Below are 72,089 nucleotides of genomic sequence, written 5' to 3'. Positions count from 1 at the left end.
CTGGCATTATTAGTAAATTAAAGTACCTGTTTGGGATTCATAAGCATGTGAAGCAGATAAAAGTGCTTATGACAGAGGAACAAATTTGGAAAAAAACGTTGAAAATTGGAAAGAAGAAGCTGCATCAGAAGAAAATAGCCCCAGTTATTATTTGGGACTTTGGAGGACAAGATGTATTCTATAGTACCCACCAAACGTTTTTGACATATCGAGCTATATATTTGATAGTGTTAGATGGTAGTAGAAACCTCGATGACCCCTGTCCATTTGAACAGTATCTTCCTGGAAAGAGCGGACATAAAACATCAAGAGGTAAATCACATGTTTTAGACTCTGTTCTTATGTTGATCTGATCATAACTAATTTCAACCAGGTCCAATCGTCGGCATATGATAAATAGTAGCTCACTTTTAAAACAATATGTTTTTATCGTCTATCAGTATTTGTCGAGAAGATGCTATAATATTTATAAAATGTATTATATTTAGCGGATAAACATATATATAGGTTTATTCAAATGATGTTTTGCTAAAAAGAGTTATAATCATTTATTGTCGTTGGTTATCTCAACAAGATTGATTTTCTCGCTCGAGTTGGTCACAGCGAAAGCGAGAAAAGCAATCGAGTTGAGATGACCAATGATAATCTGTTTATCGCTATTTTATCTATGACGACATTGTCAATTTTATGTAAATATCCTTAGCAACATCACGTGGCTCCTAAGTTTCTAGCAATAGTTTTCCATCTCAAGCGAGTATCGTGATATGAAAAATTATCACAAAAAAAGATCAAAGTAAAAAATGCACATAATAACGATAAAACATTTTATCAAGAAATATGCTCGATCTAAATGCGTTGTACTGATACCCAAATAGGCGGCGGTTTACCTGCCCAGTTGAAGTCTAAAAACGCGAACAAAACCCGACAAAAGCCTAGTAATATCAATGAAGTAAAATAACAATTTTTTTTTCTCACAATAAATGGAAATTGTAACAGTACACGATTCATTTTGATAAAAGTATACCAATTTGTAATTATTACAATTGGTGTATGTTTCATTATAATACTTGATTCTGATTGGCTACACTGCACAGTATTATCAAATAGTGTCTAAACGACAGACGTAAATACAAAAACATGTATGTTGATTGGAACCTCTGATTTTTTTCCAATCAAACGCCTGCACACGTTTGTAAATATGCAAGGAAGCTCGAAAGTGGTCGCCTTGTATTGCATGTCATTTATTTGTTTGTCATTTTCGTTGGTGGCAATTATTTTGATGTGTTAAAAGGTCATTTAGGTTTTTTACTTGATCATGTTGATGTTTAGCAAATGTTGCTGGATAAAATCCATATGCGAACTTTAGACATCTACTTATCTTTCGATTTTTACTTACATACACTCAATTTGTTACATACACCCCACACGATGTTTCTTTTCAAATTTGAAATGAAGTGTTTGTGTAACAATAAAGCGAAAAAGATATGTACAAAATTAGTACAGTTTCACAACTTTGACAATCGCAGAACATGAAATTTACTACACGTGATTTGATTTTGATTCGGAGAGCTAATTGATCTGATGTGGTTTTAGACTGACAAAAAAGGAAATAAGTCATGTTTATTCTTTTAGTAGCTTTTCATGTTTATCCACAGTCGCTAATTGATCTGATGTGGTTTTAGACTGACAAAAAAGGAAATAAGTCATGTTTATTCTTTTAGTAGCTTTTCAGAGTTATCCACAGTCGCGGTCATAAATTTAGCATTGTTCATACACATCGCTTGTACATGTTGTAGTCAGGTAAATTTTGTTCTGTATATTTTCAGATGATTGTTATGTGGTTGTTTTTACCTAGTATTTAAATAAAACAAAAACAAATGTCTGGGTTGAATAAAATCGAAATTACTTAACAATTCTGAATTTATCATAGGAAAGTATTTAAAAAGTAAAATCACAAAAATACCTATTCGATGGTTGATCTGGAAGGGAAAATGTTTTTTTTTTTTTTTGGTATAGTAAACTACCTTCAAAGCTACTGTATTGTATTACTTGTTCAAAATGTATGTATTTTTTTACATATGTACATGTATGTATGCACGATATGTTTTTTTTAAAGATTACCTGAAATTTTGGATTAATACCATTGTGACATACTGTAAAGGAAGCAGACCAGGATTCCCGAAAATCATGATTGTCCTCACTCATAAAGATAAAGTGAAAGCTGTAAGTATGGATTTATTTTATTTGTTTAGACATTAAAAGACATTTTGTGTGTGTGTATGTAGTTGGGTGTTTGTGCCCTTAACGTACACACTCTCCCATTATTCAGAACAAAACTTGAGTAGTAGTTTTTTACTTATGATTATCTTTTATTTGAATCAATAACCAATTATTCAAGCGATTTATCACTATGTTTTTATCTTTAGTACTGACTAAGACGTTATTTATACATTTTTTTTTGTCTTTGTAAGTCATTTAAAACTCTGTTAATTATGTCTTCTGTTCATCAATATAAATTATCAGCAATATTACATGTATAATTCAAGTAGTCCCATTAATCAAATAAGTTATACAGTTGTCCATAAATACATGCTTTGAATTTGTGTAGCAAAAAAAACCACAAAAACAAAATATTTTAAGTAGATTCATATTTTTAAATTTCGCTAGTTAATTTTTTTTTAAAGGAACAAGTTGAATCAAGACGGGTACAAGTATTCCATGATTTAGAGAAGATGTTTTCTGGAAGTCCATTGATTTCTCATTTAGTCATTAAAGACCGAATTTTTGTAAATGCAAGGAATGAAGATGACCCTGAAATGACAAAGATCAAACAAAACATTATTCATCAAGCAATGGATCAACCAACATGGGGCCAGAGACTTCCAAAATGCTTTATTCCACTTGAACTAGAATTTGATTCACTTCTTGATCGTAATATTCCTTTGATAACCATGGAACATATGACAACAATAAACCACGTCCATCCAGTTCGGTCATTGACAGAAGATGAATTGCAGGTATTTCTAAAGTTTCAGCATTCTGTTGGACGAATCTTATACTTTGAGGCAGCCCATTTAAATCAACACATCATACTTGCACCTACACATCTGATTGATGCATTCAAATCAATTGTTACCGATAGAAGTTTCTGTAAAGGTGACAGATTGAGACAGGAGTCTTGGGATTTGATGAGTCAGAAAGGTGTTATCAAAAAGAAGTCTATCGAAGAAATCTGGAAGAAGAATAAATACAAAAAATTTCAAGAACACAAGGAATACTTGCTAGGAGTCATGACACATCTTGATATCCTAGTTGAACCAAAAAGGTATGATAAATCGCACAAACGTATACCAGCCGAATTCTACTTCATTGCCAGCATGGTTAGAACCAATAATACAACTGGTTATCTTGAGTCGCCAAATTTTACACAGAGAAATATAGCTATAGCATTCATTTCATCTTCGTCCATGATACCTCCAGCTTTATCCTTTAGATTCATCAGTTACTGCTTAAGTCTATTCGCAGTTAAAACGCACGGACAGGAGAATGATGAAATGTTGTTCCGTATGTCTGCAGTTTTTACAATCGATCCATCTCTAGATATGTGTGTCAGCTGTGATGATGACATCATTGTTGTCCGCCTTGTTCATTCAACAAATCGAGCACTAATAATGAGAGATTTAGTATCTAGTGTCAAGGAATGCTTGGCTGCTGCGCTTGAGAAAATTAGTCAACTGTACGTCAAAACAAGCAGCACTGGATCTCTTACAGGTGAGGCCTCGTTTAATCTGAGTTTGTGTTGTAGTTCACCGGTTGATCCTTGTCTCCTACCCATGTTTAAACTGCAAGAACAAGATGATTCATGGATATGTCCAAAGCATGGAATTGGGCACACCAAAGATGTTCTATCTTCTTGGGCCTTACAAAAGGTAATACCATTTATGAACAAGTATGAAATTAGGTTGAATAAAAGAACCTCAACATATTCATTCATTTATTTCATTCCGCTATTCTAGGGATTTGTGAAAGTAATACAAATGGACGAAATAATAGTCTATGACAAGATAAACTTTCGGAGTATGCTTTCAGGAACTAATGTTAATTTAACACTCAAGATAAATAAACTTATTTTTTTTTATAACTTTTACGGTATCAATGAAGTAAAAATGTATCGTTAAATATATTTTCATACTTGGAAAATACTAGTAGACAAATGTTGTTTTTTTTAAATGAAAAATTATTTCGTTGTTCTCTATTCATGCTATTGCTGGTTGATGTTTTAATAACTGGGTATCACCGACCCTGCAAACAGTATTTTTTCGCTGTCGGTAAATATCATTTATACGAATTCACTTTTGATAGAATATAACAAGTATTTACAACTCTAATTTGTCTACACATAGGCATGAATAGCCACAGACAAAATATGCTCTTGTTTAATCGTGATGTCTAATTCTCTTTAACTTCATAAGAAGTTACATGGTTCTAACTACATTGTATTTCGATTCGATTCTAGTGTAGGCAAGAAAAAAGCGCTGTATTATTGCTATAAAAATAGTGTTGAATGTCTCATGTGACGAGATAAAAAACATCATTTCCTTTTGTGTTTTTGTATTGCATGTACTAACTTGTTTCATGGATTGATACACCATTTGATTTGTTTTCTATTCTGTATGTACAATTTGCGAAAGCAAACCATTCGTGCTTCTTCGTGATTTTATTCTTTTGATTTTCCTGTACATTTTGATCAATCATCAAGTTTAATTTGTTTTTCGAGTATAAAACATTTACAAATGATGGATGACAGATCTATGTTTTAAATCTGTCCGCTTCAACATTAGATCAAGCATGATGTAAAATTATAAACATGTCCTGATAGTATATGAACATTGTACTATCAATAAGTTTTCCAATACATTTTTAACCAACCGCGACTGTAGATACAGAACAAAATGTATTGCAACATATGTAACAAGAGCAACAAAACAGTTACCATTAGTGTCGAGGGTTAATTTGTCACTTTCGAATCTACTGGGTTTTGATTTATTCGTATTGCATAATCTTGAGTTTTCTGTGCCATTCGGTTTTAGTTTTTTCTGTTGTGTTTGAGTTGTTGTTGTTATGGATTTTGACACAACTGCCCTCGTGGTTTCTTTTTTCTGTCTGTACTTTTATTCGTATTTGGTGGAATTAAAGAGGAATAAGGAACTTACAATAAAATGTTGGTTCCAGTTCTATCATGCAATAAATTGAATTTGGCCCCTTTGAGTCAACACACGCTATATGTTATAGCTTCTTATACTTTTGTTGTATTTATTAAAAGGGGAAAATGGGGGTTGTGTTCCTCATACAGGCAAATCAGGAGCAGTTCTCTGGACACATAACACTGATTAAGTGTTATTTTCAATTGTATACAACCAGCTTTGATAAATGTTTTGTACGACCAAATGTTCACTTCTGTTCTCCATATATGAACAACAAATTTTTTTTTTAATATTTCTATTCTCCATTTATACTGTATACCTTACAACAAAATTATTTTCATTTACCTGTGAACACATGTTCTTTATAAAAACATTTTAATCAATGAAATGGATTACTTTTTGAATTTATTTAACATTTCCTTGTTTATTGATTATTTATTTACATTGTGTCATATATATTAAATTTATTCTTTTAGTGTATTTTCACTTGTATTAATATATCTTTTGATTGAGTAAAGCCATTTCAATTGATATTGTATAGGTTGTCTTTCCATCTAGTGATGTTTCATGTAAGGGTGGCGGTAGATACCTTTTTAAACGTTTAAACCAGCTGCAATTGTTTGAACCTGTCCTAAGTCAGGAATCTGATGTTCGGTAGTTGTCGTTTGTTAATGTGGTTGTATCGTTTTTTATTACATATACCGTTTGTTTACCCGTTTGAATGGTTTTAAACTAGTCATTTGTTGGGCCCTGTATAGCTTTCTGTTCGGTGTGAGCCAAGACTCTGTGTTTCAGACCGTACTTTGACCTATATTTGTACATTTATTTACTAATTGTAACTTGGATGAAAAGATGTCTCATTAGCACTCATATCACATTTTCTTATATATAATGGATGCGTTGAATAATAATGTTATGTGTTTTTTTCTTGAATTTGAGATATCCTAATTATAATTGATTACACATATTTTGCAGGAACAAATTCAGTGTGGAGTGGCATGCCCAGGTAAGATATTGATTTGTATTGTTTATAATGATAAAAATAAGTTATAGTTTTGAAATGATGATAGTGGTAAAAAAGTGGCCATGTTTTACCACTCAAAAAAAGAACATGTGTGTTCGTACGCGTGTAATTTGATGTGTTTATATTCATAGATTTTTGTATGTAAGTCATATGTGTCACAAACAATCATCTCAATAAGATTATAGTATTTTTCGAAAATATCCAGCATAGAGCTGCAACGTCTTTCAAAGATTAAATTGCAAGAAAACGCATATTTTAAGAGAGAATAACCATAGTGCATGATAGGATTCCAACCATGGCTGCAACGTTTTATGATCTAGAAAATACTCGGGGAAAAGTTAATTATTTTTGGATCACGCCAATAATGAAGCAATTCATTGTTTATAGGTTGCATCATCAGTATAAATAATGATCATGCAGCAATTATACAATACAAGTTGTATGACATGTACTTCTTGACGGTTTTCATTCCGTACAAGTAAAATTTTATATTCAGAAATTCGTTACTCTTTTAAATTTCCAGTGACCGATAATGGTTTCTTAAACCAGTTGCCAACAGATATTCATTTGCGTCGGTTGTCTATGCAGTACAGCGTTAACGAACTAAAAGAGTTGCTGGTTTATCTCGAAAAGAATTCTGCTATATGGGAAGCATTGCTGCATGACGATTCTCATCAAGAACCAGAAATATTGAAGTTTGAAACTTTACGAAAATATCGTGATGAGTTTTGCATAACATTTAATGATATCAAACAAGCTATTGAAAGTGGTAATATACGGAATCCACACACTCTCTGCAAGGTTAGTTTTATCGTTAATGGAAAACAATGATTTTTTTATTTCCTATCGTTAATTATCCGTTTTTAGATGGTGACGTTCCCTTGTCACCATCTTACGGTGTTTATATATCTCAACTTGTACGATTCGCTCGTGTATGTAACAATGTTTTAGATTTTAACGAGAGAAATTTATGTATTACTGAAAAATTATTACACCAGGGTTTTCGATATCACAAACTAGTCAAAACATTTACTAAATTTTATCATCGGTATAAAGACATCATTCGTAAATATAGCTCAACATGCAGACTTCTAATACGTTCAGGTATTTCACATCCAATTTTTTATGGTAATATTCTTTATAAAGCACAAAGGTGTCAGTATTCACCTCAGAAACTTAGAAAACCTTTGAATAGACTTATTAAGAAGGGATATAATTACGATACTGTTGTCAAGTCATTAAAGATTGCATATTTTGGCGTTAATATTGAGTTACTGATAAGGTCTTTGCATCGGAACTAAACACATTATTTTTAAAAACAGTTGTTGGCATGACACGGGTTATGTTCTTCTCATATATGTTATGATGGTATGATACTAAACCCCTAACGGGAAGGATTGTGCCTGATGTTCATATGATGTAATCATAATCTTTCAGTCAGTTTAATTGAAGTCTGGAGCTGGCATGTCAGTTAACTGCTAGTAGTCTGTTGTTATTTGTGTATTATTGTCATTTTGTTTATTTTCTTTGGTTACATCTTCTGACATCAGACTCGGATTTCTCTTGAACTGAATTTTAATGTGCGTATTGTTATGCGTTTACTTTACTACATTGGTTGGAGGTATAGGGGGAGGGTTGAGATCTCACAAACATGTTTAACCCCGCCGCATTTTTGCGCCTGTCCACAGTCAGGAGCCTCTGGCCTTTGTTAGTCTTGTATTATTTTAATTTTAGTTTCTTGTGTACAATTTGGAAATTAGTATGGCGTTCATTATCACTGGACTAGTATATATTTGTTTAGGGGCCAGCTGAAGGACGCCTCCTGGTGCGGGAATTTCTCGCTACATTGAAGACCTGTTGGTGACCCTCTGCTGTTGTTTTTTATTTGGTCGGGTTGTTGTCTCTTTGACACATCCCCCATTTCCATTCTCAATTTTATTTCAAACTTTGCATGGTTGGAACATAATTTGACGCGAACATCCTATACTCCTAGTTTAGGAACTTCTTGTTGTTTACTATGTTTTAATTTTTCTTTTGCTATTCATCACTGGCTTTCCAATGTTTGGGATTGAGTATTCCTAAGGAAGTTAAAACGCTCTGCACGCAGGCAATCTATTTAAAAAATGCGGTGCCAAAGAGATAGTCAAATCGTAAGTCGATAACACACTGGCAATGCAATCGTAAAAAATCAGTGGAAAAACAAATGACAATAAACAGTCCACAATATAGAAAACTTAAGATAATGTTAAACGAACCACAACAAAATCTGAGTACTTCGGGTACTCCACAAGTGTAAGCGGATCCTGTATCAATGTGACAGCCGTCCTGGTAATCTGATGAAATACGTTGGTAACTTGTGTCAAGAGATACGGTATTGGGCAACAATCATTTGATATTGTATGAGTTTGCATGACAAAGAGTGGTCAAGACAGATACATGTAATGTACAATAAAGACATTGATTTTGTTTTCATTTGATAGCACAACGAACAACATGTAAAGCTAAAGTAAGAACACCATTTACTTTATTAATACAAAACTATAAAATGTTGTTTTATATGATTTCAAATACTGATTGCTTTTACAAATTCAAAGTGAAAGGTTTTCTTTCCTGCAATTTAATGTATAGTCATCATATTTGTAGGTAGTGAGAGGAAAACCAATTGACTTCGGTAAGTTTATAAAAAAATAACACGATATATATATTCAAACTAGATGCAATGGACCATCATATATGTTAATAACTCAAAATGTTGTAAACAAAACTTTTCCTTAAATAATATTTTGTACAATTGTTTATTTGACAACAATCGATTTGATTATGTTATATTGCACTTTCAACATGAGTTATTTCAGTGCACACATTGTACACTGGTTCTTAATCTTAAAATGAGATACTGCCTAAGCAAAACAGTTGAAAGTGGTATTTAGGCTTATTTACTAATTGTTCATGTTGGTAATGATAGTTTACTATCAATAATAAACAAAAGGTTTATTTAATTAAAATACTCGAACAACTTTAAGGTTACACACAAGCCACATATTGTTGATAAATTTGCATGTCCCTCCCAATTGAAAGAACTCGTTCACCATGATCTCTTATTACAAAATCCAAGGCCGATATCAAAAATATAAAATTAAATATAAATTATTTTCATTAGACCAGGAACCAGAACTATGGGATTTGATACCTTCAGAGCAACATTTCGACAAACTGGCTCCGTTAGTAGGAAACAACTCGTTGGCATTTCTTGTTGAGCTTGGAATGGAATTCCCAACATGGGAGCAGATCCGATTCAAACAAAATGATAGAGATCTGGTAAAACTTAACCTACAAATTATGCAAGAGTGGAAGACATTTTGTAACTTAAAAACCATCAGACCATCACTTAGACACATCGGTCAGGCTTTCAACAACATTGGCAAAAATATAAAACTCGTTGAAAACGCTTTAGCCGACTTCTTTTGAATCACATCAGTAACTTTGTGTCTTTTAGAAATTAACAACCCTACAGATCCAATAAACAACTTGTAGGACATTTACATTTTTATGTTTTAACGCACCTGTATAATAGCTGTTCTATATAACATATCATAGGATTATTTTATGTTAAAATATAATACACTCACACTGATGGTGTAAACTATATTGCAGATTAAGGATTCCAGTTGTTGTTTGTTGTACATTTATTTTAAGAGCAAAATTAAATTAGAATACTTCATTTTTTTCGAACTAATTCGGATGAAAATATATACTAGTATCTCGGACAAGAAAGTCAGCAATTCTGTGTTTGTATTACACTAGAATCAATCGTTACGATCCTTTTTGGAACAAAAGATCAATTCAAAATAACGTTATTCTGTGTGTGTTGTTTTTTATTCACAAATAAGCTTAATTTACAAAATATGTATATTGTTTAGATGTGTTTTATCTAATGCTATTTGTACGCTTTATTTGCGTTTCAAAGAGTTTACCTCAACTAAAATCTTATTGATACAATGAAATAAGGAATATCGTATTGTATTTTTGATGTCAAAAGATGCTTTGTGTCTTGCTTTAAAACAAATGCTTACAAATGTTATTTAAAACAATTGCTTAAAATTGTGAGTTAAAACAATTGATTTAAAATGTGCGTTAACATGTTTAACACAAATGATTAAAAATGTGCTTTAAAACAAATAATTAAAATGTGCTTTATTCATTATTTCTTATTCTGCTGACGATATAAAGAAGTCACACCAATGTCACAAGGTATGGTGCAGCTATTATAGTTCAAGATATTTGGTTGGTAATGCAAAACTTTCATTTTTCTAGGATTTTTTTTTTTGTTTTTTTGCTTGGATTAATATTATTTAAAATCAAACATACTGATACCTACTTTTTTGGCGTGATGCAGTGGACTTTTGACACTTCCTGAATGCAATTTTTACATAAACAGCAATAACCCTCTTTCCTATAGTATAATCATAAATCAAAATGTTGAACATTTCAAAAAGCGAAATGATCAAAACTTTATGTTCAGTTTAGTATTTTTAAAGTTGGCTTAAATATCCAAACTACTAATTTTCAAAATGAACTTAATATCTTTACATTTTAATTTATATTTTATGAAATTTTTTAAATTAAAAACCAACGAAAATTTAGAATTTTTAAAACTTTGATCAAAAGTTAAAAAAAAAACCCTAAGTTTTGGTATGATAAGTGTTACCCGGACCTATACAGTAAGTTCAGATAGTTATTGTAAACAAAGAAGCGAGATGAATTCTTGACTATTATTTCTCTTTAAAATCTAGTTCAATTTAAGCTCTCATTTTACGACTTTTTTTATTTTTAAATACTGTTCTTTAAAATGATTGCGTTTCTTTCTCTTTTAATTTTAGAAAATCATGGATACATATTTACCACAATTGCATTATTTTTAGACTAACTAAAATCAATCGCCTTTCAAATTAAGTTTTTCATATAGAATTTTTATAATATAAAAGAACTTCTATATGTGCCGACAGAATGAGAAGTGTATTTTTGTGTAAATAAGTTTTTACAAGACTTTTTTATTCAAAATATAAACTTTTGTTAGTGTTTGCTGTTGATTTTTTTTATTGTTACCGTTATCAATTATATAACTTTGGTTGTAGGTGTAATACCACCATTGATTTCCCCCTATAATAGTAAAAACAATTGTAAAATTTATCTTTGCTTCAAACATCGAAAAACTTTGCATGAATAAAGTGTTATGCTGTCCTGCACTATAGACAAAATTTCACTAGAATTCTATTGCATATAAGAAAATACCCATCACTGGAAATTAACCAATCAAACATTCACCCTTTTTCCATTGTAGTAACAATGTAACCTCAAGTTACTAAAAATTTCTAGAGGAACACCAAACAAAAAATAACAATGTTCATAAACATCATATGTATATGTTTATGACTTAGCTAAATTTTACCGCAATTAATTGTAGAAATAATATCATACAACTGTCAAATTCAAGGGAATAATTGTTCGAACCTTTTTCCTATGCAACCAGATATGACGTACTATGATTTGGTGGTATTACACCTGTATTAATGGTATAATGTATATTCAGATTTTATACATCATATGTTTATGATATTTAAGAGGTGGTGGGAATGCTAAGTATTTTACAATATAACTTATATCTAAGCTAGTTGCGTGACTAGTATGCTATATATTCGGATTTTTTCTTAACACATATTGTTTTAGTTCAAGGATATGATTTGCCAAATTATTTTACAATATGTATACAAATATTTTTCAATCACCTAACGTAGAAGAGTATGAATTATAAATAGTACAAAAAAATCGACGTCAAATATCGAATATTTGTTTGCAACACACCTACATTTTGTGTATTTAAAAGGAGACGGTAATTTATTCTACGTTTCATCAAAGCATTTGCAATGGGTTTTAGGAACTAAGAGTTATGTTTAAAGGCTTTTAAATAAGATATCCATATGCTGATTTTTTACTGAATAGTCCTACAACAATATATACTATTCATTGGTCCTATATGAGTTCATCTCCACCAAACGCTACTGACTAAAAGGACTCAGGACACTTGTATATACTCAGGATTCTTTCAATTGTATATTTTTAATGCAAACATTCATAGTCTACAGGTTTCTTTAATTGACCCTTTAAATGACTGAAGTCGATAGCGTTAAAAACTGTTTACTAATCATTTTAATTTTAATCTTCTGTTGACAACTATTGTGTTTTTTAATCGATAACATATATTTGTTATGGAATATTCAAGCTCTCCATACAGAACAAGAACCTTTTATAGCGTTTATTTGCGAGGTCAAAATCGAAAGTTTTTTTTAACAAAAATAAAAAAGTGTCGAATGAAGAAAAGTTTTACAAATAATGTAATTTACATTTCTAATATTGATAAATATGGTAACCAACCGCTAATTATATTTTCTTATCTTTTTATTTCTGCTGTACATTGCTTGTTTGCTTGATACATTAAAATATTCACGAAATATGTTGTTGTTCTTATCAATATTGTGCAAAGAAAGAAGGTAAACACGATTCGTAAAATGTAGTTGAAAGGTATATAAACATACATTCCCTGAAAACGTACAAATACATATATATGAGCAATATTCAGTCTCTAAAAAAGGGACGAAATCTACCAGAAGGGTAGTCAATAATGTTAAATGTTTTTCAACAATCCGTGTTGGCAACATGGACAAAATCAGTTATGACATTGTCTATGCCATTAAAAATAGGAAATTGTAACCAGACACAACTTCGAAATAGATTTATTAAGAAGCACAATTCATATCAAATCCATCAGAGGCACAATTTTGAAGAAACAAATTTCCAGGAAATCGCAGGAAAATTCAGACAACCGCAATTGTATCAATACACTTGTGGAGCTCAATATGACCGCACACGGCTTAAACAAAAGAGCCCAATCTATATAACAACAAATCTGACTGTATGGGTTGGAAATTTAGCGAGACATTAAACTTTAATTTGTATGTGTTCGAAGCGTTTGTTTGTTTTTTTTTTATTTAAAAAATCCTGCAACTTATCTTATCGTTCATTGTATCTAAACAAATGACAAAGTTTAATTTAAAAAGTTAGAACACTGTTAGTATGTCAACTAGGCAAGTACTTCAACTTGCAATACGTTAGTGATAACCGACTTTAATCAAGTATGTTTTTGTTTTTGAACGACATTATGTAGCTGTTGTGGGTATTTATGTCATCATCAGTAAACTAAATTGTTAAATGATTTTTATTATATAGTAACGATTGCAGTTTTGTTTTAAATGACGATTGGTTTTTCACGGGAAAACCACTTGTCGGCAATCCGCGTTAAAATGAATATAGGCATTACATTCAACTTCATTAATTTCGATCGATAAGTTAGTGTTCTTTATGCAAGTCATTAACCATGACTATTGACGTCACTATTGTTTTTAGTTTCATCATTGGGTTTGTCCTTTAAGGCATTTGCAGATCTTTATTAGTCGCTTATTTTTGTTTTTTTATCAAAACTGTTCAATCCTCGAAGTGTGATTTTAAAAGTGTATTTTATCGAATAATGTACAATTGACTTAATTTGATTTATTGTGTGTAAGTGTCGTCTCTGTGGCGTCATCCATACAGAGTTTTCTCACTCTCAATTTCAAATTGATATATAAATGTATCAATTACAAGTGAAAGTTTGTGAGAAAAATGATTATCAGTGAACGGCAATGGAGCAATATAGCTAGCCCTTTATCACCACACTGAGTAGTTTAAAGCGAATTTAACCGGAACAACTAAACTTGAAACCTTCAACAGTTATGTTAGAGTAAACAGAATTTCTAAAAGTTTCTGAACGAAAAATTAACCATTGACCTCATACATGTAGTTGAAATATTTATAAACACAGCCGTACCACTATTTTGCATGTGAAGCCTTCATTGACTAAACGTTTTTAACCCAGTGGTTGTAGATACTCATAAAAGATGCAAGGCTAATGATGTGATAAGCCCAAAACATTTGTCGTCTAAGTAAGACACAACACTATAGCACGATCTAAAATTAGTTGGAATGTCAAATCAACAGCAAAGTTGAAAAGTATTGAACACCAAAAATGCCGAAAAGCTGTACAATCAATGGTTAGATAAATAAATCAAAATAATTCAATTTGTTTTAAACTTTTCAAGAAAGTTTCCGAAACCATTGCTTTTTTATGCCAACCTAAGCTGGTAAAGCTCTAAAGGAAGAAGCCGTAACATCAAAAACACAAGGCTTACAAATTTTTACGTCAGATAAATGAATACAATATTATTATAATATAATGGCATTCTTATTTAACTAGTTGGAATTTAAAATCAAAAATAAAACAAAGTTTAAAAACATTGAAAACATCAGATTTCGAAAACTGAAGCCCGATACTCCTTTGGTCATCTATGCATGGTAGTAGACAAACTTAAGTGCTGTTTTTTGGCTTTATCTGTTTAAACTCATTATATATCTTCTGGTTGATACGAAAATCCAGGGGTTGTATTTCATATTATGTTCTTTTTCTTCAACTGAAACAAACATAAAATATTTATAAATACAAAAACCTAACAATATTTGGGATATCAGCTCGCTTGGACAGTACACTTAAATATGTTTATTCATTTTATTTACAATATATGAATATTTGTCTGCACGCCCGTAGCCGCTGCTTCAACATATCACTTTCCAATTATACACAATCTACAAAAGAAATATCTTTGTTAACAATCTTTTCAAGCATATATAATCTTAAAAAACATCCACATCAATCATAAGCATGAGTACATCAATTTACAATATTAACAAATAAAAAGTGGGTGGGTGGGTGGGGTCAAATGACCAGACTGAACTGTCCGAAATGAAAGCGTCGAATGACACATAATTACACACAGATTTACCGTTACAATTCTTCCCGCTTATATTAGCTCTTGCAATACTCATTACTCTAGAGTATACCATAACCAGTATATCTAGTCATGTGACAAATGTCACAACAAATACACGTGTTCTTTATAACATTGATTTATACATCTATGTTCTTGTTCGTCAACTCAAACGAACATAAAATATTTATAAATTAAAAAAAACACTATTTGGAATATCAGCTCGCCTAGACAGTACAGTTAAGAATCGAAAGAAAACAAAGAAAGGCAACAGATACTAGTTATATTACAGCAATACATATATCTATTAAATAGTCTTATATACCCATTTTTTTAGATACTGACAATCTATTATCTATACTTTCTTTTATATACTCATTTTTTGCCTTTTTCGCTTTTCCATCGCCCATGCTTTTTATATAGTCGATGGTTTCTAATGCATTCAACACTACTTCTCTAGCTCTAGTGTATGAAAGTGGTGAATTTTTCCTTAACTTATAAGTATCACTTTTACTGCAATAACTTAAAGACCTGAATACAAATTCGTCAGAATTTTCTGATACTTTAGCTAACTTCATCATGTTCATATAATGTTCTAACATAGCCACTGGACAAGTATTATTTCCAGTTTTTGAAATAACTACATCACGACCTTCCCTGTTAACATCAGTTTTGCTCTGTTCTAAAAATAACTTAACAAGAGTAGGAAAAAAGGTTACATTAGATCCTTTTAAATTAGTTAATTCAAAAATCGTAAAATCCTGCATAACTTAATAAACACATGCATTCAATGCGTACATCTTTTTGACAATATAAATGATTTTTTTTTGATAAAATGTTAACTGTAATAGGTTCCTTTTTGTTAATTTTGTGTCCAATTTTTCTGTATGACCCATCACGAACCGAAGTAACCAAGTCGGAATTGCAAGGGTTCGAAAAACCGGCCAGCTGGTGTGCCCAAGAAATCGCATTTACAGCCTCATCTATTTTACTTGTAGATTTGAATGTTTCTGATATATAAACTAAGTATGATGCAATATGCATAGTAGAAGCTGGTAATGAAGAAATGCAATGTAATTTTGGTCTCTTACACCATGAGTTGAATCCATATGTGTACTTCTTGCTAGTGCTGTCCGCACTCGACGATAGAACATAGTCTGGAAGTTTTTGTACAAGATGATCAGGCATACTAGGATGAATATCGCTGGACAATGATTGCCATATCCCAACGTTGAAAATGTCTGTAAAATGTGTTAAAGTTATAAAAATTAATAAGCTCAAAACAAAGTATTATAATATATATTTATAAAATAGCATGACCATTCTCCACATTAATCCAGAAGTCTTGTCACACACATTTGACCTTGTCAACTATAATTTTTTTCTATATTTGACCGTGTCACCACCAATATATTATTAGTACAATCATTAATACACGTGACCATGTCAACTTTTTCTATATGACCGTGTCACCGCAACACATTGGCATCTAACATAACCGCCAAGACTGGTGTTATGAATTGTTCTTGAGCAAATATAGAACTTGGGTTCGACCCTCTTACAAAGATACCTTCTGTATCTATAAATTCAATTACATCTGTAACAGGAACCTGGTATTCTAAGTTTTTATCAAAAATCTTAGTCCAATAGGCTGCCGATTTCCATTTTGGAACAATCAAGGTTCCTTCAGCCTTACAGTAAATCAAGTGTTTGATACACAGAATAACCGAATAGACAGGTGGTACCAACCAGTTATTGTCATTTGATCAATCTTGTGTAAAAGAATCTACAGCTATTGCACACGGGTTCTAAAACAGAGAATTGTATCTACACAATTTTGCATTCTGAGAATTAGCATACCTCTGTCTATTGCGTACGGACCCCATAAATCAAGCATCAATTGAAAAAACTCATTTGATACTCCCCAGTCCTCGTAATCAACCATTCTACTGATATAATCAGCTTAAGAGATTTGGGATCTAGGAATCCATTGAATGTCAATGGAAATGCATTTTTGAATACAGATCGAAAATATCACCAAAGCTAACATATGTAGTTTCTCATTCATACTACCAGCTTTTACAATTTTAAATAACACAGTTCTGTTTATCTGTGTACCATTTTATCGTGTTGCCTTCAAAAACATTTTTGAAAGATATCAAGGCTAGCTCTATAGCCTTCAACTCCCTCCATGTCGAACTTTCTTGAGCTTCAGAAAAATCCTACGTTTCATGAAAATTTTTCTTGTAAAGTTCTACTGAACATGCACCTGCCCCTTTACCACTGGCATCAGAGTAAATTACAACATGTGACTTTGGGTAATGACCCAACAACTTAATGTTTAAACTAGTTATGTTTTCTAACCAAAAATGCAGTTCTGATAAAACTTTGTACGGACATGGAAACAACAGCCATTTGTCCCATTCTGTTCTACACTCTATTGCCATATAACAAAATTTTGTCATAATTCTAGCTACATTGCCAATGACTGAGGCCATAGAAATAGTTTTACCTACAACCTGAGCTAAGGTCCTAGCAGTTGTATAAGGAAATCTTACAATAACTGATACAAGTAATACACACAAATCATTTACACGTCTGTCTGGGATAACACGACTAAATTCGCTAGGATTCCAAACAATACCAAGCCATTCTAATGACTGTACAGGGGACAAAATTGACTTTCCGTCATTTATTAGAAAACCGGCGTCTTCTCACGATTTCTTAACAAAATTTGAATCTTCTATATCATCAAGGTACAATACAACAGCTATACCGTTTTTCACGCCCATATTTTACCATAGGTCTGAGACATTTTGTAAATATGTATAGGCCCATAAATATACCAAATACTAAAACTGTAAAACAATAAAATCTATTGTTCCTATAATCTTAAAAAAACATCCACTGACACCTAAAAAGGTTTGTTGCTGCGGACAAATGTCAAAATGAAACTATCCAGAACTGAAATCAAATGTATGCATGTACGAATCCTTCTGAAAATACTGAACTGCTATCTTCCCATCTTCAAAATTTATTTTGTCTTTTTTGATTGATTTATTTAAAACAGGTAAGTCAAGAATACGCCGGGTTTTTTTTACCAGATTTTGGAATCGCTACGCTTAAGGGATTGACAACATGAGGTTGAAATGGTACTTCAACAACACAACCTTTATAAACTAACTCAGAAACAGTCTGATTGACAAATGATTCATTCATCAGTGCCGATTTGTTATTCTTAAAGCAAATCCTTACCGGCGGGTCAATAAATGGAATGACATAACCGTTACTTATTGTGTCAATAACAAAGGAATTTGCTCCAATACTTTCCCAAAAGTAGTAGGTCCGATAAGGACCGATTTTGACCTCAAATTTCAGGTTCATCTGACGAAATATTTTGACCACTTTTTAAATACTTTTAAGTGTCTATTTTATTTGAATTAATTAGTTTATGGGAAAGATTTTAACTGATTAAGTCATTAAAAACGATCCGATTCAAGCTCAAATATGAAAAATCTACCAAATATGCCAAAAATGTCACTTTTCAGATGGTTTTTGGAAAAAATGGAAGTGGCCGCATCCGTGTTCATCCTCAACCTTTATATATGTTATGCATTATCATCAAATACAACTTACATTATTTTTAATATTAAGGATGAACACGAATGCGGCCACTTTCGTTTTACACGAAAACCGTCTAAAATTTAACTAAAATGCTAGAATTGTGAAGATTTCAGTAATTTAGCACGACTTAATGGTGCTAGTACCGGATATATATGCATTGTATTGTCAAAAACAGCCCATATTTATGTAGCAGAAGCATTCTACTGTCCAATAAATAACTAAAAGTTTACATTTTAACAATTTTGTAAAACTGTTATATTTTGGGGCCAAAAAGGGGTCTTACTGAACCTACTCCTTTTTTTTTTTGCTTGGCAAACCTTCCTTTTACACCCGTAAATGACATGAAATTATGACTAATTTCTTCAAAATAATGAATTTGAGTTAAGAAATTAAGACATATATTCACATTCAAAACAATCTATATCAGTAAATTTATACTAATCATTTACATTTGCGGGTGCATCTGCAGATTTACTTGTGATTGGTAACCTCAGACGATCCGACACCAACAGATCCAGATTTGAGAGGGCAATTTTTTTCTCCAATACCCGAACAGTTTACAAAAGAAGCACATGTCAAACTGGCACGGCTCACGCCGTGCGACGCTGTTACGAAGTGGCTGCCTCTGAAATTGTTGATTGTAGGTAGGATTAGCATAAGTTTCGGCTGGTGGCAATCTGGGTTTGTTTACTGGACGCCCTTTTGTCTTGTCTTTCATCGTTCGCATAGCTTGACTCTCCGCCTGACGAATTTTCTTCTCATCTTCACTGTCATAAGCAATATCATTGGTCTCATACTCACGAACGGTTAATCCGCAATCCGTATAAGTTTATTACGGCCTTTAACTTTATCTAGCAAATCCAGAACAACACGAATACTCTGTGCTTCTATTGACGGCATTAACTTGTAAATCTTTTTGACATCATTCACAATTTCTACGTTAAACTTAAATTGAATTTGGTGTCCTTCGTGCTTGAACTTGATAGAGACTTCCTCTTTTATCTTCTTGGACATCGCGTCTTGTTCACGTACCAACTTGGATTCAAGGCTATCCATTTTCCCGTCCATGTACAACTTAAATAGAGAGAACGTGTCATGTAAGTCCCTATGAGGAGATAATCTGTTTGCATCATCACTGCTTTTATCAGGTAACAAGTCGTCTTGTAGAAGTAGACTTTCTTCTATATGTTCGGCCATATTGAAGAGAATGACCAGACTGAACTGTCCGAAATGCAAGCGTCGAATGACACATAATTACACACAGATTTACCGTTACAATTTTTTTCGCTTATATTAGCTCGTGCAATACCATAACCAGTATATCTAGTCATGTGACAAATGTCACAACAAATACACGTGTTCTTTATAACATTGATAAATACATTACTGATTTCATTCATCAGTTCATAGAGTGTTGCTGCTCACAAGGAATTTATTAAGAGTTCCAAGTGGTGAAGTTCAAATCATCCCTCCGGGGATTTTACAGACGCCATCACGAGTTGGTTGAATGTAATGGCATATCCGTTTCATAGATGATAGCGGATATGTTCCAAATGTCGTAACTACATCCCGTCCTCTTTTCCACGAATGTGACCTACCGAATTGGGCTTTAACCAGGTTTGTCCTAACATTAGCAACACGACATATTCTTATTTATTTTCAGACAACTATTAATACCTAGCGGTATCCATTAATTTTAACCCTACCTCGCAATCACCCCTTCAAGTGTTGGTGCATTTACAAAATGTCAATGAAATTTAATATTCGATTAAAGAACAATTATCTAAAAATGTGTATGCATTTTCACTTGGGAAAACCATGAAATTGAATATCCACAAATGCACAAACGATCAACGAAAATTGGCGCCAACAAAAATAATTGAATCCATAGTACCACAATACTGATGTATAATTGAAGTAATAGTATTATCAATATTAAATAAAGAAATAAGTAAATAGAAACAGCTGAACCAATGCCTTCTAAATTTCATGTTGGAGAGTTTCTGTAAGAAAATAAGACGAGTGACATTACAATTGTTAACCATAAAATTTCACTTTTAATGCACTAACCTAAAATACAGCTAAATCATATACTATTTAAAAGCATATAATCAGTGCTTTATTTTTTACCTAGTCGTCAAATATTTGCATGTTGAGCATGTTGAAGTTTTTGTCAAATTACGATAAATGGTCAAGTACAGACAATTTCTACTTTTACAATATGTCAGAATTTTTGCATATTGTGTCTTCTGAATAATAATATTTTGTATGGGAAAAAAATATTTGTTAGAACATATGTTAATACATTGTAGTAACTTATCAAAAGCACTTCGAAATATAGATATCGGATTTTTGATAAGAAGAGCCTTTTTTGGAAATTCCAGTGAAATTGATAAAAATGCGTGAAAACCATTGTTTTTTGTGTATCTGTAATTCGGGTTTTTTTTTCGCCATAAAACCAAATAATATATCTTATTTACTGCCAAGGATGTTTTTTACATCATCAAACTACTGCAATTACGCTTCTTGTTAATAAAACAGGCAATTATAACAACCAATGCAGTTGCCCGAAATACCGCCGTCTGCAAAAAGATACATGCTCTTCGATGTTTAAACAAATTGTATGTAGTCAAAATTAGGTTGAAAAAACACAAATCTTAAAAATGTAATATGGTTTAAGGATATACCGAAATACGACTCGCCAACTCACTTTTCGTATGAAGATAAAGAAATCAGAGCTTTGCATCTTTTTTATAAACACGTCTTATAACAGTTCAGCGAAATATGCGAACACTGCTAAAAAACCCGATGGTTATCGCAGTTGCTTGGGAATGGTATTCAATCTTTCACTTTATATAACTTTTCAGTCATATTTGATATATCAACTAATGATATATATAATAATGGGCTATCATTAAAAGGAATTCGCCGGATTGTTATTAAAAAGCGTATGGTACAAGCAGTTTTCATTATACTATTGAACGAGAATAAATTCCGAAACAAGTTTTTTGGTATAGAAAAACTACTTTGATACTGAATATTCCTTCTTTTTCCTTACAATTCTTACATTACCCTTTTTCAAATACGGTTAACAATTTTTTGCCGATATTAACAATATCCTCTAGCATTTAAAAAGCAAAATTATCCTAATTTGTAGATGATGTTGGTTTTTTTTTTTGGCAACTGCAAAAGCTTCATTAGAAGGCTGCAGCCTAACATATGTAGTACTAATTGCAGTTTAAAACAATAAAAACAAATTCTTTAGCATATGAACGATAAAGATATTTTATTTTTGACATATAAATATTCAAACATCAGAAAAAGTTTTGCTTTTATTGAATTTATCATTTTTGGATGTTTGTTTTTAAATATAATTTTCTGTAAATATTGCGCAATTGGTATTTGTGTTTGCATTATATTAGGAATAATGCTATTTTTGCTTTACAAGGTTCAGAAATTCTTAAGAAATAAAAAATTATTCAAACACCAGACATGGGTATTTTGTTTAATTCTAGCAAAATTTAGGATTGTTTAGATTTCACCTATGATTGAACAAAAAATGCAAAAATAAGCGTCCTTATTAAAAACTGTCAATCGCCCACACCTAAACAAGCGAGAAAAACATTTAAGATTTATTCAAGACTTCAGCTGGAGGATTTTTAAAATAACTCATGCTAAATCAATCTTTAAAGTTCAAAATGTTCTAAAACACCTCTCCTAACTCCATGACAAATATCTGGTTGTACCTGCAGATAAAGACCCAAACAACATCATTTTTGTGTGTAACTTACATAACATAAACTGTTTGATAGATTAATTAGCTATTGACTATTCTCTTGAAACCTCAATATATACCTGCACGACACTTACTGAAGAGAACATCCTTGATAAGCATAGGTCGGTATTGTGTTCTTTGGAATTTCGACCTAAGATCGAGAAGTGGGTCTTTCTTCACTTAAACCTACATAAGTGGCCTTACAAACATCAGAATATTGCTGGGTCTTTCAAGTGCTTTTCTAAATTATTGACATCAATTTTATCAACATTTATTAACAATCAAAATCGGGCTTCTAAGATATTGTGAAACTACCTTTCTAGAGGTGGCGTGAATCAGATGTGGATACTTACAAATGTTAGAAGATTTTTAAAAGTATACATAGTTTAATATTAAAAAGATATGGTATGATTGCCAACGAGACAACTCTCGACAAGAGAGCAAATGACACAAAAATTAACAACTATAGGTCACCGTACGGCCTTCAACAATTAGCAAAGTCCATGCCGCATAGTCAGCTATAATGGCCCTAAAATGACAAATGTAAAACAATTCAAACGAGAAAACTATTCTGATTCTGATTCTAACACATTTTCTGAGACTGGTATTATCTAGATGTTTGGTTTCTCGTTTGACAACATATTTGTTACGATTGGAAGACGTGTGTTCAACAGACAATCGGCATTTCCATGGAAACAAACTGTGACCCTCCTCTTGCCGACCTGATCCTTTATTTATGTGAGGCTGAATTCATTCAGGACACTCTTTAGAAAAAAACGAATTCATTGTATTCTCTAACCATATTTTCATCCATAAAATGATGTTCTCTCACTGAATTATTCTAAATTTAGTGACTGAAACAAACGAAACTATTTTATCGAACTTGAAATAAAGGATACAACAGATAAGTAATGTATGTCTGATATCGTGACTTCCATCTAGAAATGAACCATGAGGGTCAGTTGAAAACTATACTTTACGACAAAAGAGATGATATCAGTTTCCCAATTTTAAACTTTCCATTTCTAGGTAGCAACATTCCAGCAGCGTCTTCATACGGAGTATATATTTCCCAGTTGACACGATATTCCATGTATTTCCCATCATGATTTCCATGATAGGAGTTGCTGCTCACAAGGACGCTATCGAACAAAGAGTACAAAGTGGTGAATTATAGTCATCTCTTCGTAAGTTCACGGACGCCATCGCGAGTTAGTTGACCGTAATGAAATATCCGTTTCACAGATGAAAGCGAATGTGTTCCTGATGATGATGTCGTAACTGCCATCCCATTTCACGGTTGTGACTCACCGAATTATCTTATTACCGGGTTTTCATTACATGAGTTATACGACAGGTGACACATGTGGAGTAGATCTGCTGACTCTTCCGGATCACCTGAGATCACCCCAAGTTGTGTTTTGTGTACTATTGTTTGTCTATTGGTTATTTAAGCCATAATTATTTTGTCTATTTGTTTTCGACATATGAGTTTGAATGTACCTCTGGTATCTCGCCCTCATTTTTTCTAGGTATGGTTTTAAGTATGTATTCTTCTGACGTGTAAGTCTCGTTGACATCTCGTTCTGGAATTATTTCCAAAACATGCGATACAAGTGAAAAATATCAATGAATTTCTAAATTATAACCAAACATAACTCTGCGAAAAAAATGTGTATTTACAATGATTAGTTTTTGAGTAATCCAGTTTTCAAAATTTACGACAAATCATGTCAGTCTGTTTAGAAAACGGGTGAGGGATAGAAAATGATTTTACAAGAATCATGTACATCCCATATCATTATTGTCTTTTCAAATTTCTTAGATACGTATTTTTGCAATCATTTATAACAAACAAGTTGAAATCATATTCATTTTGTTATTTAAACTGATAAAACCCACAAATTTACAAAATTGACAGCACGGTAAATTTGACACAAAAAGCATCAAAATATGATAAAACATTCTTATATTTACACCTACCTATTGTTTTTTATTATGTTAAATTTATTCAGATTGGCCCACTTCATCTTTATTGAAAGTATAAAAAAAATTTAATCGTGGAACTGTTATATTTTTCACGATAATAGGTAAAGATTGATGAAAAATGGGGAAAATTTGGCACGCCTTTATAATTTTTCTTCCCCAATTAATTTTTTACAGTCATATAAACCCCAAAAATCAGGTTAAAAAAAAAAGTTTAATTCTAGAAATTGTTTGCTTCTCAGAGGTGCATATTCTTAAATTAATTGATAAAAACTAAAATGTCAAGTTGCTTTCAAAAATACTTTTGGCATTGCACACTAGGTCATGCCTTTCTCGGATTTCTGATTATGTCTTCATTTTAAATCGGCTGAAGATCTCTAAGATCTATTTTTAAAGTCTTTTTGGTCATTATGCTTTTTGAATGATTAGGTTAGCCCTTTTCGTTCGATTGGTAAAGTTTGTTCTTGTTATGTGCTGTTACACATTGTTCCAGGTTGCACATAGGGTGAACGATGTTTGCACATAAGGTAAACGAGGTTTGCACAAAACGTATAAGTTGTTTGCACATAATGTAAAAGGCATTTGCACATGACGTAATGAATGCTCACAGATAGTATCAACTGTACGGCAAAACGCCGCTGAATTATACCATGATTTATAGTGTTTTTCACTGGTGATACATATGTATAAACACAACATAACGCCAAAAGACTATAATATGATGAGTTTTACATAGAACAAAGGTGTATCAAAACAAAACGTTTAGAACATTTGACAGAACAATAACACTTGAGACAGGACGCAATATCAACGGACTTGCGTAAAGGAAGAATAGACACAACATAGATAAAATATGAGAGAATGTAAAGTTTTAGGTGGTTGGTCATAAAGGTTAGCAGTATTCACAGACTATATAGCAGTTAAAGCATAATGTAATGCCTTTTGTACACAACAAACTTTAGCTATGACATATCATACAACTGTTTGACCAAACAAACAACTAATTTGACGTAACACAGAGATGCCGTGTCATGAAATACAGACATTTGCATATAACATAGAGAAGAAACGACAGGACGTAAAGAAAATGCGACAGAACACATAAAATATTTACACTATAAGACAGTTCCGGCGTTCCATAGAAAAAGGCTTAACTCAGATGGATACATATAGAAATACATCGAACAAAAACCCAGAGTGTCTGAGTCCCTCCTTGTAATAGTATTTAAACATTTGCCTTTCTACTCGTATTCTCCATTTCAAACTAAAAGACAAATTGAAAGAATTGTTCCGGTTTTATTTTCATAAAAAAGAATGACCCACGTAGATACAAGTATTTTGTCTAATAAAAGAAAATATTCTACTTTGTAAACAGTCAATATGATTCTAACAACCCATTTTATGAAACAGTTATTATCAAAATGCTTGATTTCTTGATTGACAACATAGTTGTTATGATTGCAGGACGTGTTTTCAACAAACAATCGGCATTTCCATGGAAGCAAACTGTGTGCCTCTTCTTGCCGACTTGTTCCTTTATTTATATGAGGCTGACTTCATTCAGAACCTTCTTAGGAAGAAAGAAAACGAGTTTCCTGTATCCTTTCACCCTGTTTTCCGCAATATAGATGATGTTCTCTCACTAAATAATTCAACATTTAGTGATTAAAATGAACAAATATATCCCATCGAACTTGAGAAAAATGATACAGCAGATACAGTTAAGTGTGCCTCTTATCGTGACTTCTGTCTAGAAATTGACAACGAGGGTCAATTGAGAACAAAACTTTCCGACAAAAGAGATGATATCAGTTTCTCAATTGTGAACTTCCCATTTATATGTAGCAACATTCCAGGAGCGTCTAGCGAGATACGGAGTATTTATCTCCCAGTTGACACGATATTCCATGCCTTGTATTTTATATCACGATTTCCCTGTAAGGGATTGCTGCTATTAAACAAAGAGTTCACAGTGGTGAATTGAAGTCATCCCTTAATAAGTTTCACGGCCGCCATCACAAGTTACATTTGTAGTCGACCGTAATGGACTAGCCGATTCACAGATGATAGCGGATGTGTTCCTGATGTCGTAACTGCAATCCCGTACCTTTTACCTGAGTGTGACAACCGAATTAGACTTATTGTCGTGTGTTTTTTTTTTTATAACATGAGCAACACGACAGGTGACACATGTGGAGCAGGATCTGTTTACCCTTCCGAAGTACCTGAGATCACCCCCAGTTTTTGGTAGGGGTTCGTGTTGCTCAGTTTTTTTTCTATGTTGTGTTTTGTGTACTATTGTTCGTCAATTGGTTTTTCCTTATTAGCCATGGTGTTGTCTGCTTGAGTTTGAATGAACCTCTGGTATTTCTTGCCCTCTTTTTTTAGTTATGGTTTTAAATTAATTAATAACAATTAAAATTCAAAGTTGCTTTAAAAAATACTTTTGGCGTTGCACTAGGTCATGCTTGTTTCAGACTTTTGCAGAAGTCTTCAATTTACATCGGCTGAATGTGTTCATATTGATATGTTTGTCGTGAAATTTTGATTAATGTACCTGTTATAACTATCTTTGATTTTACTTTTAATAACTGCAAGATCTCTTAGATCTATTTTGAGGTCTTGTTAGTCTTTGTGATATTTGTATGATTGTATGTCGTGTCGATCTCGTAAGGTAAACCTTTTCCATCCGGTTGGTTAAGTTTGTTCCTGTTACGTGCTGTTACACATTGTTCTAGGTGAGGTTGACCGTGTGCAAATATGTTAAACCCTACGACATTAAGTAATCTATGCAGCTGGTATTAGTCAGGATACAGTACCTTGTTTTATTTGGAATAGATCATACCAGAATATGCCTAATTGTTTTATAACATTATTAAATATCATATGCATATATCAACATGAATGTTTACTGTTGAAGAGAGGGATTCATTGATCTCTGTGATTATTTGCAGTAATGTTTTTCAACCATTTATCTTTTGTATATGATTAAAAGAGAATTATGAATGTACTTAAATTCATTTCTTTTGTTGTGCCTTTTGTTCCCACAATCTAAAAACATTAAAATCTGAGCAACGCATAAAGATATTTCACATCATTCTATTAAAATACTACAGCCGTAGAAACAAGAAGATTTTAATTACAAAAAAAGGGATATAAGAATCTTGGATTGTACCAAAACATTGCAGAGCTGCTTTGCAGAATTTTTAAACAAAGTACAAATAAATATAATAGTATTTACTTAGAGATAAGACGCACACATTTAAATTGATTTGTTCGGTTATCTTGTGACTTTTGATAAATGCACTAAATACAAGGTAGATCGAGTGTTTTATCTCTTATTAGGAGAACATAGTTTAGGGGCGGATACGTCCTTTGTGTTTTATCGGAAAATTACTGAGTAAAGGTAGGTGCATTTCATAATCGTTTCAATAGTTAAACCATTTGCATATGCATACACTAAACAAACGCGTATTGGTGTTTCCGTATTGGTCAGTACATGGCTTCCTGTTGATGAAAAGCTGTACATTTTCTCAATAAATGAAATCGATAAGTAATTTTTTAGGGTAAATGTTCAATCCATTTAACACAAGAATTTAACATTTTTGCTTATTGACAATTGGTTCAGCATGTTCAAGGTTATGAATAATTATATGTCATTAAACAGAAACGAAATATAACAAATATTATGCCAACCTAAAATGAAACACACTAAACACTTAACAGAGTCAGACATACAACCTAACGTTTGTATCTGGCAAATTAATATAAACGTCATGGCAATAATATTGCATCCATTTATTTTTATACAGAGTAATAACAAATTCTCTTTGATATATAAGGTAGATTTGGTTTGGTTGCAAATGAAATAACTATCTACCTCATTTGAGTGTCACTGATGAGTCTTATGTAGACGAAACGCGCGTTTGGCGTATTTAATTATAATCCTGGTACCTTTGATAACTATTGTTGATTCTGACATACATTTTTTTCCGCTGAAGTAGATTTAAAGGAGACAATTGAAATCACAATACCTTTGGTACAGTCCATGAAGGATGAACACTTTTTGCAGACGGTTTCTTGAAAAACTGTCCCGTATTATCTAAGAAAAAAAGAACAGTATTCTTCAACTTACTTTCCGCTATACAGATGTTGTCTCTCACTAAATAACTCAGTTTCCAAATTGTAAACATTCAATTTCTATGAAGCAACATTCCAGTAGTGCCGAGTTGGCACGATACCCCAGGGCCTGTATTTTCTCTCGTGATTTCCTTTATAAAGTGTTGATAATCACCCCTTCCTAAATTTTACATACACCATCAAGATTTTGTTGACCGTTATTGAATATTCGTTTCATAGTTGATCATGTTGAAAGCAGATATGTTCCAAATGTCGTAACAACAATCCCGTCAAATTTTCTCCACGTTAGACTCATTACCTGATTTGTACTCACATCAGCAGCACGATGAGAGTCACATGGGAGCAAGATCTCCTTATCTTTCCTGAACACTTTAAATCATTCCCAGTTTTGATGAGATTTGTGTTGGTCAGTTTTTAGTTTTCATTGTTATGATTTGTTTACTTTATTTGTTGGTCTTTTTAGCCATGGCGTTTTCAGTTTGTTTTCGACTTATAAGTTTTACTGCTCCTTTGATTTCGCTTGCCTCTCTTTTAACACGTTATGCTCCTAACAACATGTTTGATCATGCTGTAGCGGCTGCTTCTTTGACTGATGACTTGAATGTTATCTCAAATTGGGCAAAATCATGGGCTGTTCAATTTAACTCTAAGAAAACTAAAAATATTGTATTTACTAGAAGGGAAAGGGAGCATCAACCTGTATTTTTTGGGGATAAATGGCAAAGAGGTTGAGAAAATAAATATTCACTGTCATCTTGGGATAACATTTCAGTCATCAGCTTCATGGCACACGCATATTGATATTATTTATAAAAAAGCATGCTCTCGGCTTTCTGTGCTTCGTCAAGTTAAACACTTATAAGATAGGAGTTCACTTATACGTATTTATTATGCTTTTATTATACATGTACCTATATTAGAATATGGTGATGTTATTTGGGGCAATTGCTCCCAGCATATATGAGACTGAGCTTCTTGAATATATTCAGATAGAAGCTGCTAGAGTTATTACAGGATTACGACGTAATTCCTCCAGACAAAAACTTTATATTAAATTAGGTTTAGAAACTCTGGAGAATAGACGTAATAAACATTCGCTTATACTATTCTATAAAATATGAAATGGGATGACACCTGCATACTTATACGAGTTAGTTCAACCTTATCTTCCCAGACAAACCCCTTATATTTTGAGAAATGAAAATAACACTTTTCACCCGCCTCTCGCTAGAACTAGCTCTTATTTTAATAGTTTCATTCCTTCCACTATAAGACTTTGGAATAGTCTTCCTTTGAGTTTACAAAAATCACCAAGTTTGGGTTTATTTAGAAATGGACTGGATAAGTTATATAGGACTGATGATATATTTAAACCTTTCAACTATGGGATAAGGAAACTTAATATAAGTCATTGTCAACTCAGAAATAATGCTAGTTACCTTAATTCTCATTTGTTTAATTACTTCTTATCCGAGAACACTTTTTGCACTTTTTGCACAAACTGTAACCATTCTGTTGAGGATAACCAACATTTCTTTTTTTTTTTGCCCTAAGTATAATGATGGAAGACAGATCCTTCTTGATTCCATTTACTCCATTGTTGATAATGTTGAATTACTACTTTTTAAAAACAAATTATTTTCATATGATATGAATATTGCTATTTTTAAATCTGTTCAGGAATATATCAGTGACACTCAATGTTTTGTTTGAAACTTACTTAATTAATGTTTCATCTTTTTTTTTTCTACCCTCCAATATTAATTATTTTATTCCAATAAGCAAGCTTAGTGTCGCTTTCAAGCCATATATATATTTCTAATGACTTATGAAGGATATTTGCATGTTTCAAGGTACTTAAGATAACTGATGACTAATTGCCTATATATCTAAATATACTTTGCATTTAGTAAGTAACACTGTTAACATATATTTGCTCGTGTGTGCTCACAAGTAGCATGGCTGTTACACTAAATAGCATTATTTTAAATACAGGTGTTGCAATTAAATTATACCTTCTTGTACATGTATTATGGAGAGAGCTTGTACAAGCTGTGCTTGTTGCTCAATCCTTTTCATATCTTAATGAATAAAATATCTTTAAAATCAAACAACATGTTGCATACACAATATTTTACTACACCATACACGTTCCCTATACACAATACATTATACACTTTTCCCTTTTATCCTTTTTAATTCGAGCTAGTGCCTCTGGTGTCCTTAGTGCATCTTCTGACTTTGTAAAAGAAGTCTGAGTGGTACCATCAATCATTTTTTTTTTCTTCTCTCAAATGAAAAAAAAGTCATTCTAATGAAAACACTAAATCATGATTTGTATATTTCATTAATAGTCAAATCACATTGGGAAATGATTTTTCATAACCAAAAGAATACGTGAGAACCCGATGTACTTATATTCGTAGTACAGTTACAGTCGTTAGTCTGACTAACTCAAAATATTGTACGTATTTTGTATAAATGAATTCATTATGAACAGTTAATCAAAGGTACCAGGATAATAATTTGATACGACAGACGTGCGTTTCTTCTACATCAGTGACGCACAGATCAAAATGGTTATAAAGTCAAACAAGTATAAAAATTGAAGAGCATTGAGAACCCAAAATTCCAAAAGGTTGTGCCAAATACGCCTACATTAGTCTATTATTTGGATAAAAAAATCCTTAGTTTTTTTGTAAAATTTAAGTTTTGTTTCAGAATAGTTATAAAAACTACCATATACATGTAATTGATATTCATGTCAACACCGAAGTGCCGACTACTGGGCTGGATATACCATCGGGGACGAAACGTCAACAAGAGAATTCGACCCAGTGGTGTAAATAGTTATCAAAGGTACCATGATACAGTTTCTATTGGTATTATACAATTATAGCTTATGGTTACACTTAGCCGACATAGATTGAACCCTGTCAATATTAAGTATTAAACACTGGAAAACAGCTTATCGTTTAGAAAATGACTTATATAAGTCCATTTAAATTGCTCATTTTTTCTAGAAAGATTTGTAAGCTTACAGTTGGGTGCGGTCCTAACCTTGACAACAGTTAACTTAGAGCAGACTTGTTGACTGCTTTTTAAGTTAACTTGAGAATTTTTAAGCAGAAACGCAAGTTGACTTCGTCGTTGGTGGACCAGACCAACGGTGTGCTTTTTTTGGACTGCTGCAGACCTATCGACAGGACTGCTTTTGGCCAGACCTGTGGACAAGTGTGCTTTTGTGCAGTCCTGAGGACAGGTCTGCCCTAGACCAGACCTGTGGACAAGTCTGCTATTGACCAGACATACGGACATGTTTATGACAGATTATCGTGTTTAAGAGTTTTTATATCAGAATTAAGCTTTAATTAAAATATGTCAACAACGTTCGCATTGCTTTTCCCCAGATAGCAAATTTCTTTACTCGCTAGACTCTACTATATATTATAAATATCAACAAAATTGCTTTATTTCATTTGATATATTCTTATATACAACAATGGCTATACAACCACATAGAGCTATCATGTGAGCTATCATATGTGAGTGTTTGTTTATTAGAAGGCAGATAGAAAGGTTATCCAACGCATCGGAAGAATATTCTTATTATCATGGGATATCACATGCATGTATATTTCATTGTTATTCAATTTGTTTGCATTGGATTTGCTATTCTATTTTCCGCAGAATATTCTAAGGAAAATTGTACAGTGTCCGGATACATACGGTGTGGTAAAACTAACAACAATCTCGTCAGATTTGTCGAGAGATTTGTCTTTGCCGATAAATTGATGTATTGGACTTCCCAAAATTATACTGAATGTAGATGTGCACTTGAATGAAATATTTGCCACTTGACGTTTAACTACAAACAAATTCAATAAACCGAGATAATAGATTAACAGTATACTATTCCCAGAGGAGAAACTCATATACTTTTTTTATTAAAAGGTACAAATGAATTCAGACACATGTCAGTGTTGGTACTTGGATGAGGCGGCCTCATAGATTTGTTTTACATGCCATCTTGAACTACTACCTCTAGTGACTGTTCAATATTATGAAAACAGAGATGAAATGCTGACCCTCTCAATTTATGCGGATCATTTTTTGCATTAATTGTTTTCCAATATTATTGGTTACATTTGCGGTCCTACTAAATTGTGCACAGGAGTGCCAGGAGAAGACATAAAGGCCCCAGTTACGTATCAATACTTTGTATGAAAGGAGGACATTCTGGCACCCTAAATTTATGCGAACAAAAATTTGTTGTTATTGTATTGCAATATTGCTGTCAATTGTATTATACATTGAATCCTGACATTAAAAATTTGGCTCATTTACTATGCGGGTATATATAGATTTACAAATTAAAGTGCACGTATGGTCAGTTTTGGTCAATGCGGTCAAATAGTTTTGTTGTACAAGTCAGCATGAGTTATCAAAACTACTGAGGTTTTGTTACGTGTCAATATTTTGAATAAAAGGAGACATACTGGCACACTTAATTCATGCAAACAAAAAATGTTGTGATGGTATTGCAAAGTTGCTGTCCATCGTATTATACATAGAATCCTGACATAAAAAAATATGGCTGATTTACTATACATGCTATAAGGGTATATAGATGTCTTCTGAAATTTTGTTACGTATCAATATTTTGAATAAAAGGAGAACATGGTGGCACCCTCAGATTATGTATCAATTTAATTTTTGTAGGTGAAGTATTTTCAAAGAAATAAAGCACGGATTTAGTACAGCCATGTTATTTAGATTACTGAGCTTGGTAAGTTTCGTGAGAGCGAGAGAGAGAGAGAGAGCGTACTACATATCTATACACATAACCTAAAGCGATATGCTTTGTTGGTATTGCCACTTGCAATATTATGTTGAGGCCATTATGCATCATTGTTAATCTTTTACGAAATTTATACACTATTCTTGTTATTGTCTTATATATATTTCATCAAGTTATTTCCAAACCGGTAACATTAAAATTGATTCCAGCTTATCTTGTTATGTTCCGTTAAACTATAAAGATAGATTGATTTGTGTTTAACTGTGTACCTACATATCAGATCAAAATTAGGTTGATATAATAGGACTTAGCAAACTGTTTTTTACATAACAAACACGCTGAATATAAGTTTATACGTGATAATTTGCAAGGCTACAGCTACAGAGAGAATCCAGATAAACATTTCTTGTTAAAGCCCAATCGGTCCTTCGTAGTCACTATTTAATGCAATTTTGTTTGCAAAGAAGCTGTACATTATTTAGATCTGTATGACTAAATGGGTGATTAAATTCATCATATTGAACAGGTAAATATGCTACAATAATACATCCAAGGTGATACTGATGTTAGATATTTTTTAACAAAATAGACAAAAGATATCAAGGTTACATGCAAAACTATAACGCAAAAAGGCACGATAAAAATTGAAAGTCAGAGAAAAATCAAACAATCTTCAAAACGCTTCATATAAATCAAAATACTGAGTCACACGAACCGTACAACAACTCACTAATAATATCAGATAGAGTTGCCCTATACGTATTGGGTCCGTGTATATCTGCGTCCATTCGTTTTTCGTTTTGAAATATCAAAAACAAAAAACAAAAAACGAAAGAGTTTTCATTTTTCGTTTTTGATTTCATAAAAACCAAAATGAAAAACGAAAGTGTTCTTATTTTTCGTTTTTGATTTCTTAAAAATTTAAATGATTTCACAAACAAAAAACGAAAAAAAAAGTATTTTCATTTTTCAATTTTGATTTCTCAAAAACTAAAATCGAAAAATGAAAGTGTTTTCATTTTTCATTTTTGGTTTCACAAAAACAAAAAACGAAAAACGAAAGTGTATTTATGTTATCTTTCCAACACAGTTTAATTGTCATTCAAAAAATGACAATGTTGTCATTTGTCATTCATTTAAAGGTCGTTAAAGTATACATGCACAGCGGTTGTCAGATCAATAATACTTTAATCGAAGATAATGTCGACGGATGCAAAAGTCTTTAGCAATCGGAACAATATGGATGCGGGAACTTTATTACTTTTAAGTTTAGAAAGGTCGATCCAAGATTATTAGAATTGATGACCAAGATCCATCTGCCAGTATTTTACGAACTACGAGGACGATAATGTATTTTGCTTGATTTAATTTTCAAAATTTCCGCAATTTCACAATTCAAACTGGGATATTAAATTGGTTTGTCATTAGGAGCCTATAGGGTATTAATTTTGCTTATTTGTGAAGACTATAAGGTGACATTAACTAGAGGTCGTTGATGGGGGATTATGGAATTGGGAATAGTGGACAAAAAATTTAAACAATAGAGACAATGGACCAAGAAATAAATAAAGTAGATAGAATAATGGTGTTAAAATGTAATGATAAGAGAATAATTGTCACAAAGTATAAAGAATAGAGAGATATGGCATAAAATATCACAGAATACAGAAATTAAGAACCCCGAATCCAGACCATCATACTAGTTGCCTTAATGAACGTTAGTTTGTCTCTGGGAGATTGCTATTGGTTATCATATGGTTTCTCGTTATTTCTATGTCTATTAATTCAGAAGCATGCTTTCATTATTTACCAACATTTTACATATCACATTAAACTATCATAGATTTCCGGTAATTGTTCTGCATAGACCACACCACATTGGAGTCCCTGTAAATATTTTTCAAGTGGACCGCAGTTACCCACCCTACTGACCCCATCATTACATAAAAGTTAATAAACAAATGTCTACGGAAATACTTCTGTCCGAACAATGTGTAAAGGGGAACTTGGTAGCTGAAGTCTGCTGGAGAAAAAAATCAAGGTTGCTGTTTAGCTTATTTTTTTTTTCAAAGATAGGTCCAAAGTTGGGGTCGAACACCGAACCCCATCCTTACCGAAAATGTAATACAAATTGTCCTCATTAGGTGCAAAGGTAAGCTGGGTAGCTTGGGTCTACAGTAGAAAAATCCAGGGTGTTGTTCTGCCTAGTTTTTTTCTTCTAAAGTAGGTCTAAAGTTGAGGTCGTATACACTACAAAAACCCTTACCAGACAGTTAATAAAAAAAAATCTGCGGCAATACTTTTATCTGCTCTAGGTGAGAACGTAAGCTAGAGATCTAGGGCCTACTTGATCAAAATTAAAAGTAAATTTATAGCACGGATCAATCTTTTTTAAGCTAATAAATAATTTACTTGCCCACCATACTTTGAATACAAAAAATAAACCTTTTGTCCAGTCATATTTAAGCGAAATCCCCTAGTTCAGAGGTAGAATGTTTTGTAAAAACAGTTTTGTGTGGCAAAAAAAAGTTAAAGCACGAGTTCAACTTTCTTTTCTTTTAATGCAGAATTATTATTACTTTTCATGAACTATTTGACAGGATGCCGATAATAAGGAAAGCTATTTCACCCAATAGTGCAATTTTGTCATCATTAAAAAAAATCATAATTATTTACGATTCTATGAACACTCCAAGTGTTGACTATTTAAAATGTAAAGCGGGCAGTACGCTGCGTAATATATCGAAAGCGATTGATTTTGGCTTTATATAACTAATAATAACATAATATGTATGTTTCATTATAATTCGTTATTCTGATTGGCTAACTGCACGTCTTATGTTACATTACACAACGAAAATCATTATTCATGATGACACGAGGTCCCACAATAAAGTGCAAAGGTGAATTTAATAAAAACTTGATAAAAATCGTGTTTTGATGATCCTAGCTAAAACATGTAATTATAAATATTGAATGCTTCTTTTAGTAACTTCATAGGGTTGTAAAAGCGTTGACCGTGCGTACATTTTCAGAATGAAGAGCTTCCGCTTTTCATACAAAATGTTTTTCGGTCATCGCTTTACACCTCAATGAAGTAACAAAAAAAAAGCATTCAATTCTTAAATAAACCATAAATGAAATTTTAAAATTCATTGAAAAGTGTCTTTGACTGCTTAATTAGAATGAAATTCAAAACAGTGTGGCTATGGTCATTGATTGACACATTAAATTCATCCATTGACTGGGACAATTTAGGTGAACGTTTGTATGTAACGACCACTTCTCACTATGTACTTTTTAAAAACACTTAAACTATGGGGTCACCAAAGGTTCTCAACACCTTAATAAAGTAATTCGAAAAATTAATCAGAAATAACACGATGTTTTGATTTATATCAATTATATAAATCAAAACATAAAGGTTATTCCTGATTATTTTTTCGAATTATTTTATAATTAAAGGCGTTAAGAAACCTTTGGTAACCCCACAGTTTAAATGTCTACCGTAGGTACGTCGTGAACAGTGGTCGTTACAGACAAACGTTCACGTAAATTGTCCCAGTCAATGAATGAATTTGATGTGTCAATCAATGGCCATAGCCACACTGTTTTGAATTTCATTCTATATTTTAAAAAACTGATGATATAGTGGTTATATATTAATAAAAACATTTTAAGTACGTTTGAGTCTTATGCAATATTTGTTTTTATATATTTGAAAACTGACTGCTACCGACTGGAGCCTGGTCTCACAAACTCCGCATTTTCATTACAGCCGATTACATTGAGTGTGTAGACAAAGGTAATATCTTTGGATCGCTTGTTTGTTAGCTGAACTATGAAGTAACTAGGTAAGGTATACCACCCTCCTGTAGAAGGAGCCTAGTCCTACAGACAGATTGATTGGTTATTTGTCGAACTAGTCTACTCTTAAAGGAGGGTAGTTTACCTAACCTAATAATACAAGCAAGCTAACCAAGGATAGGATACCTTTGCCTACACACTCAGTGCAATCGGCTGTAACTTTTTTTCATTACAGATTGCAACACCTTGCCAAATCATTAGGTTCCAATAAACGTTTAGAAAATTTAGTTAATGTGCTTTCTCATAGGGTTTTATGCAGAACAATTATCGGAAATCTATTATGGAAACTTGCAAAAACAATATCAAAATCGAAATCTAAGTGAACAATGAAGTTACTCACATTAAAAAAGGTTGAGTCATTGAAGGCCAAATATTTTTTTTTTATTCTTGCGTGTCTTATTATAATCTGACGGTAATTTTAGAGTTTACAAAGAAATTTAATATTATATAAGACAAACATTAATGTCGAATTTCATTGGTGAAATTAACACTACAATACAAATAAAGGATTCTCAAATGATCATGACTTTTGCTTTTAGTAAAATGATCAATGAATGAATGAATCAATCAATCAATCAATCAATCAATTGATCAATCAATTAAATTGAGAATGGAAATAAAAAATGTGTCAAAGAAACAACAGTCAGCCTAACCAAAGAGCACAGCCGAAGGCCACCAATGAGTCTTCAACACAACGAGAAAATCCGGGCTTCAGCTTGTCTCTAAATAAAAATATATACTAGTAATGTGAAAATGGACGTCACACTTAACTTAGACAAAAAAAAACATAAAAAACTAACAAAGATCAGAGTCTACTGTCTTGGGACAGGCGCAAAAATACGGCGGGGCTAAACATGCTTTGTTAGATCTCAACTCTCCCGCTATACAATCATATCTAGCTCATGTAGAATAAACAAACACACAACAATATGCACAGAGAAACTCAGTTTAAAAGAAATCCGAGTCCGATGACAAAATAGTAAACAAAAAAACTACACAAAACGAATATGATTCATAAATTAACAAAGAACTACTAGCAGTAACTGACATGCCAGCTCCAGACCCCAATCAAAAATATCGAAAGAATATATAGATATAAGAAGATGTGCATGGTATGAGTGCCAATGAGAACTCTCCATCCAAGTCACGATGTGTAGAAGGAAACTATTATAGGTTGAAGTACCCTCTTCAACACGAATCCTTGGCTCACACCGAATAGCAAGTTATAAGGATCCTCCAAAATGACTAGTGTAAAACCATTCAAACGGGAAAACCAAAGGTCTAAACTCTATATATAACTAGAGGCTCTGAAGAGCCTGTGTCGCTCACCTTGGTCTATGTGTTTTTGGTGATGGTGATGTGTTCGTAGATCTTACTCTACAAAACATTGTTGATGCTTACAATTATCTCTATCTATTATGAACTTAGCCTAGTAGTTTCAGTGGAAAATATTTTGTAAAAATGTACAAAATTATGAAAATTGTTAAAAATTGACTATAAAGGGCAATTACTCCTTAAGGGGTCAATTGACCATTTTTGTCATGTTGACTTATTTGTAGGTCTTACTTTGCTGTACATTATTGATGTTTACAGTTTATCTCTATCTATAATAATGTTCAAGAAAATAACCAAAAGCTGCAAAATTTTCTTAAAATTACCAATTCAGGGACAGCAACATAACAACAGGTTGTCTGATGCATCTGTAAATTTCAGGGCAGATAGATAATGACCAAATAAACAATTTTACCCATGTCAGATTTGCTCTTAATGCTTTGATTTCTGAGATATAAGCCAAAATCTTCATTTTACTCCTATGTTCTATTTTTATCCATGGCGACCATCTTGGTTAGTTGGCAAGGTCACCGGACACATTTGTTATACTAGATATCCCAATGATGATGGTGGCTAAGTTTGGTTAAATTTGCCTCAGTAGTTTCAGAGGAGAAGATTTTTGTAAAAGTTACGACGACGGACGACGGACGCCAAGATATAAGAAAAGCTCACTTGACACTTCGGGCCAGGTGAGCTAAAAAAAACGAGAAGCGAGAACGACATCAACAAACGACAACTCAGTGACTGTTTTTTTTTGTGATTTTTTTATTACTAGTCCAAATATTTCATGATTTTTTATTATCTAGGACTGTATTTAGGATTAACAATTGATAACCAAGTTTAATAAAATCATATGTGTGTATAGCAAACATATTAACTTTGGCTTGAAAGACGTCTATTTAATTGTTTTCGACTCGCTCTGCTCGGTCGGAAAAATTGACAAGAATAAAATCCTAAGATTGAACGCGTTCGTTCAACAATCTTATTAAAATTAATATATATATATTAATTTTCTCATACAGTACTTGCAACCTTAGGCGTTACTGTTTGACGTGAACTTGACTGATCGGTGAATGATCGGTGACGGATGTTTGACTGATCGATGACTGATCGGTGATCGGTGACCCATAGGATCCGTCAGATAAGTCAAATAACCTATGTAAGAGTTACCCTGACAACTGTCACCGATCGATCAGTAAATTAAATTTATGCACGGATCGGACGGATACGTATATATTTAAAATTCTTATATAAACCGAACTCCACAGTGTTTACAATCGATGAACGCGGACCTCTACGAAGACACCTTAATTTACACGTTATAATTTGTAATAAAATTAGTTGCAATAAAAAAGTAAAAATAGTTTAACAGAATAAGATGCTTAGAGCGTTAAATTGTTTGTGTTGATTAATATTTTCGTATTAAATATTATAAACCTCAGAGACATATAATACATAATTGTATTATATGACTCAGTTAACATGAACTTATTTCTACGAAAATGGTTATTGTTGACCGCCATTGGATTTTTGAACTTTTAATAGTTTCGAATAGGTTGTTTTTTCATGAAATTAAAAGAATGTCAAAGAAATGATATTAAAAGTTTGTTCCCATTGTTTAGAATTAACAAAATTAATCTTCTTTTTATTAAAAATGATACTATTTTATTTGAAATCAGCTATTTTTACCATCTAGAGACAAGTCTTCTAATCAGAATTGAGATATAGTGAGAATTAAAATACTTAAACTTTTATTTTTGTGGAATAAGAATGCAGTTATTGATTTATTTTGATGCAAATTATTAACCGTCATATGATTTCAGTACTTTTTGTACATCATGATTGACTGTTCTTCATAGAATAATCTAACTTTCAGGAAAAAGATATAAAAATTTTGTACGCGTTGCCTAAAATGCAAATATTTTTTTCATTTTACTGAAAATTATTGACCTCCATTGGATTTTTGTACTTTTTATATTTAAGAATAGTTTTTTCTCATAAATTAAAAGAATGTCAGAAAAATCCTACTAAAATTTTGTTCCCATTGTTTTAAATAATTAAAATTATTCTTCTTTTTATCAAAAATGATACTATTTTATTTGAAATCAGTTATTTTTACCATCTTGAGACAAGTCTTCTAATCAGAATTCAGATATAATGAGATTTAAAATACTTAAACTTTTTTTTTTTGTTGAATAAGAATGCAGTTATTGATTTATTTTGATGCATATTATTAACTGTCATATGATTTCAGTACTTTTTGTACATAATGATTGGCTGTTCTTCATAAAATAATTTTACTTTAAGGAAAAAGATATAAAATTTTTGTACGCGTTGCCTAAAATGTAAATATTTCTTCATTTTACTGAATATAATTGACCGCCATTGGATTTTTGTACTTTTTATAGTTTAGAATAGTTTTTTTTCATAAAATTAAAAGAATGGCAGAGAAATCATACTGAAATTTTATTCGCATTGTTAAAAATAACCAAAATTGTTTTTCTTTTTATTAAAAATGATACTGTTTTATTTGAAATCAGTTATTTTTACCATCTAGAGACAAGTCTTTTAATCAGAATAGAAATATAGTGAGAATTAAAATACTTAAACTTTTATTTTTGTGGAATAAGAATGCAGTTATATTGATTTATTTTGATGCAAATTATTAACTGCATATGATTTCAGTACTTTTTGTACATCATGATTGGCTGTTCTTCATAGAATAATCTAACTTTCAGGAAAAAGATATAAAATTTTTGTACGCGCTGCCTAAAATACAAATATTTCTTCATTTTACTGAAAATTATTGACCGCCATTGGATTTTTGTACTTTTTATATTTAAGAATAGTTTTTTTGTCATAAATTAAAAGAATATCAGAAAAATCATACTAAAATTTTGTTCGCATTGTTTAAAATAATCAAAATTATTCTTCTTTTTATCAAAAATGATACTATTTTATTTGAAATCAGTTATTTTTACCATCTTGAGACAAGTCTTCTAATCAGAATTCAGATATAATGAGAATTAAAATACTTACACTTTTATTTTTGTGGAATAAGAATGTAGTTATTGATTTATTTTGATACTAATATTAACTGTCACATGATTTCAGTACTTTTTGTACATCAAGATTGGGTGTTCTTCATAAAATATGCTTACTTTTAGGAAAAAGATATTAAATTTTTGTACGCGTTTCCTAAAATGCAAATATTGTTTCATTTTACTGAAAATTATTTACCGCCTTTGGATTTTTGTACTTTTTATAGTTGAGAATAGTTTTTTTTCATAAAATTAAAATAATATCAGAAAAAACATACTAAAATTTGGTTCGCATTGTTTAAAATAATCAAAATTATTCTTCTTTTTATCAAAAATGATACTATTTTATTTGAAATCAGTTATTTTTACCATCTTGAGACAAGTCTTCTAATCAGAATTCAGATATAATGAGAATTAAAATACTTAAACTTTTTTTTTTGTGGAATAAGAATGCAGTTATTGATTTATTTTGATGCATATTATTAACTGTCATATGATTTCAGTACTTTTTGTACATAATGATTGGCTGTTCTTCACAAAATAATTTTACTGTAAAGAAAAATATATTAAATTTTTGTACGCGTTGCCTAAAATGCAAATATTTCTTCATTTTACTGAAAATTATTGACCGCCATTGGAATTTTGTACTTTTTATAGTTTAGAATAGTTTTTTCAATAAAATTGAAAGAATATCAGAAAAATCCTACTAAAATTTTGTTCGCATTGTTTAAAATAATAAAAATTATTCTTCTTTTTATCAAAAATGATACTATTTTATTTGAAATCAGTTATTTTTACCATCTTGAGACAAGTCTTCTAATCAGAATTCAGATATAATGAGAATTAAAATACATAAACTTTTATTTTTGTGGAATAAGAATGTAGTTATTGATTTATTTTGATAAAAATTATTAACCGTCATATGATTTCAGTACTTTTTGTACATCATGATTGGCTGTTCTTCATAAAACATGCTTACTTTAAGGAAGAATATATAAAATTCTTGTACGCGTTGCCTAAAATGCAAATATTTTTTCATTTCACTGAGTATTATTGACCGCCATTGGAATTTTGTACTTTTTATAGCTTAGAATAGTTTTTTTTAATAAAATTAAAATAATATCAGAAAAATCATACTAAAATTTTGTTCGCATTGTTTAAAATAATCAAAATTATTCTTCTTTTTATCAAAAATGATACTATTTTATTTGAAATCAGTTATTTTTACCATCTTGAGACAAGTCTTCTAATCAGAATTCAGATATAATGAGAATTAAAATACATAAACTTTTATTTTTGTGGAATAAGAATGTAGTTATTGATTTATTTTGATAAAAATTATTAACCGTCATATGATTTCAGTACTTTTTGTACATCAAGATTGGGTGTTCTTCATAAAATATGCTTACTTTTAGGAAAAAGATATAAAATTTTTGTACGCGTTTCCTAAAATGCAAATATTGTTTCATTTTACTGAAAATTATTGACCGCCATTGGATTTTTGTACTTTTTATATTTAAGAATAGTTTTTTTGTCATAAATTAAAAGGATATCAGAAAAATCATACTAAAATTTTGTTCGCATTGTTTAGAATAATCAAAATTATTCTTCTTTTTATCAAAAATGATACTATTTTATTTGAAATCAGTTATTTTTACCATCTTGAGACAAGTCTTCTAATCAGAATTCAGATATAATGAGAATTAAAATACATAAACTTTTATTTTTGTGGAATAAGAATGTAGTTATTGATTTATTTTGATAAAAATTATTAACCGTCATATGATTTCAGTACTTTTTGTACATCATGATTGGCTGTTCTTCATAAAACATGCTTACTTTAAGGAAAAATATATAAAATTCTTGTACGCGTTGCCTAAAATGCAAATATTTTTTCATTTGACTGAGAATTATTGACCGCCATTGGAATTTTGTACTTTTTATAGCTTAGAATAGTTTTTTCTTAATAAAATTAAAATAATATCAGAAAAATCATACTAAAATTTTGTTCGCATTGTTTAAAATAATCAAAATTATTCTTCTTTTTATCAAAAATGATACTATTTTATTTGAAATCAGTTATTTTTACCATCTTGAGACAAGTCTCCTTATTAGAATTGAGATATAATGAGAATTAGAATACTTAAACTTTTATTTTTGTGGAATAAGAATGCAGTTATTGATTTATTTTGATACAAATTATTAACCGTCATATGATTTCATTACTTATCAGGATTGGCTGTTCCTCATAAAACATGCTTACTTTAAGGAAAAAGATATTAAATTTTTGTACACGTTGCCTAAAATGCAAATATTTTTTATAGTTTGAAATAGTTTTTTTGTTCATAAAATTAAAGGAATGTCAGAGAAATCATACTAAAATTTTATTTGCATTGTTTAGAATAACCAAAATTATTCTTCTTTTTGTTAAAGATGATATTATTTTATTTGAAATCAGTTATTTTACCATCTTGAGACAAGTCTGCTAATTAGAATTGAGATGTAATGATGTACTTTTTATTGTTTAGGAGTAGTTATCTTTTTTTTTATTAAAAAAAAGACTCTCAGAAAAATATAATGTAATGTTGTTTGCATTGTTGAAAATTATTTCTATTTCTTGTTAAAAGCAGTTATTTTTGTAATTTGTTGTTTTAAATGCTTCGATTGTGACGAGAATATAGAAAGTCCGTGATTATGATAGGTTTTTTTTTTAGGAATTTTATGATGATAAGGATACAAAAATTTAAAATATTGAAAAAAAATAGACTACATTTTTCAATAACTGATTCTTTCATTTTGTTTTTCCCGAGAATGTTTGGAAAATAATAAAATAAAAACCGCGATGTAGACACCGTTTTAGAACTCGCCGGTTTTGAAAATATATAACCTAAATAAAACGAAAAAGACCATTCTTTAATGATGATATTTTAATTTAGGTTTTATCTGTACATTTCTTTTCATTTCAATTCATAAAACTTTGCTAAATAATTAATAAACAAAATGTATAATTGAACGTTCGATTTTCAATAGTCGCCATTTTAATTAGATTAAACGAAACTAAGATTCCGTAATTTGTATTAGTTTATCATGTGACGTATTAAAGTTCAATCCGTCATCAAGGTCGATCGGTACTATCCGTCCGATCAGTCCGATCAGTCAATTACTTTTACTATAAGTCTGACGGATTGCTGACGTGAGTTTGACGCGAACTTGACTGATCGGTGACTGATCGATGACCGCTGACTGATCGCTGAAATAGTAACGCCTAAGGTTGCAAGTACTGTACACATAAGTATTACGAAATTTAGAGTTATACATTTTGATTAGATTTGTTCGTCTAATTTACAAATGTAGTGTTATCTGTAGTAAATTTACTGACATCTTTAATAAAGGATTTGAATAAGAATGTGTCCATACCACATAAATGCCCCACTCGCACTATCATTTTCCATGTCTAGTGGACCGTGGAATTGAGGGTCAGAACTCTATATTTGGCATTGAAATTAAAAAGATCATATGATATAGAATATGTGTACTGAGTTTCAAAAAAAATATATCTGTACATTAACTTCACTTTCAAGTATAGAGATGTGATGTGAAGTGCTTGTGACAATCCAAAAGAACTTGCAGTCATTCGATGTTCAGTACTTCAGTACTTTGATTGTTTGAAAACGGGGTAAAAATACCCTGCCACATTCGGTATGTGTTTTTGTTAGACCTTTTTTTTTCCTTCTGTTTTGTATCGATCTCATACGTTAAGTCCTTTTCCACTGATTTGTATAGTTTGTTCTTATGCTGTGCTGTAACAAAACTGTCCCGGCTGTTTACAAGCATGTTAAACGCCACAATATATTGCATGTGCCTGCTCCAACTCAGGACCATGTAGTTCAATGGTTTTCGTTTGTTGATGTCTTTTATGTGTGTTTTTCGTAATTCATGTTGTTTTAAAACAGGCTGTTATTTTTCTCAATTGAACTTTTTCATATTTTTCAATTCATGGACTATTGAAGCCCGACATTACCGTATGTTTTTTCTCATTGTTGAAGATTATATGGTTGCCTATATATAATTGCTTACATCCACTACATTTGAACTTTGTTGGGTAGTTGACTCATTTGCACATCTCCTTATTAAAAGTTGAGGGGTGTGTGTATTTCTTTGGAAAATTTCAATGTTTTTCTCCCAGATCACCCAGTTTGAATAGAATATTTTGACATTTTGCTGTGCTCTTGGATTTGAGTTAAGACCCAACCAAAGCTCACGGCCTGTTGGTGGGTAGTTGATGACTATATGGTAAGCTCTGGGTGTCTTTTTGAGTATTGCATACGGTGATTTGGTGATGTCTTTATGCCATGCATTGTCCCATTACTTTATACAGACAGCTTATCAGTCAACCTGATCTATCAAGTAGCTCTCCTGGCCTTTTGTATAGTCAGACGAAAAACAAGATATAAACTGACTTAGCTTGGTATATACATGTTTATTTAATATACTCATATAAATATAAAAAAAAAGAAGATGTGGTATGATTGTCAATGAGACAACTCTCCACAAGAGACCAAAATAACACAGAAATTATCAACTATAGGTCATCGTACGGCCTTCAACAATGAGCAAAGCCCATACCGTATAGTCAGATATAAAAGGCCCCGAAATGACAATGTAACACAATTCAAACAACTAACTTATTTATGCACAAAAATTGAACGAAAAACAAAAATGTAACACATAAACAAACGACAACCACTGAATTGCAGGCTCCAGACTTGAGACAGGCACATACATTTTGAATGTGGCGGGATCCCAATGTTAGCGGGATCCCAAATTGAAGTCAAATTGATATTTTAAAACAACATAAAAGTTAAAAGTGTAAAAAAAAAAATTTTAATAAATGTTTAAAATATTATTGTGTTTGTGAGTGGAAAATTACTTAAAATGGTAGAAATATTAAAAAGTAGCTCTCGCGTTTTTGTTCTGCGGCTACGTTAACGGAACATCAATCAAGTAATCGATCTTCATGACTATGGCTTCAATATTTAATGGTATAAAATATCATATTCTGCTTGTCGTAGACTCAAAAAGACTTCAAGTTGGAATAGATCTACGAAGACTAAAGAACGTTCATGTGTGATTTAGCAATTGTACATGCCCACGAAACCGACGTCCAGATATTGTTCGAAAGATGTTTTGAGAAGTTCCGATGCGACCGTAAAATTAAAACTAAATTAAACTGTTACAGTCATGATATTACAGAACACAAAACTGGCTATCTTTGCTGTAAATACAAGTTAAAAACCTGACATGGTTTACATTAAAGCTAAAAATCCCAATCCCATGGCATCAAATAATTTAAAAAAAAACATACGACCTTTAACATTGGAGGTCTAAACTAGCATTGAGCCGTGTCCAGGTCCGAAATAGAAAATAAAGAGATGTGGAGTAAATGTACACGGGACAAAATCGCACACAATATATAGAGAAAATACAAATTATTAATGAACAGGGCTTTTATGCCTGTTCTTCATCTTAAAAGGAGCTGGAGGGTCTTCAACGAGGAACTAGACCATTGATCCTCATTATACAAAAGTAACATAGGTTAGTGCATCGGACTATACAAAAACAGAAGTTCCTGGTTCGATCCCCGTTCCGGTGAGAAAATTTCCAATCCACTATTAATAAATATGTTTAAACTAACAATAGCCACACACTTGACTTTGTGGATTACATTATTTTTTTCATCATCCTACATATGTCATTTGATATTGTTCATACATGTAAATACTAAAAGTCTTACACTGTATCTATATATTTTGCTCCGAGACCAGAACATTATAAAATAGATAAATTAAAACTTGCGCTTTAGATTAAGAAAGGGTGTGAAAGATTTTGTATCATTTTTTCCAGTTCTTCTGGAGTCCTTGAGCCCTTCCCTCGCCAACAATATATAGTTTGCTTTATTTGTAAAAGAGGCTAGTTACGCTACAATATTATCATCTTAGATTAACCTCTCCAAACTTAAAAGTAAAGATCAAGCACCCTTATTGTTTAGATTGATAAAGACTTTTACATCCGTCGACATTATCTTCGATTAAAGTATTATTGATCTGACAACCGCTGTGCATGTATACTTTAACGACCTTTAAATGAATGACAAATGACAACATTGTCATTTTTTGAATGTCAATTAAACAGTGTTGGAAAGATAACATAAATACACTTTCGTTTTTCGTTTTTTGTTTTTGTGAAATCAAAAATGAAAAATGAAAACACTTTCATTTTTCGATTTTAGTTTTTGAGAAATCAAAATTGAAAAATGAAAATACTTTTGTTTTTCGTTTTTTGTTTGTGAAATCAAAAACGAAAAACGAAAAAACTTTTGTTTTTCATTTTGGTTTTTAAGAAATCAAAAACGAAAAATGAAAACACTTTCGTTTTTCATTTTGGTTTTTATGAAATCAAAAACGAAAAATGAAAACACTTTCGTTTTTTGTTTTTTGTTTTCGATATTTCAAAACGAAAAACGAATGGACGCAGATATACACGGACCGTATTGATATCAATGTCGTTATCTTTAAGTTTTGATCTTGTTCGGTGTTACATATATCCACTTTGGCAGACTTCTCGTCCTTAACTTATAATAGGTGTTGAAGGTTAAGTATATGATAGAAACACGCGTCATGCACATTAGAATTTGAAACGTTCGTTTAAAGAATGCAATACAAATTGATATGGGCTTATTTTAAGTTTTCAACACACAAACCCTACTTTTTTTATTATTCAAGATATTACAGCTTACTTTATTCATCATATGTCTATTTCGGAAGAAAATATCGTCAGCCTGTGCGCATGGTCAAATATGTAAACACGGAACTCGTTCTAAAATTATCAAATTAAAGTTCATCAATACATTGCAGTGAATTACTCTTATTCTTACATTTCAGGTTCATGTTTGTGTGGCTTTCCCATTAAAATGCCCCGAACCAGCCCAGTGGTCAATACGTGCAAGAAGTCATTGTCAAAATCCATCTAAGTATTTCTGTCTGAAGAATGATCTTATTAATGGATTTTCTGAAAACTGCACTATCATTGATTTTCTACAGCCAGGTAAACAAATTGTTTATAAAGATGATAAAAATTAAAAACACATAAATACTGAACTCCGAGGAAAATTCAAAAAGGAAAGTCCAAAATCAAAAGGCAAAATCAAAATTCTAAACACATCAAACGAATGGATAACAACTGTCATATTCCTGACTTGGTACAGGCATTTTCTAATGTAGAAAATGGTGGATTGAACCTGGTTTTATAGCTAGCTAAACCTCTCAATTGAATGACAGTCGCATTAAATTCCATTACATTGTCAACGATGCGTGAACAAAACAAACATACTCAGAGAGTAAAAAAGTCAAAAATAGGGGTACAGCAGTCAACATTGTGTTATCATCTTAATCACTATAAAAACAACAAATGTAACGAAGAAGCACAAAAAGGCATACATCAAATTTAACATCCTCATTTGCTTATTGTATACGATTTTAAAGTAGATATAACAAAAAAAAGACTTTAACAGGAAAAGTAATAATAATAAATAAAGTACTTGTCTAATTAAAGCTTGATCTTGATTTTAACTGTTTACAATCTATGTAAATCTATATCTAAAATATAGGCTCAATGTGTGGACTACAATTGCTTGCACATGTTATGTATTATTAAATTAACTTATACAGTTTTCCTTTGTAAATATTGTGTCGAAAGATAGTTTTTTGCTGAAACTTACAATCAATAGGACAATTAAAAATATGTTTTTCTAAACTACGAACTGGGATCACATTAAAGTAATTTGAGAAAACATTCTCTACATGTAGGTAGAAAACATGTTCTTCGTGGTGGATTAGATGCAGACATTCGTTCATCAGAGCGCTTCCAGCCATGGCCAATTACATTTTACACAAATGTCAGTACCAACTGTATATTTCTGAAGTCTAAATGTAATGAAGAGGGTCAAGTATTATACGGCAATGGAAATCGTAATACTGATGCAACCTGCAGATGTGACTACACGCGGGGTTATGATTTCCTCAAGAAACCTCGAAATCCATGTTTTTGTATACCATCGGAAGAAGATTGTTCATGCTATTTAAAGAAATGCCCTGATTCACCTTTTAAACTTGCACCAGGTAATTTATTCATCTGCATTAAAACAAAGGAAAACAGAAAATAACAACATTGATATAGATCTTTCTACAGATCACAATAACTAAGAACATCCGACTCCGACAATAAAAACAAATAAGACGTACGAACAACAGTCTATACTTTAAACAAAATAGATTTACAAAATAACGTACGCACAAAGATTAGAAAATCATGAACACATGGCCTTGATTGTTTTTGTATTCAGCCATCAATATATCTTATGAGCTATTAAATTTAAATATGACATTATTTGTTTTCTCCATATGTTACCGTTTATATGACAGGTATTTATCTATTATACAGGTTCAAGTCAACTGATTTTTTTTGTTTGTTATGTTGCTTGTTTCAGATTACGAATGCAGTCAAATAAGAATAAACACATCAATGAGTCAATGCAGACCAATTATGAACGAAAGGTAAAATATCTGAAGAAGACATTTGAATAAGGCATAAATGCATGTTTCACTTTTAGATAACACACATTGCTTTGTATGCACAGAATATTAGGCTAGGTAAATTAATCGAACGTGTTGCTACAGTGACCTTCGTGTATTACAATACAGCCGATTGTTCTGCGATTGATATCTGTATGTGTATAGCTGTAGCTTTGTCAATCCCTCATGTGTTTTAGTAGACTTGTTAATGTGATTATATTTTTATTTGTTCATTAAATTTGATATTTTGTATGTTTATTATCACACAAAAAAAATCTTGCCGCTCATATTCCTAATTATATATATTTCAGAGTCAACAGTTATGAAAACCAAAGTATCATAAAGTACGTACCACAAGAAAACAACATCTCAACTCCAGGTATATATCAAATATGAATCCTTGAATGGTGTATTTGTATAGCTGTTAATTGTAAGGCTTATATATATCAATGCTTAAAATTAGCAATCGTGATTCTACTTCAGAGCTCTCTTCTATAGCGCAGTTTGAGATAGAAAAAGATTAATTTTGATGGTTACTTTAGATCAACTTCTATTTGTGTTACACCAATATGTGTTTGTTTGTTTGTAAATGTTAACCACATACTTGAACGTGCAACGAAGTAAAAGTGTCCTCTATAATATTGAGAATGGAAATGCAAAATATGTCAAAGAGACACCAACCCGACCAAAAAGCTGATCACAGCCAAAGGCCACCAATGTATACAGTCTCTTTGCAATGAAATATCAGGACAAAACAAATTTGTCTTCAATCCATGACATTTACTCAAACAAAAAGAATGAATCCACAATATGTTATATTGAATGCAGATCCTCAATATGCATACACAGTATTTTATTTGAATTGATTTGTTTCCCTTGGTTATATTCATTGTGTCAAAAAAAATCAACAATTCATTTTAATTGCGTCTATAATTTAATAAGCACTAACACATATAACATAATTGTAAAACTGCTAAAATAAATGTAAAAATTCGTTACACCAAAAATTAAATTACTGTACATTGAGTAATAACAATATGTTCAACCTTACCATGTGTTGTTCACAGTTACATGGAAAACGTTTGCAGGGCTATCTACCGTGTGCACTATTGGTAAGCATCATTGTGATAAATCACTTAATTTGAATAAAAGATAATTACTGTTAAAAAAATGATAAAATAGTTAACAAAGGTACCAGGATTATAATTTAATACGCCAGACGCGCGTTTCATATTTACATAAGATTCATCGTTGACGCTCAGATCAAACTAGTCATAAAGCCAAACGAGTACAAAGTTGAAGAGCATTGAGGACTAAAAAATACAAAACGTTGTGCTTAATACGGATAAAGTAATCTATTCCTGGGATAAGAACATCCTTAGTTTTTCGAAAAAAGTTTTGTAACAGGAAATTTATAAATATGACCATATATTTGATATTCATGTCAACACCAAAGTGCTGACTACTAGGATGGTGATACCCTCGGGTACGAAACCTCCACCAGCAGTGGCATCGACCCAGTGGTGTAAATAGTTATCAAAGATACCAGGATTATAATTTAATACGCTAGACGCGCGTTTCGTCTACATAACGCTCAGATCAAAATAGTTATAAAGCCAAACAAGTACAAAGTTGAAGAGCATTGAGGACCACAAATTACAAAAAGTTGTCTCAAATACGGTTAAGGTAATCTATTCCTGGGATAAGAAAATTCTTAGTTTTTCGAAAAATCACACAGAATAAAATTTGAAGGACGTAGCATTGCATAGTAATGCATGTTTAACAATAAATGTGCTGTATTAATTATCGTAATATCACTCAAATCGTATGAAATTCTGAATTCAATTTTTAATGTAAATTTTCATTTAGTGAATTGCTTTTAAGATACATAATTTTCATTCTTGCAAATTGTTCTGTTTTTAAATAGAGATAATTGAGATCGTCAGATAAATACATAGAAATACTTTTTGGCAAATCACATTATAGATAACGAAATCAATACTTCTAAATAATGCATTTTTTGCTTTGTTATATCAATTTTAGTCTATTTTGCATTATGAATAGCAGTTTTCAGCATAGTTAGGTTTGACCAAAACCTAGATAACATAGAGTCTTTGACCTCAATAAAAACATTTGCTAATTTTGGTCAGAACACTTGGAATCGGGAGTTGCTGGAAACGTTTTCCTTAAGCAATTTGGTCCTCAAAATCCTCAAAATCATTGTATGAGACAACTATCTCACAATTTGCCGTCTTTGTAGTTTATATTCAACTGTAGAAATTTGTTTTCCTAACCCTTTAAAACAGATCTATTAAAGAACTAAATCGTGATTAATTTTTTTATTTTTAGACATCAAAATTCAATTTTGGCATAATTGAACCAAGTCCATAAGTCAAGATCGGGTTTATTGAGTAAATTGATATTTGAGTATAATTGGTAATATTTTGGTATCTACAGTGTCGAAATATGTTAAATCCAATGAACTGGTTTCTGTTAATTACGAATTAATTAAAACATCAAATTTTTGAAGTTACATTTGTATGAACTGCAAAATATATGATATTTCATGGAATTTAACATGCATATTGTTTTACATCGAATTATGTTTAGTTTCCTCACATTTGATACTAAAGTTGAATTAAAAAAAAGTGTTAAATAAGATATTGTGAGGTAGACAAGTCCGCCCTTAAAATTATCAAATTTGTTTAAAAAATATCGTTGTTACAGTCACACATGTGTGCGTTTTATTTGATTGTATTGCACTTTAATCAGTTTCATTTATGAATTGATTCATATTATTTTATAGCTGACTTTTCGGTGAATATTTTCTTCTTTTTTGGGATATCATACGATGGCTAAGAGTTTGTGACATCTACATCTTGTAGATACTTGTTTCAATTGAAATCATAGCACATCTTCATATTTATTTATAATTCTATGTATTAAAGAAGCATATATTGTTCAAACTTTCACCTCAACTTCTCACTAATTTCGTTTGGTCTAATTTGAATAAATCAAATAACCAATCAAACATCAAATACCATATGTTTCATTGAGTGAATTAGAATAGACTCGCCCAGAGTCATGTTTTATTATTAATTAAATTACTGTACAAAAGAGTGTAAAAGAATGCAAATAAACCTTAAAATACTTTACAGGCCATGTTTTTTCCAGAAAAGAACAATGACAAAAGTTATATGAAGACATTTAAAGTGTAAAATATTTTTTTTAATTATATTTACATTGTAAATGTTATCGACTTGTACAATATGAATGATGAGTATAGAAGGTCGGCAAAATCTAGATTTCTAAATCGAAAAAGAAAATTGATTTTATCAATTTTGAAGTACATTTTAACTTCAGGTTACTATTCATAGTGGCTTTATGAAAAATCAGTTTGTGTTCTATATTAAACATTTTACGTTTTTGTATCCATGATTGTTGTTACAAAATTTGTCAGATTTCTCTTTCTTTCTGTCAATACCGACTAAAACAAATATGTTATTGAAAGATACACATTCTATAAAACCATATAATAATTAGTCCATACATTACCATAGTCGTAAAAAAGCCAATACCATGAATAACAAAAGAAATTACAAAGATAGTGGGGTAGATTTAATGAAATTGAGATTTACACAATAATGACTTTATCATTACAAAATAACTTATGGAATTATTAATAGGATAGAAGTTTTCTTTTTACAGTCATGTCTCCGTGATATACACATGGAAAAAAGTATTGCAACACCAAATTGAAATTTAAATTAAAAAAACACTTCTTATCTTTTTTGTGAAATAATTTGGTAAAATAGAACTAATTAAACATTATTTAAATATCACCTGAGTTTAATCAATAAATATCGATTCGATAAGTTTTTATCTGCACATGTAGCTACTGATCCCATAAACAGCATAACAGATGTTTTCATCCTCATTGTTTTCAACACTTTAAATAACCAAGGTTTTAAAGTTATGTGATTGACACCTTGTAATGAGTCCTCGACAACTCTAAACTGCAGCAATATGGCAGATTATCAGCATGAGAGAAGCAGGGCTGTCGCTGTAACAACTGCACGTAATGTTGGCCATCACCATTCCAGTATAAGTCGTTTTGAGAACAAAAATAAGACACTAAAATATGTTTAAGACCTTCCGAGATAAAGAAGACCCCCTAAACCATTTGCTATGGAAAATCAAGCATAATGAAGGTTGGTAAGAACGAAACCCATTGCATACAATACAATCCTAAAACAGAGTGGTGGGCATACAGGAGCCTTTAACAAGAACTGTTCGAGATCGACTCATCGCTACTGGTTATCGTGCGATAAGACCATTTCGATGACCTTTGCTTACGCACAGACACACAGTTTTCCGTATCCAATGTAGTGCAGAACTCGCTAAAGTTGAAATTTTGCATTGTGGAGGAAGATCCATTGTTCTAATGAAATTCGATGCATCTTCCTTGGACGGATAGTAGCCTGGATTTGAACGATATCGAGCATATATGGGACACTATTGGGCGGAAAGTGCGCGAAAGGACACCTCAGTTCAAACATATCATGAAATAAACAATGCCCTTCATCAGAAATGGTTGCTGCTTCCTTAGTTACAAATTAGACGATTTTTGGCAGGAATCAAAAGATGTTTAGATGAGGTTATACGTTTGAATGGATGCTGCGCACAAAGTTCTAATTCTTTGGCGTATAACGACCAACCAGGATGTGAACAGTCATCTGAAGATCAATTTTGAAATGTCTGACATTTTAAAGTTCGACTACAGTAAAAGTTGTAAAATGCATTTTTTTGGAAGAAAAAAACACTTCATTTTGTTATTAAACTTGTGGTTATATAAATCTTTTTTTTCAAACATTTTTGGTTCGTTTCAATGCCAATGTTATCATAAACTTTGTTTCAATAATATTATACAAATATTTTACTATATTTCATCTAAAAAAAGAGGCTGATTTTTCAAGTTTTAAAAAATCAATGTGTTGCAATACTTTTTTCCATTTGTATATATTGAATATGTACTGATTTCCTTCTCTCATCTAGATACTGATTACTTTTTTGTTTTTTTAGGGATGCTAATCGTCGTTTGTATATCTAAATACTACCGCAAAGGTGAGAATGATTGTATATTTTTTTTTTATCAAAAAGCTTATTTAAACTTTTTTTTTCCTTAATCCAATTTAAGAGTTACATTATATTTGACTTTGATCATACCAAATGCAAATACAGCTTGGTTAATTTTGAACATTGCAAGATTTGATAAATTGACCTAAACTAAGAATACTGAAACCGAAACATCTAAAAGTCAAAGATGTATGTAAACTGCGCGACATACAGTACGGCAAATAAAAGCCAATTCATCACGTTAGTCCGTGGCAGTCAGAATTTTATTAACAATATTGTGCCGTGATATATTCAATCAGTGTTGTCAATTAGATGTGGATGGTTAAAAAAACTAAAGATCTACTGCTTATATTACAATCTCTGCAAATTTGCAGCAACTTTAAGATGTTTGATTTTTCTACACTTCAACAGTTGTTGTCCATTCAATATTCTATGTATAAAATATGTAGAAATAAATTTGGAGATTCTATGACAGAGAGTTGCAAGCTATTCACTGTCCACACAACGGAAATCAATAGCCGGTAACTATATCCTCGGACTTGTTATTCCGTTCTGTGTGAACGTGCACTATTATAACATGAAAAGCTGGACATATAAATGCCATACGATTTTGAGGATGATTAGTTCCTTCTGGGCAATAGAAAATTTAGAATTGAAAAGTTAAAATCCTCCCACTTCACATACAGATTAGGTTCGTAATTGTGCATATATGTAATTCGCATAAACAAGATCTAGATACAAGCCAGATCTTCTTATGTATAGTATCTCTAACTTGATTACATCTGTGTAAAGTTTCTGCAAAATCAGAAATTAACGATTTTTTCCTACACTTTCCATAATGCAGTTGATGTACTTATAAGTGGTAGTGGAAAGGGTAGAAAAAAATCCAAAAGTTCTGATTTTTAAAATCTGCATATAATTGCAACTGTCAAGATAACATTTGGTATAGTTTTTCACAAAACTTCGATCATACATGATAACTATATAGACTTGTAATTTTAAATTGCTGGCCAATATTACAAACAGCATTTCTTTAAAACACATATTCATTTTTTTTTCTTTCTTATTCCTTTTTAAAGAAACTGCAAAGGTGACCGAAAATATTCCAGATGGTGAAAAATTCAAAATGGAAACATCGAGAGTTGATATCGAAGATCTTCGAGATGTGGAAGGAAACATTTTTTTTTTTGGCACGCGGTAGATGAATTTAGTCAGATTTTAAACACTTTTGCGAATTTTTTAAATTAGATTTATTTTATATTATTTTTCTTTTATTAGCATTGCCGACAAATTCTTTGTATTTGATTTACGGGACTGAAACGTGCGCCCACCTCACTGAACTATAACTGTTTTGTATCGTTGAACAGATTAACAGAGACATGATTTAGTTTTTGATCTCACAAATATAAAAAAAAAACGACCCGTAGCACTTCTGGTACATCCAGCTGTCTAGTGGCTTCTTTAAGAGCACATTAATTAAAATGATTCTGTATAGGTATTTATGTCGTGATAATGTTGTCAATTTTTAATTACTTACCATCTTAGGAACTGCCATTATCTATTATTTTGATTTATGTGTCAATGAACTGGAAAAAAAAGAATTATATTCAAAAATAACATTCCATATTAATTTTCCTCAAAATGGGGTATTTTTAGTTTCAGGTTTCAATTTAGAAGATGTAGCCATTGAGGAAAATTGTAATGTATGTACTAGGTTTAGCTTCATTTTTTTAGCGTACTATATCAAATTAATTTGTCAAAATTATAACTCAGCAATGCTTCATTATCAAATATTCAATGATTGTTTTATAGAAACGTACGATGCATGTACGTGTAAACCGTAATAGGGTGTAAAACATACTCTTTTTGTTGTTTGGTATGGATCAAATAAGACTGGGATTACCTTTTCCAGATGTAGTATATTGCAGTGTTAGTAGAATAAATATTGTCTTGGCGAATGTTAAGCAACCAACAATTGTTCAATTATAATACTATTTGATACTTTTGTATCATCTGTGTGGCTTGAAACAATTATTTCCATCAATGTATAACAATAAAGAGGTAAAGATACAACAACAGAATGAGGTCAAACATTTTTTTTCACTTTATTGGGGGCAAATTTTCACCAAAGCTGTGGATCATTATGTTGTTCTATAATTGACTGACCCAACACTCCTCACTTTATATAAAAAAAAATGCACGTGCATCTTTTTAAAGCTATTTGTGTGTAATTATAAAGTTCTAAAAGAAGGGAACATTTTTTTCAAAAACACAGACAAAGTATTATAGGGACAAATATACAGAGTTTTTTGAAATACTAATCAAACTAAACAAATCTAGAACTATACGGTTGCCTATGCTTGTTTTCAATCACTTCATTTGGTGGATAGTAATCTCATTGGCAATAATACCACATCTCCTTATCTTTTATATCAATAGACATGCATTCTGTAATACTCATTCGTCACTGGTTAGATACTGAAACTTGACAGATGGTCTCATTTCAATGAAAATTTTGAAAATATATTTCATATTCACATAATTTATAACCGAAGACAAAACTTTGATAGTATGTTTCAGAAATTCTGTTTTCCTTATTAAAACTGAATAAAATACTTGTTTGTCAGTCGTGTCTGATAATTCGTTCCATGCTGGAGTTGTCTCATATTGTTGAGTCGCAAATTTCTTCACACATGGCGGGTTTGACTGGCAAGTTTTGATACTAATAGGCATATCATGTATATTTATATGATGGTAGGATAAACCACTCTCTTACCATTACGTGTTTGATTTCAATTTCCATTTTAACTGACAAGTGTGTTTACTTACACATAAACCTGTTTTTGGTTGTTTGACCACAACGCATTTAAATGAATATGATTGAGTCGTCACTAGTAATAATACAACAAATACTTTGCATAGCTGCTACCAATAATAGGAAATTTGCCTACAAAGGTCATGGTCTATATTTGATTTCAGCATACTGTCCTAGACTCACGATATTTTATAACTTACAACAGCAAAACAACGTGTATAACTTAAATTGTACACAATTGTAGTCGTTTCTCCTGCCTCTTTTCCCTACATAGTAGTTCACATTCTTTTCATTATAACTACTTTCAAGTACCGGTCTGCTAAGCTGGCAGAGACGATTTTTTTTTATAATCACTGAGTTTATTGGCCTGAAACTTTCAAATGTTGAGGTGGAAAACAGCTGTCAGTGTCGTTATTACTTGAAGGTAGCGTTTTATGCTTAGGTAAAATATTGTGTATGCATGGCTTAAGTATCAATTCAGAAATTAAATGGTTAAGACAGAGTGTACCGTAGAAATTTATTGTTTTTTGCGTTTTCATTGATCTTAACATGTAATCGAAAATCATCGTAGATGTATGGCACCACAGTATTTTAGTAATGTCAGTATGGATTGTATAATACAAATGACGTCATTGATTCGATACAAAATATCAGTTGTTTTGTATCTCAAGATTGCTCTTATAACACAATTATCTGACTTCATCAACAGAAAATATAGCTGCATTCGAAATCAGTATCTTTTTTATATCAGGATGGATTGTATAATACAAACAATAGCAATATTGGAACACAATGACTACAATAATTGTCCGTATTTATTGAGAGTGCCATTATGTCCTCTTTTTTAAATACTGTCGCATCACACAATATCAAATATTGCGGTCAATCTTATAATACAATCCATTCCAACATAAAATAACTATACTCACTATAACATTCGGCTATATAAATTTTGATAATAAAGTGCAAATAAGTTTGAAGCGGTCAAATATTTTTGTTATACGATCCGGTCTGAGATATAGAGACTTCCAATTTTTGTCACTTAGTTATTGGAATAAGTGAAAAACTCCGCCTAGTCACTGATTTACTTGGAATTAAAATTGTTCTTTGTTTATTATGAAACCTAGTGAGACTATAAGGTTGAGACATTTCTCTCGATCTAATAATTGAATTTTGTCTTGATTAATTGCTATTCCATTGTTCAAATATACCACCATTCTCACATTCTGAGCTCTGAGATATGCTGCCACCTCTGATATATTTTTTGTTATAAATTCGTGGTGCACAAGTTGGACCAAAAAACATTGCTTTCCATTTGTTACATTGGTTTTGAACACAGAACCTCATGTATTGTATTGAAAGATATTGCCCGATCGTTTGGTTTCATTAAGTTCATTACGTTTTGCATAGTCTCTAACATAAGAGAGAACACACTGGTCTGACGTTATTTCCTCCAATTTTGAAGAAAATTTTGCAATCGACCCTCTACATGTATCTCTGGACACATTAAAAAACTTACTTCTAAAGTCAGTTATACTTTCTCTTAAGGATCTGAAAAGAGCGCCACGAGGACTGTGTAGCCCTTTTGCTAGACTTAAAGTCGGTCTTGTTTGCATCTTGTCACTTTTGTCTAGGTACTGATGATGTTTTGTTTTATTGAAAATTCTGTGCAGGTTCTTATAGTTGGAAATGCACTAGTAGCGTTAGAATTTGTTTTCACATTATTTTTCTGAATGTTTTGCCCACCTGATACACTAGAATATCTGGTAACCTACTTGTTTCGCTTTTTACGACCATTATTTTCAAACTTTCTCTTTCTTTTGGTTTTTGGTAAAAGATCAGAGAGTTGTTCGTTTTGCTCTTTGTCCTTTTCCAACGCTATTTCAAGGCCTTTGCCAAATACCCCATTATTTGTTAGCAATTATGTATTGGCATTTACTGCTCATATCTTTCAGCCTTGTTAAGCCTTAATCCTGAGCTGCAGCATGTCTACGAACTAATTGTAAAAAGGCACATATAGAGTCTGCTTCTTCAAGTGTTTTAGTCGATATGGTACATTCTAGTATTGTCATATCGTACACTTTTGTCTAACAGGTTACTCGTATAATCGTTCGACGGGTGAACCGGTTAACCGATAGTTTAAGTTGATGTTCAAATGCCCTATCAATAGTACCCTACACATAGATATAAGACGATGAGGGCGACGAAATATGAGTGTCAATGTGACTACCTTCCATCCAAGTCATACCTTTACGTTTTTATAATACAATGGGTTGAAGTTTGTCCTTTGGTTTTATAAGGCTTATCTGTGAAGATTCTTGACCATGTTCATGTTTATATCAAATACACGGAATCAATTTTTGCGTTTGTACTAACTTCAGATTGATCACCATATCTTTGTTATTATTACGTGGCTTACTTTATAAGAAGAAAGAGAAGAACTTAGCAAATATCCTTTAACTTTACGTTCTGCTACACAGCAAATTTTGCATAAGTACTATTTTCTGTAGTACTGAAAATTTACTTTTGATATTAAGTACTATTTCTTTACTTTAAAATTGTTGTACTATTTACGTACCTGTATTTTACAGTACTTGATTTGTACTCAAAATTTTGGTACAGAAATATTACCAACAGCAATCACAATTGTTCATGTTTGAAAATCATAATTTTAAGAGATTTGAAATAGACAGACTATCAAAGTGCTGAAAATGTAACGTCGTAACCACAAATATGTAGTACTTAAATTTTCAAGTACAAATCAAGTATTGTAAAATACAGGTACCTATATATTACAATAATTTTAGAGTAACAAAACAGTACTGAATATCAAAAGTAGATTTCGAGTACTACAGATTTTTGGTACAGACATAGTACCTATGCAAAAGTAGCTGTGTATATAGATGATGTTCTCTCACTAAATAAAACAAAATTAGGTGATTATGTTGAACGAATCTATACCATCGAACTTAAGATTAAGGATACTACAGATACTGTTCAGTCTGCCTCATATCTTGACTTATATATCGAAATAGACAATGAGGATCGTTTGAAAACAATCTTTAAGAAAAAAGAGATAATTCAACTTCCCAATTGTGAACTTTCCATTTCTATGTAGCAACATTCCAGCAGCGCCTGCATACGGAATATGGAGTATTTATCTCTTGCTGCTCACAAGGAAGTTATTAAACCAAGAATTCCGAATGGTGAAGTTAAAATCATCTCTCGTAACTTCAACGGACGCCATCACAAGTTAATTGACCGTGATTAATTATAATACCATTCCCTTTTCACGAATTTGATCTATCACCGCGAATTAGACTAATTACCGGTTTTGTAAAAACATAAGTAACACGGCGGGTGTCACGTGTGGAGCAGGATCTGTTTACCATTCTGGAGCACCTGAGATCACCCCTAGTTGTTGGTGTGGTTCGTGTTGCTTAGTCTTAAATTTCTATGTTGTATCTTCTGTACTTTGATTTTTTTTTTGTCTTTTTTTTTTATTTTTAGCTATAGCGTTGTCAGTTTATTTTCTATTTATGAGTTAGACTGTCCCTATGGTATCTTTCGTCCCTCTTCTATATGTATATAAGAATAAAATTTAGTTTGCTTTTCATTTATTGACAACGAAATCAATATTGATACCAAGAAACACACTATTCAATGATCTAGTTACAATGTTGAATTAGTAACTTTTTAATATAAGTGTTTTTGAAGGATCGATATGTTTACCAGATTCGTTTCCTAATTTTTGAGCTCGGTAACAACAGTTCCTTAACCATAAGGATGTGCTATTTAGTGACGTTTTTTGTAATAACGAAATATCTGGCTAAATACTTTGTCAGTAATACATAGATTACGTTCCTTATAATGAAAAACGTCACAACCGACACGGGCATAGCGAACTAGTTGAGAAATGTAAGCACCGAAAGATGGTGCCATAGAAACATCATCATCTAAGAAAGGAAAATTAACAATACGGAACCAAAAATCGGACCGTTTGTCGTATATTTTAGTGAAGTTTCCCGTGTCAAACAGAAATATCCAAATCTAGGAAAGGACAGTTATTACCGTCTTAATTTGATACTTTCAAAGTAGGTTCCTTTGTGTCAATTCGGCAGTATATTTTCTAAACTCTTTATAATTTAACGAAAAAATATCATCAAGATAACGGGAAGTGTGAATTTATCAATTAAATGGTATTTAGGCAGGTCTGAGTTTTGTCATAAACTGTGATTCATAACAGTATAAAAACAAATCTGCTATTAAAGGTAAGCAATTGGTGTTCATTGGAATAGTTTCAACCTGTAAAAAACCTTAGGTCTAAAAACGTACATAACTATTATCATGGAGAAACTCACAACTTTAATCATCTTGTCACACCTGCAGTAAGTATATCTAGCATATATAATTTTCTCATTAGAGAAAAAGGCTTTAGATTATAATATTGCAATAAATATATTTGCATTCAGATTTTAAAAACAAGGGCGCTTATTAAGTAGTATTTCATATTTCACAAGTTTACTTTTTACGCGCACATGAAAATACACGGGCGTTTATAACAGATTTCACAAGATTATTTTTATGGACTTGAAAGTAAAGGAGCGTTTACTTTACGCCGTAACTGATTGTGTACATTAAGAAATAAACTTCGTGTTCATTTACACATTTCTGTTATTAAAACGATGTTTATCTTGATATTTTACGTATATATGTTTCAAATCAGTACAATTCAAACACACTTTTAATTCCATATACTTACTGTTATTTATTACAAAAAAATCAGTTCCAATAACTTTACTGAGTAGCCAATTTTCTATATTTTCTTTTTCAAAAGTTACATGTCCAAATACCGCTGTGTTGGGAAGGATATCCAACACATTGGAAAATTTGTTTATATAATGGGATATTAACATCATGGTTTACGTTTCTTCTTTCCCATTTTTGACAGTCTCTTCCTAAATATTACTCTATGAATTTCCTACATGGATTTTTGATCGTAATTCACTTTGTTTACCTTGGATATACATGGTTTAAGATTATGTTTTGCCAAATGTGTAATCCAAAATTGCGCAGTGCATATATATATATATATATATACAACTCGTCTAAACATCAACCCAACAATGTTAGATCTGTAAATTTACTTTCGCAAATTTTTGGTTCTTCCCTCGCCGGGATTCGAACCCATGCTACTGTGATATCGTGACACCAAATCGCCTGCACTGCAGCCGTCCCGCTAGACCACACGACCACCTGGGCTCTCAAAAAAAAGAGCTTTCGGTGGGCATGTGTTACCTTTCCACGCCAGTTTTAATCTAGCGGCGTACTACAGTACATGATATATAAGGCATGAAGATGTTATTGTTACAGATTAGCTAAATTATCTATAGTAAAGGATCCTACAAATAAATGTAAGATACAGTCACAGAAAATAATTATATTCATAAGTACGTCTGAGTCAGTGACAACCCTACAACAGATGTATCCATCGGATCGCCATCAATGATGGGGATACATGGCTGTGTACATAATGTATATACAACTCGTCTAAACATCAACCCAACAATGTTAGATCTGTAAATTTGCTTTCGCAAATTTTTAGTTCTTCCCTCGCCGGGATTCGAACCCATGCTACTGTGATATCGTGACACTAAATCGCCTGCACTGCAGCCGTCCCGCTAGACCACACGACCACCTGGGCTCTCAAAAAAAAGAGCTTTCGGTGGGCATGTGTTACCTTTCCACGTCAGTTTTAATCTAGCGGCGTACTACAGTACATGATATATAAGGCATGAAGATAAAATGAATGAATAAATAGTCAACAATCAATCTTACAGGGCGATGTAATATGATTCTGTACACTACAAAATATAATATATAACAAGTATAAAAGGGTACAACATCACCATTAAATAACTATAAAATGATCAAATATTAGATATTTCGGATAACAGATATCCTTCTTCAATAATAACACGATGTCAAATGAATCATGTCAATATATTCAAACTGAGACACTTTTTCTAAATCTTGAAATTTATACAATTGAACGAACACCACAGACGCTGATACAATTTCAAAATTTCCAAAAACGGCGCAAAGATTACAAAGATATGCCAAATGAAAATACTTATTTTTGGTGTGAACTGGCACAACTCTAAATTTCCAAAGGTTTTGACAGTTTAGATGTTATAACTGCATTGGGGGCAGCCCTCAAACAAACAAATCAAAAATGTCCTAACCGATCCAAGTTGGTATAATATTTCAAATTTGACAACGGTAGGGCAATTGCAACAGAAACTACATATTTAAGCCTCCTAAACGAATAGCAGTCTAATAATGATTATAAAAATAAGTTTTATCTAATGAGGTAAAATAATTGAACGTGGCTACGTACTTATACATCCATTCCGAATGAATGGAGCCACCTACTGAATGTTTAGTCCAGCTGCTTAATCTGGTCCTGAAATGCAACAATTTCACCTTTAAAGGTGATCATTACCTTCAAAAAAACGGGACAGCAATGGGGACGAAAATGGCACCATCTTACGCCAATATTTTCATGGCAATTAGAAAAACAAATTATTGCAGCATCTTTATCAAAACCTTTGTCTTGGTTCTGTTTCATTGATGATGTTGATATGAAATGGATTGAATCCCAACAAAAACTGAATGATTTCATCAGACATGCAAACAACGCCCACCATTCAATTAAATTTACGTATGAAATTTCCGACTCTAAGATATCTTTCTTAGACACAACCACATTTATAATGAACGGTGTCATATCAACAGACCTTTACTGTAAACCCACAGTTAAACATCGGTACCTTTTTGACAAAACGAGGTTATAAGAAATTGGACAAAGATAAGGGGTTTGCGCACGCTAACAATAACAACAATGACCTCTTACAGTAAAAACGGAAGAGGTGCAAAAAAATTGTCCCGTTTGTTCTAACATACAATCCAGCCTTTACTAACCTTTAACGTTTGATCCGTGCCAATTGGAAAACTATTGCCAAACACCCTAAATTATCCAAGATCTTTCCCAATACTCCACGCGCGCTATAAAATCAATTTTATTCTACATATTCCACCTAGTCAGAAAAATGTCGGTTGGTTCCTATTTGTTAGATTAGTTTGAGCTTTTGAATTTGTCATTCTTTTAAGGACTTTCTTTTTCGACTTTCTCTTGCAGTTTTTTTCTTTTCAAACAAATAGTACTGTAGAAAATATTTTTTTAAAGAAGATATTGGAAGTTACAAACATTGTCGTTGAAAAAAGGGGCAATGAAAATAACAAGTTCAAAAAATACAAACAACATCATGACTAAAAGGTAACTCAATATGTATCATAGTGTTGGTTAGTTTTGTTTATATTGATTACTGTTACACTTATTTAAATTGACGAAAAGGGGACTTCTCATGTCGTATAAATTATAATAGATAAAAGAAGATGTGGTTTGAGGGCAAATGAGACAGCATGTACTTTCCATTAGAGTAAAAATTTGTAAAAGATAACCCGTTAAAAGTCAAAGTATGTTCTTCTACACAGAGCCTTGGCACACTAAACATCTAGCTATACATTTGCTTTACAGGGCCCCTAAAATGACTTGTGTGAAACAATTTAAACAAAACAACAACGGTCTAATCTATATGAGAACGAGAAACAAGTAACACTTATGAACCACATCAACAAACGAAAACTACTGTACATCAGGCTTCTGACTTAGAACAGGTGCAAACAAATGTAGAGCGTTTAAAGTTTTGATATATACCAACTTTCACCTTTACCAGAAACATTGTGTACAAATGTATGTGACACAATGTGAATACAAAATCAATAAAATAAAATGAGGGGTGAAAAATAAAAGCAGCAATGTATACATTGGACCGCTGTGAGATGTTAAAAATAATTTCAGAATATTACTAATAAGTTTGAACAATTATCCTTTTCATCAAACAGCATTATATACACACGAAGAAATCAAATGATTTTGTTGTAAGATATACAGTAATATTGCAGAACGGTAATATTTTATTCAAAATAAATATTTATTCACAGTTTTGTAATTTAGTTTCGCCATTCATGAGAATTGCCTACAATGTTAACTTTGCATGCGATATATTTTTAATATTCAGATGTGAAGAAACTATTCCAAAATAAAGGGCCAATTGATCGATTTGTTATCTACATAAATTAAATTATTTTTTTTAAAGTTACAAACTCCTATTAAAACTTCGACATGCCAATCTAGGAGAACTTTGTGGCACAGTTGAATAAATGCTAAACTTTTGTCAAATAATAACTGTTTAAGTAAAAATTTAATTACTTTACAACTTCAAATATTCTTAGAAATACTAGGAGTTTGTTACAGATTGTTGTTTGCTAAAATGTGTGTTTTAATGCATGGAATTAATAGAGGATTATTCTGTATTCCCTTTTCACAGATTCAAAGTTTGTCTAAATACATGTAATTTTTTAACTGTGGTTGTATATGTATTTGTAAGCAGGGCAAAAGATACCAGAGTGACAGTCAACCTCGTTGATCGATAATAAACTGACAACGCCATGGTTAAGAATTAAAAAGACAAACCCCATTTTGAACTCTTGGTTTAGTAGCTGCGCAGCAATCCTCTATCAAGGAAATCGTGATAGGAAACCTTACGTATCCATCAAAAGCTTATTTCATATTGTCATCCTCATTTTAACAGAGAGATGTTTTTTTATCGGGCGCAAAAATTTCGAAACGATTCGGGTAAACTTGACAATCATCTAAACAAACTTTAAAATAAGAGATAACAAGTCAATACTGTTGTTAGCTCTTAAAAAACGATTTTATGTAATCAGTAAATTAAAATCAAACTCAGTTTTAATGTTATATACATATGCACTTTCATGGTTCTATAATCTTTCGATACATGTAGCTTGCCATTGTATAAGGTCATATGCGTCTTTAAACTAACGTCATTGCTTTTCTATGTATATAGATGTAAGAAGGTGTATAAATATCATTGATACAACTCTCCGTATAAGTGTACTGAATGATAATGTAGTTTTAAATGCATGATTTTTATTAGTTGTAATTTGCTTTAAACTTGCTGTTAGTAACTTCTTATCCTTTCAGTTCAGTTCTAAGTGTCTTTTTGATAAAATGGAAATAAAAGTTCCGGTCCACGGCCACTCTGTATTTAGATGTCAGATGTATTTGTATGTGTTTTCATCTGATGAGTCAAACTGTTTTTAATGCAACTGAGAGTGGTTTTTTTCTTATATTGTGTACCATCACTCTCTCCAGGTTCATGAGGTTAGGAGATAGTCATGTGTACTTAAAGTGTGTGAGCATTTATTTAAATCAAGATTGTTGTTAAATGTCTATGATGAAAGGGTCTTTTGGAACCAGAAGCTGCAAGGTTTTCAGAAATATCGCTGATTTCTAACTCCAGCATTTAATTTACATGAAACTATCTTTCATAATATTGAATTGCTTAGCAAACATTTTGTTGCATTTCTGGATCGCAGAAAAGCTTTGGATACAGTATGGAGATTAGGTTTAATCTATAATCTGTTTAAACTAGATGTTGTTGTGCGCTTTGTTTATTAATAAAAGACTTCCATTGCAATACCAAAATTATTGTTGTTGTAAATGTAAATCAGATTTCTTTCCTTATACGACAGGGAGGTGCAACGAATTATGCAATAAAGAAATAATACACAAACTATAAGTTATGTTTCTTTCTTCAGGAAATTAAAGGAAATGAAAGAATGGAAGATATTAACAAGGTAATATATCACACGAACAATTGCATTTTTAAGGTATTTAATCGATAACGTAATTTTGTATTCACTATTGTTAATGTTTAATTTTGAACGGAATTAATTCTACAGAACCATCTTACAGTGTTTATTTATCCCAATGCGTTCGCTTTACTCCTTTTTGTTATGGCTTTTTGTATGTCAATGAACGTTATTTATTTATAATTGTTTAATTATTAGGTCAGGGATTTCGTTATCACAAATTGCTGAGACCTTTCCTTAATTCTTCAATAGATATACATATTTGTTTTTTAATCTGTGAATTTCTACGTATCTGTTGATAGCTTATTTTCACATGGGAAAGTCACCCTGGTTTTAACGTATATGTTGTTAACCGATCCCAAAATTTAAGAAATTCTCCGTTTAAGTGATTGATTGATAATGTAGTCTTAAATGCATGATTTTTATTAGTTGTATTTGGATTTAAACTTTAAGCTGTTAGTAACTGCTTATCCTTTCAGTTCAGTACTAAGTGAGGTTTTTTTTGGGGTAAAATGGACACAAAAGTACCAGTCCACCTCCACTTTTTATTTTTACTTAGATGTATTTGTATGTGTCACAAATGGGTCAAGGTGTTTTTAATGCATTTGATAGTGTTTTGCGTTATATTTTGTACCATCACTCTCTCCAGGTTAGGGGATAGTCATGTGTACTCAAAGTGTGTGAGCATTTATTAAAATCAAGATTGTTGTTAAATGTCTATGAGGAAAGTGTCTTTTCGAACCAGAAGCATCAATGTTTTCTGAAATATCGCTTATTTCTAACTGCAACCTTTAATTCACATTGTAAGATTTGAAATATTCAAATTTTAAATATAAGTTTATTATTTATTAAATGTTTAACTAACATATTCATTTATTCTTGTAAGAATAAGAAACACAGTTTTTACTATTTATTTATGAAAGCGCTAATGTAACGTTGCGCTCTTTTGAACAACACATTTTCCCGTTTCTGTTTTATGACGTTACGCCTTTGACGTGCGCTTCGTCGTCTAGACTTTATTTTGATAACATACGGATGCACATTGTTTATTAGACAGATTAAAGTTGGTAAGAAACTTTTTATGTATACTATCTTTTTATTATATCAAAACTTATTTAAAGAGAGAAAACATTGTGTACTATTTATTAGAAATATGCGTAACTTTTAATTATTATTTTAAACGTAATTTAACTTACGAGAGAAATTATGATACCTGAATGAAATGGTTTTATTGTTTGTTTAGTTTAATATGAATACTTAAACATGTACATCTTATTATAATTTATGTATTTTATTTATGTGAAATTATTCTTTATTTGTAGAGAATCGATTATTAGCGACCATATGATTTTTATAAAAGAATAAAAGATAGATACATGGTGCAACTTAACTCGCATACTCATTTCTTCGCCCTAAGTTAAACTTTATGTGATTCGTACAATTCTCAACTCTGGAGAGGAGGAAATTCTAAAATTGTGCCGAATTTTGACGATTTGTTAAAAGAAAATGGCTACCGATAGACGGAAAGAAGACTGTCTGGACTTCAGTGATGTAAAACGGACTCGTAGTACGAATTTAGCGCAGCTTACTAAATTGTACAAAGAATTGGAGAAGAATTTAATGTCATATGAGAACGTGGAACATGCAAAACAATTATATTCAAAGTTATGTGAAAGGTTTGAACAATTTAAGTTAGCACACTTACAGTGTTTAGATTTGTGTACACAATCAGAAGTTATAGAAAATTTGGAAGTGAACTATGAACGTTGTCATGAGAACTTTGTAGAATTCCGGGATAGATTTTCTCAGTATATCGCGAGTGAAAAATCGCATGAAGAGGAAATACCCGAAGAAAGTGATACAGTTTCAATTGATAGCAGTTTGAGTTCACGATCTTCAGTTTCATCACAATCTAGATTTCGCAGTGCCAAAGCTAAGCGGCTAATTGCAGAACTTAAACTCAGGAAATTATCAGAACAGCATGAACTAGAGCGTGCACAAATAGAAATTAAATTTAGACAACAGGTATTTAATCAACTATCCGAGATGGAAGAGGCCAATATCGAAGAATCAGTGTGGCAAGAAGCAGTGGAAGAAGACACAGATAATACCAGTGGAATCGTGAACATTCGGAACATTTCGCAAACAGTCTCGCAAACATTACAGAGCTCTGTTCCTGCGAGTGAAAAGTGTATTAATATGAACTCTCTTTCCGGACAAACTGCAGCAACTGATAAACCAAAGATGAACATTAGTAACAGTACACAGGGAATCAGTGCTCAGTCTGGATTTTCGGATGTAAGTGTTTCCAGCATAGATTCGGCTTTTCAACGCCTAGCATCTACACTTCACGAAGGGTTTAATTTGCCAAAACCAGAATTATTAACTTTTAATGGAACTCCGTTAGACTATAGTAAGTTTATAAGGAACTTTGAGACAAACATTGAAGGTAGAATAAGTGATAATAGTTTGAGACTGAGTTATTTAATTCAGTACTGTAGAGGTGAAGCCAAGTGTTGTATAGAAGATTGTGTATTATTAGATTCTGATGAGGGTTACAAACGTGCTAGGGCAATATTGTACTTCCGATACGGTAGGCCACATGTAATTGCTAGATCATTTATTGAAAAATTAGTGTACGGCGCTCAGATTAAAGCGTCAGATATTGAAGGTTTATCTAAATTGGCATTAGAAATGCAAAAATGTGAAATCACATTGTCTCAGTTAGGTTTTAATTCAGATATTGATAATTCTGAAAATTTAAGGTGTATTGTTAAACGCTTTCCAATGCATATGAGAACAAGATGGGTCGATATTGCTCATTCAATTAGCGAGTCTGGTAGAGAACCTCGTTTTTCTGACTTAGCTAAATTTGTAGACGAAAAATCACGCATTGCTAGTTCTATGTATGGTTACGATCTTTGTAGAGAAAACAATCAGAACAAGACTGATAATAGGGTTTTTACAAGTAAACATCATAATAATGATACAGTTAATAGTAAGATTACTACGTTAAGTACTCAAAGTTTAGATAACACAGCTAATTATGAGCAAACATGTAAATGTTGTACAGGTACATGTGTAGATTTGACATCTTGTAGCAAATTCAAGTCAATGAGTTTAGATGATAGGTATAAATTAGTACGCATGTTAAAATTGTGTTATAATTGTTTAAAAGGGAAGCATTTTGCTAACAATTGTAGAAAATCAAAAGCATGCACTGTATCTGACTGTAATGTTAAGCATAATATTTTATTGCATAGTTGGTCTCAGCCCGGTTTTGATCATGCAGCTACTCAGCCGTCAGTAAATTGCGCAGCTACTAAAGGTTCTATGATTAAGAACTGTTTAGGAATTGTTCCTGTCCTCGTTAAGGGTCAGAACGGTAACTCTTGCAAAACATTTGCCTTGCTAGATGACGGAGCAGATAAAACTTTATGTGATGAACGATTACTTCAGAAATTAAATATAGTCAGCAAGCCGGTCACTTTCGAGATGTCTACTGTTAACTCTTCTGGTTGTACAATTCACGGTCAGGAAGTTGACTTACAAGTAAAAGCTATTGACGGAAATGATAAGGTGTCGTTAAAAAAGGTCTGGTCAGTAAAGAAGCTTCCAATTTCAGCTCGATCTGCCGCAGAAAATGTAGATATAAGAAAATTGCCGTATTTAGCCGATATACAGATACCCTCTACTGATTTAACCGAGGTCATGTTGTTAATAGGTACAGATTCACCTAACGCTCACATTCCGCTAGAAGTAAGGTCCGGTGACGAAAACCAACCATATGCAATTCGCTCACGCCTCGGATGGGCTATTCGTGGTCCTATTGAAGATATGCATGCGTCAAATGTTATAAATGATGATAGAGCACGAGAAGACAAGAATTGCTTGTCTACAGATGATACAGAGGCTATGAAAATGAAGGAGTCAGTCTTGTATCACCCAGCAAGACGGATGCCAAGCCCAACTCATCGTTCATCCAAGTCCATGTCCAA

General features: G+C 31.8%; 2 protein-coding genes across 2 annotated transcripts in view; both read left to right on the top strand.

Moving 5' to 3' along the window:
* The window catches only part of LOC139502643 (uncharacterized), a 10,374-nt gene extending 275 nt beyond the window's left edge, over positions 1–10,099 (top strand). The window contains exons 1-7 of the mRNA XM_071292170.1: positions 1–312; positions 2,117–2,223; positions 2,685–3,929; positions 6,180–6,210; positions 6,752–7,029; positions 8,872–8,899; positions 9,389–10,099. The exon at positions 1–312 is cut by the window's left edge and continues 275 nt beyond it. Of these exons, the coding sequence (XP_071148271.1) occupies positions 69–312; positions 2,117–2,223; positions 2,685–3,929; positions 6,180–6,210; positions 6,752–7,029; positions 8,872–8,899; positions 9,389–9,696 (2,241 nt within the window). The 5' untranslated portion in view covers positions 1–68 and the 3' untranslated portion in view covers positions 9,697–10,099. The remainder of the gene's footprint in view (positions 313–2,116; positions 2,224–2,684; positions 3,930–6,179; positions 6,211–6,751; positions 7,030–8,871; positions 8,900–9,388) is intronic.
* A 23,280-nt stretch (positions 10,100–33,379) lies between these two features.
* LOC139504227 (uncharacterized) lies at positions 33,380–51,495 on the top strand. Its single transcript, XM_071294294.1, has 6 exons — positions 33,380–33,457; positions 48,651–48,813; positions 49,575–49,886; positions 50,255–50,321; positions 50,651–50,718; positions 51,407–51,495. The coding sequence occupies exons 1-6, from the start codon at positions 33,434–33,436 to the stop codon at positions 51,493–51,495; spliced, it is 723 nt and encodes a 240-aa protein (XP_071150395.1). The 5' UTR covers positions 33,380–33,433.
* Positions 51,496–72,089: the final 20,594 nt, after the last annotated feature.

This window comes from Mytilus edulis, chromosome 14 (assembly GCF_963676685.1).
Source record: "Mytilus edulis chromosome 14, xbMytEdul2.2, whole genome shotgun sequence".
NCBI lineage: Eukaryota > Metazoa > Mollusca > Bivalvia > Mytilida > Mytilidae > Mytilus > Mytilus edulis.
Note: the sequence above shows the minus strand (reverse complement) of the source record. Positions and strands in the feature narration are given on the sequence as shown.

Excerpts from the sequence above, each read along its gene's own strand:
- LOC139504227 (XM_071294294.1), top strand. The coding sequence starts at position 33,434 with ATGTTATTTAGATTACTGAGCTTG. Across the intron at positions 50,322-50,650 it reads AGACCAATTATGAACGAAAG|AGTCAACAGTTATGAAAACC; the intron begins GTAAAATATCTG and ends TATATATTTCAG. Across the intron at positions 50,719-51,406 it reads AAACAACATCTCAACTCCAG|TTACATGGAAAACGTTTGCA; the intron begins GTATATATCAAA and ends TGTTGTTCACAG.